General features: G+C 33.5%; 4 protein-coding genes across 5 annotated transcripts; 3 read left to right on the forward strand and 1 right to left on the reverse strand.

The window, feature by feature from the left end:
* The first annotated feature begins 28,242 nt into the window (after positions 1-28,242).
* On the forward strand, positions 28,243-32,920 carry LOC139899691 (methylcrotonoyl-CoA carboxylase beta chain, mitochondrial). Its single transcript, XM_071882552.1, has 10 exons — positions 28,243-28,642; positions 28,814-28,933; positions 29,684-30,118; positions 30,231-30,321; positions 30,467-30,708; positions 30,799-30,963; positions 31,502-31,576; positions 32,209-32,340; positions 32,506-32,562; positions 32,647-32,920. The coding sequence occupies exons 1-10, from the start codon at positions 28,424-28,426 to the stop codon at positions 32,848-32,850; spliced, it is 1,740 nt and encodes a 579-aa protein (XP_071738653.1). The 5' UTR covers positions 28,243-28,423; the 3' UTR covers positions 32,851-32,920.
* Positions 32,921-36,702: 3,782 nt separating this feature from the next.
* LOC139886325 (thioredoxin M3, chloroplastic) lies at positions 36,703-39,225 on the forward strand. Its single transcript, XM_071870090.1, has 2 exons — positions 36,703-37,043; positions 38,158-39,225. Exons 1-2 carry the CDS (start codon positions 36,842-36,844, stop codon positions 38,481-38,483), a joined length of 528 nt encoding a protein of 175 aa, XP_071726191.1. The 5' UTR covers positions 36,703-36,841; the 3' UTR covers positions 38,484-39,225.
* A 1,849-nt stretch (positions 39,226-41,074) lies between these two features.
* LOC139886326 (uncharacterized) lies at positions 41,075-44,394 on the forward strand. Of its 2 annotated transcripts, none has more exons than XM_071870091.1 (2): positions 41,075-41,150; positions 42,225-44,394. In XM_071870091.1, exon 2 carries the CDS (start codon positions 42,256-42,258, stop codon positions 43,753-43,755), a length of 1,500 nt encoding a protein of 499 aa, XP_071726192.1. In that variant the 5' UTR covers positions 41,075-41,150; positions 42,225-42,255; the 3' UTR covers positions 43,756-44,394. The 2 variants fall into 2 exon arrangements, 1 of the variants encoding a protein (XP_071726192.1); XR_011772401.1 differs by lacking the exon at positions 41,075-41,150 and having other exon boundaries at positions 41,438-44,011; positions 44,103-44,394.
* Positions 44,395-45,720: 1,326 nt separating this feature from the next.
* On the reverse strand, positions 45,721-50,821 carry LOC139886327 (probable receptor-like protein kinase At1g49730). Its single transcript, XM_071870093.1, has 9 exons — positions 50,794-50,821; positions 48,798-49,346; positions 48,036-48,317; positions 47,694-47,955; positions 47,536-47,588; positions 47,384-47,451; positions 47,191-47,280; positions 46,977-47,061; positions 45,721-46,579 (listed from the first exon to the last, which is right to left on the reverse strand). The coding sequence occupies exons 1-9, from the start codon at positions 50,819-50,821 to the stop codon at positions 46,053-46,055; spliced, it is 1,944 nt and encodes a 647-aa protein (XP_071726194.1). The 3' UTR covers positions 45,721-46,052.
* Between the last annotated feature and the right edge of the window lie 21,268 nt (positions 50,822-72,089).

Raw genomic sequence — 72,089 nt, forward strand, 5'->3', positions numbered from 1 at the left:
TTAAGACCGTCTATGGCTTTGGCGCCTCGTCAGTATTTATATTTTGTTCAGTCACTTTTGATACTCTTCTTTCATTTGTATTATGCAAGCTGCATTATCTTCATATATAGTTGTTGGTGAAGATAGTTGTTAGTCTTTTATAGCGTTCTAGTCCACAAGAATCAATAATGATTTGTGTCATTGATCTCAACCAAACACATTTTCGAGTAGTTTCATATAATGCAATCACTTCGTCATGATTTGATGATGTTGCAACAAGTGTTTGTTTTAAGAACGCCATGATTTTGTGGTACCTCCATTTAGGAATACATATCGAGTTTGAGATTTATCTTTATGAGGATTTGATGAATGACCTGTATATACATAATCAACCAAATCTTGTTTTGAAACGTTAGAATAAAATAATTTTAAATCAGCAGTTTCTCAAGGGTATCAAAATATGTGTTTGATCCCGCTCCATTGTCATTTGAGCTGAATCTTGCCAACAAATTAACTGCAAGAGAAATGTCAGGTCTTGTACAATCTATAAGATACATAAGAACCTCAATTGCACTAAAATATGGAACTTCCGATCTGTTAAGATTTTCATGATCTTCGCAGGGATGAAATAGATCAGTGTCAATATTGAGTGATCTAACAACAATGAGTTTGTCTTTAAAAAAAATGTTTTAAAATATTTTCGGTATAAGTTGTTTGATGTACAAGTAAATCATTAGGCATATGCTCAATTTGCAATCCAAGGTAATACTTGGTTTTTTCAAGATCTTTCATTTCAAAATAACTCTTTAGAAGTTGAATGATTTCATAGATCTCTTTATTTGTTCATATGATGTTAAGAACATTGACATAAACAACTACGATCTCATATCCGAACATTGTTTTTATAAAACATACGTGCAAAATAAGTTTATATTTATACCCTTTTTTATCAAGTAGTCATCTAATCGGTTATACCACATACGTCCCGTTTGTATAAACCCACTTAGAAATCTTTGTGATTTAATGGAATATATTCCCTTGGGTTTTACATTAGATGCTTATGATACCTTAACCCTTTAGGTATATTCATATATATCACTATTAAGTGATCCATACAGATAAGTAGTAACAACATTCATGAGATGCATTTAAATAACTACCAGGTTGATTAAGTATCTAATAAGTAATTGTATCCATTACAGGAGGATAATTTTTCCTCCTAATTCATTTCTGGTCTTTGTGGGAAATATTGAGTTACAAGTCTAGTTTTGCCTTGTAACTTCATTTGCATATTTCTTTTCGGATAAAAATTCATTTGTATCCCATACGTTTCACATCTTTAAAAGTGATAACGATTGATCCGAAAACTTTTCTTTTATCGAGCGATTCTAATTCAGCTCTTATTGCTCCTTTCCATTGAGCTCAATCATGTCCATTTTGTATATTCAATGACAGATTTTAGTTCCAGATCATCATCTTTATTCATGATGTCATTGTAACATTATATGAAAATATCTCATAGAGATTTTAGTTTCATTTCGGTTCCATAATATTGCATAATTTATCGCAATTTTAGTATTTACATTTATCAATATCCTCTGCAGAAGGAATATTGATTTGTGGTTCTTCTTGAACACTTTCTCTTACCTCATTATCAGCTGATTTTCTTTTTCGAGGATTTTTATCTTCGGAACCAATTGATCTTCCACGTTTGATGCGTGGCAAAGACTCAACAGTGACATTATTGCCAGCTTTTGGAATTTCAGTTCGAGCTGGAGCATTTATCGCTGGTATATATGATTTAGTCACTTTTTTATATCTGTAAATGCATAAAGTAATTAATTTGCAAGTTCTTGCATATGCATTATTTTTGAACTTTCGTTTCACATTCTTTTGTGCGAGTTCAATATACCTTAATTGATGTTCACATCATGAAGCATCATTTTATTATTTTTTTTTACTTCACCCCCTAATCTAGGGAACAATGTTTTATTAAAATGACAATCAGCAAAACGTGCTGTAAAAACATCACCCATCATGGGTTCAGTATATCTTATGATTGAAGATGTTTTATATCCAAAATATATTACCATCTTTCTTTGAAAAAAACATTTTATTGTGTTGTGGTGATACAATTGGAACATACACTGTACAACCAATGTTCTACGGTGGAAAATATTTGGCTCTTGGCCAAAATCAAGTAGTAAGTGAAAATATTTATGACTTCCACATGGTATAATGCGAATTAATGTCGCAGCATGTAAATTTACATGTCCACATATAAATATTGATAGTTTTGTACTCATTATCAATTGTCTAGTTATTAGCTGCAAGCGTTTATCTATTGATTCAGCTAAACCAATTTTGTGTATGCACATGAGCAACTGGATGTTCAACAACAATCCCTGTAGATATATAATGATCATTAAATGCTTGAGATGTTAACTCACCAGCATTATCAAGTCTCATCCTTTTAATGGTGTAATCAGAATAATGTGTTCTCAATTTAATAATTTGTGCAAGAAACTTTGCAAATGCCATATTACGGCTTGATAACATACAAATATGAGACCATCCGCTAGATGCGTCTATTAGAACCATGAAATATCAAAATGGTTCACATGATGGATGAATTGGTTCATATATCTTACCTTGAATTCTTTCAAGAAACATTTGTGATTCTTTTTCACAATATACTTTTCATTAATCACCATATGTGCTTTCCATTAATCACCATATGTGTTTTTTTTTTTTTTTATAAATCACATATGTGCTTTCCATTAATCACCATATGTGTTTTTTTTTTTTTTTTTATAAATCACCATATGTGTTTTTTTTTTAATCATATATCCTTTTCACCATATACGCTTTTAATCATATGCGCTGTGTTTTTCACCATATGCGCTTTTAATCATATGCGATTTTCATCATATGCGTTGTGCTTTTCATCATATTCGCTTTTTATCATATGCGCTTATCATATGCGATGCGCTTTTTATCATATGCGCTTTTTTATGTGAATAGTAAATTAATTAATTTCGTTTTACTATTCATATGAATTAATTTAGATTTACTATTTTGTTAATTGAGTAATATATATATACATCATATACTTGTGACTCCGAAGGCTCAAATGAATTTGACCATATAGTTATACGTTGTACCTTGCACATTAATTTTCAGTAGAAGCTTTAGATGCATATTATTTTCAGTAGAAGCTTTAGATGCACTTTTTTTTTAATCACCAAATACCACAAACACTTTGTTTGCGTTTGTTCATAGTCATCAATGAAAATCATTTTCTTTAATTTTATTTTATACAATAAAATTAACGCATCATTATTCTTTTCAAAAACAATAATCTATTGTTATTGTTCACTTGTGCCATGTTTAACAACAAAAGTCAACAACCTCTGTCTTGTTTGTTGTGGCAACCAAAAACAACCTTTGCTTTTGTTACCGAGAATCCAAGACCAAAAAACAATTAATTTTTAATTAATCTTTTATCAAAACCATAAATGATTTTATTGATCTACGTTGATATGGCCATAAAGAATTGACGGCTGACCTACTTTTGTAAGTGTATTTCGGCTATCATCCCGAAAACGCACAACGACCTTTTTTTTTTTATGAACTATTTGTTTCATATCTAGCTTAGGCAATTATTGTGAACATTTGGTCCCTATAAGAGCATTTATTTTTAGACTTTTAGTTGATTTGTACTTGTCACAATTAGGGATAGCACCCGCGGGTCGTGGATGCGGATCCATTGGATCCATCACCCGTACCCGCGGATTTTTTTTAAGAGACATCCAATTGAACCCTTGTTCGTTGAAACAATTTGACTATATTTTTAATCCCCATTATTAAACGGGCCATTTTGATGCACACTCTTAAAAAAATAATTTGTTTTTTAAGTTTTATTATTCAACCTCCTTTTTTCAACGGTCACGTTTTTAACAAAACATTTGACAAGTTTGGAAAAAAGTTTTTTATTGATTATCATCAAAAGTTTTCTATTGTCACTCTACTGAATGGAATTATGGCATACAACCAAAATTGCAACCCAACACTACATAAGAACAAAAAGGTTGTTTTTAATTAACATATGTATATGTGTTAAACTCGGAATAATAATAACTTATTTTAGAAAATTAACATAAGACATGTTGAAACATTTTTGTCACATTTAGCTCATCAAGTCTAATACTTATCATTGATAGATTTTATCACGTCTAGGAGATGTTTACTTTTTTCTTGTATTAAGTCCTACTTTCATTTACCTTTGTTTGGAAAAAAGTTTTTTTTTACTTTGCTTTCTCCCTTTCTGTAAAACTCATTTAAACACTTTCTTTGTTTTTTTTTTTTAAAAAAACTTCCTTTTTTTTACGTTACCTGTAAATTATAAATATATAAAAAAACTTTTTGTTTAAATTTTTTTTCTAGTTTTTAAAAGGCCACTTGACCAATTTTTTAATTCTTTCACAACACCTGATATCGTGATCGTGACCTTTCACCAAAGCAAGAGATATTCTTGATAAACTAAACACGGACTCGTGTTTGAAATTGTCGGCCACAAAAAAATTCATTTGATAAAAGTATATATTTTTTTTTTAGTTAAAGAAGGAGACCACTTCATTTTCAATACTTCATTTTTGACAAAAAAAACTATTCCATTTTACCATCCCCTTTTTTTTCTTACTTTAACTTTTAAGATATACTTTTAATAAAAATACAAACTACTTTTTCTTATTTTAACTTTTAAGATTTACTTTTAATAAAAATACAAACTACTTTTTGTATTTTAACTTTTAAAATTTACTTTTAATAAAAGTACAAACTACTTTTTCTTATTTTAACTTTTAAGATTTACTTTTAATAAAAATACAAACTATTTTTTTATTTTAACTTTTAAAATTATAAATTTAAGAATAAACATTAGTATGCATGAAATAAATAATGATTAATTGCATAAGTAATCATAAATGTTAGATAACATATAAAGACCCCGTCGTATTCGTATTGATCGGAATTAATCTCGACCCATGGTACCGTGTTGTCAAATGACGTGTTGCGTACATAAAGTACCGTGTTGTCAAATGACGTGTTGCGTACAATCATGAGGTCTTATTAACATAAATATAAATGTTAGTGAAGTTAATAAGAGTTAGATTACAGAAAATATAATTCAGGTGGTATAACCGACCATATATAACTTAAATAACATAAATATAAATGTTAGTGAAGTTAGTAAAAGTTAGATTACAGAAATATAATTCAGGTGGTATAACCGACCATATATAACTTAAATAACATAAATATAAATGTTAGTGAAGTTAGTAAAAGTTAGATTACAGAAATATAATTCAGGTGGTATAACCGACCATATATAACTTAAATAACATAAATATAAATGTTAGTAGTCCAAAATTTGATATATTCGAGTCTAAAAATTATTAATAATTTCATACCTTGATTAGTGATTCGTGATCGTTTGAGATATCTTTTAATTACACTAAGCTTTTCGTGCTGATAACGTGTTATAATTCAGTAGGCTTATAACTACCTTTAATGGTTATAAGAACAAGGAGAGAAAAAGAGAGAAGAAAGAGAGAAGAAATATTGATATTGATATTTCAAGAGAAATGGTACACCTTAAATGGTTACCATACATGTCTATTTATAGTATAAAATATTACTATGCAAGAAATATAATAATAATAAAATTAACATCCAATCTAGATATTTTATAACACAATCTAGATATTTTATAACAATATATATATATATATATATATATATATATATATATATATATATATATATATATATATATATATATATATTATGTCATTTATTAATTACATTATGATTTAATTAAATATTTAATTAAACTTATGATTAATAATACTTTTATTATTAATGAAAAATACTTATGGTAAGTATTAAACTTATGATATGAGATTTTTATAATAAGACTTATAATAAGGATTAATTAATTATTTCATTATTATAACACATAGTTATTATTTAACTATAAATTAATTATTAAATACTTATGGTTTAATAATTATGATTAAATACTTATGATATGATTAATAATTTATTATTAATTAATAATACTTATGATATGATTAAAAAATTATTATTAATTAATAATACTTATGTTATGACTAATATTTAATTAATTAATTAAATACTTATTTTATATTAATTATATCATTTAAACTTATGTTAACTTTAATAATTCAATTTAATTTAATTAAACTTATATTATGACATAATTATACATATATGACTTTAAATAACATTATAACTTATATTATTATTATAACTTATACTTTAAAAATTAATGTTGACTATGTTTGACCAAGGTTGACTTTTAAGTTGACTTTTGGTTGACTTTGACTTTCAGTTGACTTTTGTTGACTTTCTAATTAAGGAAACTTTCCTAACTTATAAACTTTCCTAACTTATAAACTTTCCAAAAATAGAAACTTTCCAAAAATGGAAACCTACTAAAAATAGAAACTTTCTAGAAATAGAAAGTACGTGTCCTTACGCTGTTCTGATCAAACCGAAGCATATTGAGTGTTGTTCTATGTTTACTTGTAACAAGTACTATAGCTATCATACTAAGAGTTGACCTAAGTTAGTTATTTATATCGACCTGCTTTATTTATAGGTCGGCGTTGTGATCATTCTTGATCACTTTACTTCATTTGCTGTTTGCTTTTTGTGTGGTTACTTCAATTACTTTAAGGTGAGTTATAGTCCCGTTTTCATACTATTTTAAAGTATTTTGGGATGTGATTACATGCATTTTGTTTTACGTTTAGACACAAGTGGCAATTAAAGTTAAATTATTCATTATGAGTTGAACGAAAATATTCCCTAGTCTGGTAACTGTAATCACTGGTTTCTACTGGTGAACGCGAATTCTATGGATAGATCTATCGGGCTTGACAGCCCCATTTCGAGCTAGTCGCGCTAGCAATTTATAATCGGAATGTATTAGTACTTCGTATTTATTTGAAGATACACCTTTTCAGTGTATATATTGTGTTTGGTAAGGGTATGGAAATGGTTAAGTGGTTACCAGGTGACTCATAAATAATGGAATAATATTTTAATGTTTTCTAACATTTTTAAATCTTGTGGTCTAAAGTTTATACATTTATTTAAACCTATAATTCATTCAACATTTTCGTTGACAGTTTATTCGCATGTTTTCACAGGTACTTGATTTGTTGAGCTTCCGCTGTGTTAGAGTGTCTGCATGCATTTGGGCAGATTTTGTTAAACATTTTATGAAACATTGAACTTGCATTCTCTTTTGGATTGTTAAATTGCGGGTATTTAGTTGACAGTGTTTTATGCCAACTTTGGTTATTTAATATGTTGGGCTTGTTTAAACTATATATTTTGGTAAATTTCCTTTTTGGAAAACTTTTTGAATAAAAGAATGCAATGTTGTTTATTAAATTCATTTAAAGTTCGATCAAGCTGTGGGACCAAGTGACGGAGCCGTTAAGGGTACTTGACAGGGCCATCACAGTTGCCCAACATCACCTTTACACAACACAACATTTACATTTACATTTATCCTTTGTTTTTCCTTTCGAATTTTCCAATTTATAATTTTTATTTTACGCATACTTTTATGTTTAATGTAAAGTGAAACGTAAAATGTTTTACGTTCACGTTAACATTTAATGTAAAACGCAAACGTAACAGATTAGTAAACATTACGTTTACTTTTTCTTTTTACGTGTTATGTTACGTTATTCATTTACTTTTATCGTTCACGATTTTCATTTACATTTTCGGCTTACCTTTTTCGTTTAAACTTTTTTATTTACTTTTTCGTGTGCATTTTTAAGTTTATGTTTGCGTTTATTTTTTAATTTCGTTTACTGTTTGTGTTTCCATTTAAGTTTTATGTTAACATTTTACGATTACGTTTAATATAAAACGTAAATATAAAATGTTAACGCGGAACATTAAAGTAAAACTATGAAGGCGCGCATAATTTCACGAGGTACACACAACTTCGTTACAACCAGATAAGGAAATTCGTCATGTTACATAAAATGTTATGTTAAAATGTAAACGTATTATATACAATAATAAGAGTAATAATAATAATAATAATAATAATAATAATAATAATAATAATAATAATAATAATAATAATAATAATAATAATAATAATAATAATAATAATAATAATAATAATAATATAATAATAAACTAATTATTACTTCATATAATTTATACTCCGTAATTTGCTAAGAATGAAAAAGTGAAAGATACAATCTATAGTTTCTATTAAAATTCTATTATTGATGATATCATTATTAGGCTAATTCATTTGTTATGAAAAATCAAACAGAAAAAGAAAAAAATCTAAGCCCCTAAGGTGATGTCATTAATCTAATTAATGACTAATTAAATTAAAATCTACTTATTTATTTATTTCATGTTTTTCGGAAAAAAAATTCGCTCTCATTAATTATTGTTTTATTATTATTCAAATTCAAATATGAATTATTTTAACGGGATTAATTCAGTTATATATGTATACGAAATACACGTCTCAATAAAAGTTTCTAATGTATGCTTTTATGACAAGAAAAATAGTAATTGTGATGAAAATTGGAAGATGATAGTGAGAGAATAAATGTAGTTTATTTATTCCGACCAAGTTAAGTACATTAATGTGTTTGTAAAAACAACGAGAAGTTTCTTAGTCAGAATCCGTCGGGTCATTAAATTAAATGACTTTAGCGCTTAAATTCACTTAATATCTAAAATATACCATTAAGCTGTTTCGTTTAAACAAACTCGTGATTTCACAAGTCATTATAAGTAATATGACTTTATATAGTACTCAATTATTGATTTTTTGTTGTTGTTAGGTTGTTTAGAAAATAAAAGAATATCGGAAATAATATTTAAAATTAAATGTTGTTAGCTTTCAACCTTTACTTTTCTTTTTTGACTTATCTTTTTATAATTTTTCCCTGAACCACCAAAACAACAGCCATAAATAAAATCAATCACAAGTCATTATTGATCTCTTCTTCAACAGTGGGGGGTCATATGTGTTCAATGCCCGTCTGTTTAAAGACACGTCGTACGCCTTGTATATCATCAAGTCCTCTGATGTTGCTTTTTAGATTTCAAACACCATTAGATGTAATAAAATAAGCAAATTGGGTAAAGGGTCATAAGTAAATATTGTACAGGTGCCGACAACAATTCGCTAAACAATTTCAATATTTCTAAATAAACGCATTGTTTTGTCAATTATGATTATTAAATAACCTATTAACCTATGTTAACTAAACAAAATATGAACTTTTATAAACGGAAAGTTATTAAAAAGTTTCAAAACTTTGAGGCCAATTTATTTTTTTGCTGAACTTTCTTTTACCCATTTGAACAACAAAATGTTACCCGAATTAACCCTCTCATTCAAAATTGGATCGAAATCACCACATTCAAACTGGTAGTTTTTGAAATCAAAGAACATGACGTTGCTATTGACATACCCATCATTAGTATAATACCATAAAATCGTAGTGAAAATTGGATGTAGCAGAGCTTCTTACCGAGCTGTGGATCTGTGAAGAAGCAACTTCCTTCCTTCAACTTCAAAGGTTCAAAGGCACCTGGTTCCTAGATAAACATGTCCATTAACATTATAAGTTAATTCTCAATTTGAGTCTTGTGGCCATGGGGCTGTTGTAACGACCCAACCCGTTATCCAACCGAATACGCAAGAATTTCTTTTTTTATACAGAAGGGGTGCGCGACGCGCACATGGCCTGACAGCTTGCTGTCCAAAATTTCCAATTTTCGACTAAAGATCTCCCACTTCCCGATACTTTTAGACGAAACGGTTTTCACAACATATAATATTAGGTAAAACTAACACGTTCCAATAATAAAACGAGTTTTACGACACCGGGCCCACATCAGCCGTTTTACGACTTTCGTACAAAAATACAAGTTTCGACCACATGATTTTAACACAAAATAAAGACCGAGCATGACGATTGAGGATACGCTACCCAATCCTAACCAATCCAAAAGCACGTCTTCTAAAGCAACCTACGCTAGTCCACTAGTTCCCATGCTTACCCGAGCCACCGCATCCATGCAAATCTATTAAAATGTAAACAACAAGAGGGTAAGCTAACGCTTAGTGAGTGAGAATATACTACATACATATATATGCATAAAATGGACACGCCACACAATAATAATCAAATAGCACATACCGAAGTCCATGCATAAAGGCAAGCTAATCTAAGCATACCATACATTCGTTATACAACAAGCTAACAATATCAACAATGTGAGTACACCAACGACGATATGTACCACGCCAATAAGCTACACCCGGAGGGTTAGCTACAACACAACAATACAATAATATCCACATGTATAACAAAGCATAATACCGCCTAAGGTTAACCCCTTAACCCGAATACCAAATGAAGATTGGCCGAACTACACGAGCCTTAGTAAATCCGCATCCACACGAGACTACTATCTTCGATATCACAACAACATCGAGGTTGGATGAACTACACGAGCCTTAGTAAATCCGCAACCACACGAGATCACTACCTCAATAGGATGACCGAACTACACGCGTCATCGTGAATCCACACCACACGTGATTCACCTCCCAATTCAAAACCCACGGTCCCGTGATTTATAAAAATCCACATCTTTGGGGTTACTCAACCGCAACTCATACCAATCTCACGCCATCGGGATTATACACATCCACATCACGAGCCCATGTGATAACGTATACACAAAGTGTGCACCTCGCCAAAGGTGGTCAACCAAAACGCACAACCGTGCCAATTGTACCTATACACAAGTCCATCAAATCCACCTATATGTGAAGTGAGCTCTATAATCGAGAACCACTTCACCCGACCCGCACCCATCCTACACATACATATGCACATAGGATATTAACACTCACCTTGTCGTCTTGAAGAGTGCTACCGAATAATCCGCAACTCGCTAATGGAAAGTACCTATTCCATTATCACAATACAAACAACACACTTAGAGTGGATTTACAAACCAACTCAAATCGACACTTAGTGCAATTTCGACCCATCGCACTTTCAAGCACAAACCGCGCCCAAACTAACCAATAATCACTAACACTAGTGACAATGGTCCTAATATGCCAATTTAACCCAATCATAACTGTTAAACACTTATCATTCTAAAAATCACCCATAAACCCTAATGGTGACTCATTTCAAAATTAGTCTTTCAAATACACTAAAATGGGTTCCAACACTTCCATAATCACCAAGCCTAGTGATTAAACCCAAATACAAGTCCTAATCATAGCCAAGTCAGTTTTCAACCCAAAACCCACCAACAACAACAATAAACCCGATTACAAGCATCAATGAACTCACTTCAAGAGTTTAAATGGGTTTCTCTACAATTCAAGTTCAAACCCTAACTTTGAATATCAAATCAAACATTGAAATTCAGAGTTAGAACTTACCACAACAACCAAAACGTAGCTAGGAATGAGGTGAACAACTTTAACACTCGAGCTTTTGATTGATTCAAGCTTCTTCTTCTCCAAAACTCCAATTCTCTATAGAACTCTCTCTCTCTCTCTCTCTAAGATAGTTGAGAGTGTTGTGGATGTGAAAATGATCCAAAGTTGGATCCAATTCTGCTAAAATGGCCACAGATCCGTCCTCAAGTGAAATGACCAAAATGCCCTTCATTTAACTCAATTTGAGAAAAAGCATAATTCTGTCGCTAGCAAGGTGCGCGTCGCGCTCCCCTAAGTATGCGCGGCGCTCACAAGGGTCTGAGCAGATTCTGAGCTTTTTAATCTACACCACGCTTCACACACTTTATGTACGCCATTTATACTTTATGTACAATAAATATTAGGGTCTTACATCTGTTTTGACCCCAAAGTTGTGTTGTACTCATATTACATTTTCTGACAATCAACATATCAAGATGTTTAAAGTTGACAATTTACCTAAATCATCCCAGGATGATCATAACTATAATGATCATGTCATAGTGCCCTGTCTTGCATCACCCAACCTTCTTCGGATTTATTAGGGCATTTTCTACCAACGCATTCATTCGCACCTTATACTCCTTGTATTATTGAACTGGGTGAATCAAAAAAATATATACAGAAAACCTAACTCAATATATGTAGTGACCCGAACTTTTCCATGTTTATATATATTAATAAATATTGATATTTACATGATTAAACGTTTCCAACATGTTAAGCAATCAAACTTGTTAAGACTTGATTAATTGAAATAGGTTTCATATAGACAATTGACCACCCAAGTTGACCGGTGATTCACGAACGTTAAAACTTGTAAAAACTATACGATGACATATATATGGTTATATATATAGTTAACATGATTTTATTATAAGTATGTATCTCATTAGGTATTTTAACAATGAGTTATATACATAAAAATGAGACTATTAATTTAAGAAACTCGAAAACGATATATATAACGATTATCGTTATAACAACGTCTTACTAGGTACATATGAATCATATTAAGATATTGATACACTTGGTTAATTATGTTAAATGATAAGTAAATATATTATTAAGTGTATTAACAATGAAATACATATGTAAAAATAAGACTACTAACTTAATGATTTCGAAACGAGACATATATGTAACAATTATCGTTGTAACGACATTTAACTGTATATACATCATACTAAGATATATTATATATCATAATATCATGATAATATAAAAATTTAACATCTCATTTGTTATAATAAACAATGGGTTAACAACATTCAACAAGATCGTTAACCTAAAGGTTTCAAAACAACATTTACATGTAACGACTAACGATGACTTAACGACTCAGTTAAAATGTATATACATGTAGTGTTTTAATATGTATTCATACACTTTTGAAAGACTTCAAGACACTTATCAAAATACTTCTACTTAACAAAAATGCTTACAATTACATCCTCGTTCAGTTTCATCAACAATTCTACTCGTATGCACCCGTATTCGTACTCGTAAAATACACAGCTTTTAGATGTATGTACTATTGGTATATACACTCCAATGATCAGCTCTTAACAGCCCATGTGAGTCACCTAACACATGTGGGAACCATCATTTGGCAACTAGCATGAAATATCTCATAAAATTACAAAAATATGAGTAATCATTCATGACTTATTTACATGAAAACAAAATTACATATCCTTTATATCTAATCCATACACCAACGACCAAAAACACCTACAAACACTTTCATTCTTCAATTTTCTTCATCTAATTGATCTCTCTCAAGTTCTATCTTCAAGTTCTAAGTGTTCTTCATAAATTCCAAAAGTTCTAGTTTCATAAAATCAAGAATACTTCCAAGATTGCAAGTTTACTTCCAAGTTTTCTAAATCCATTCCAAGTAATCATCCAAGATCAAGAAACCTTTGTTACTTATAGTAGGTTATCTTTCTAATACAAGGTAATAATCATATTCAAACTTTAATTCAATTTCTCAAACTATAACAATCTTATTTTGAGTGGAAATCTTACTTGAAATTGTTTTCGTGTCATGATTCTGCTTCAAGAACTTTCAAGCCATCCAAGGATCCTTTGAAGCTAGATCTATTTTTCTCATTTCCAGTAGGTTTATCCAAGGAACTTGAGGTAGTAATGATGTTCATAACATCATTCGATTCATACACATAAAGCTATCTTATTCGAAGGTTTAAACTTGTAATCACTAGAACATAGTTTAGTTAATTCTAAACTTGTTCGCAAATAAAAGTTAATCCTTCTAACTTGACTTTTAAAATCAACTAAACACATGTTCTATATCTATATGATATGCTAACTTAATGATTTAAAACCTGGAAACACGAAAAACACCGTAAAACCGGATTTACGCCGTCGTAGTAACACCGCGGGCTGTTTTGGGTTAGTTAATTAAAAACTATGATAAACTTTGATTTAAAAGTTGTTATTCTAAGAAAATGATTTTTATTATGAACATGAAACTATATCCAAAAATTATGGTTAAACTCAAAGTGGAAGTATGTTTTCTAAAATGGTCATCTAGACGTCGTTCTTTCGACTGAAATGACTACCTTTACCAAAATGACTTGTAACTTATTTTTCCGACTATAAACCTATACTTTTTATGTTTAGATTCATAAAATAGAGTTTAATATGAAACCATAGCAATTTGATTCACTCAAAACGGATTTAAAATGAAGAAGTTATGGGTAAAACAAGATTGGATAATTTTTCTCATTTTAGCTACGTGAAAATTGGTAACAAATCTATTCCAACCATAACTTAATCAACTTGTATTGTATATTATGTAATCTTGAGATACCATAGACACGTATACAATGTTTCGACCTATCATGTCGACACATCTATATATATTTCGGAACAACCATAGACACTCTATATGTGAATGTTGGAGTTAGCTATACAGGGTTGAGGTTGATTCCAAAATATATATAGTTTGAGTTGTGATCAATACTGAGATACGTATACACTGGGTCGTGGATTGATTCAAGATAATATTTATCGATTTATTTCTGTACATCTAACTGTGGACAACTAGTTGTAGGTTACTAACGAGGACAGCTGACTTAATAAACTTAAAACATCAAAATATATTAAAAGTGTTGTAAATATATTTTGAACATACTTTGATATATATGTATATATTGTTATAGGTTCGTGAATCAACCAGTGGCCAAGTCTTACTTCCCGACGAAGTAAAAAATCTGTGAAAGTGAGTTATAGTCCCACTTTTAAAATCTAATATTTTTGGGATGAGAATACATGCAGGTTTTATAAATGATTTACAAAATAGACACAAGTACGTGAAACTACATTCTATGGTTGAATTATCGAAATCGAATATGCCCCTTTTTATTAAGTCTGGTAATCGAAGAATTTAGGGAACAGACACCCTAATTGACGCGAATCCTAAAGATAGATCTATTGGGCCTAACAAACCCCATCCAAAGTACCGGATGCTTTAGTACTTCGAAATTTATATCATATCCGAAGGGTGTCCCGGAATGATGGGGATATTCTTATATATGCATCTTGTTAATGTCGGTTACCAGGTGTTCACCATATGAATGATTTGTATCTCTATGTATGGGATGTGTATTGAAATATGAAATCTTGTGGTCTATTATTATGATTTGATATATATAGGTTAAACCTATAACTCACCAACATTTTTGTTGACGTTTTAAGCATGTTTATTCTCAGGTGATTATTAAGAGCATCCGCTGTTGCATACTTAAATAAGGACGAGATTTGGAGTCCATGCTTGTATGATATTGTGTAAAAACTGCATTCAAGAAACTTATTTTGTTGTAACATATTTGTATTGTAAACCATTATGTAATGGTCGTGTGTAAACAGGATATTTTAGATTATCATTATTTGATAATCTACGTAAAGTTTTTTTTTTAAAGTTTATTGATGAAATAAAGGTTATGGTTTGTTTTAAAATGAATGCAGTCTTTGAAAAACGTCTCATATAGAGGTCAAAACCTCGCAACGAAATCAATTAATATGGAACGTTTTTAATCAATAAGAACGGGACATTTCAGTATACATCACAAAAACACCATTTCTATAACTATTCATCACAAGATTTAAAATAAAATACCTAACATAACACCAAAAGAACAAAATTCCTTAACAATTAACCTTGGTTACTCTCATGATCTCATCCTTCTTCTTGATTGCGTTGCTGCACCAACTACACAAACAACTCATTAATAGCAACACAATTGGTTTCACTTATAAACGCAATTATATAGGTAGTTCATGTCATGTTAAACCCGCTGAATGCTTTCACTCAACAAATACAATAAAATAGTGGGTAGATAAAGAGTTAAACATGTAAACATAAAAAATAAAAAGGCACTAACAAATACATGAAATAAATGCAAAAAAATTGTTGAAAATAAACATTAACTCCAAAGAAGACACGATATGAATCAAAAAACTTATGAAGTACAGTCTCTGACTAACCCGATTTACCATTAACCGATCTAATTCTAATTAGAGAAATAGTGTATTATTAAGCTTAATCCGGCTAGTATTATTGATTTTCCGAATCGACATTAGCCTACTAATCGATTGTAAATCTACCTATCTAATGAAAACCTACTCGTATATGACTAATTCGCGTCCTCCACTAAAGCATTTCATAACTAAATCCTATCAATGGTCGCCTGTTCAATGAAAGAAAGCTGTAAGATATATTGTTTAATAAGTATACTTGTTTGACCCACCACATCTCATAGATGTTTCATGAACAGATTTAAAATTCTAAGATTCTTCAAGTGAATAAAAAACAACATATAGAAGTAAAACAGATCAAGAATCAATCGATAATATAACATCAAAGATATGGATAAGGGTAAACACTTTTTTGTTATTAAATCTTCCTTTGTTTCTCTGCGTCGTGATTTTTCTTGTTCTCACGTTTCTTTAATTTCTGCTGCTTCAAATACAAATCATAGAAATAAAATAAAATTATTAGAACATCACTTTAAATGTAAATGAACTAAATAACAATGTTGTTGTCAAACTAAGAACAGAAAATTAAAGTTGGATATACAAATACATACATTTAGAATCGAACCCTAGATCAAATTTTCAACTGAGAAAATGGAGATGTAGTTACCTTTTGATTCCAAAGTAAACAATGATGACGTAACAATCGATTTTTCAGCAGAAATCAACTCGCAATCCTTGATTGATACCTTTTTTGGGTTAGATTCTTGAAAAAAGATGGAAGTAGAATGAAGGTTTGAGAGTTTCTGCCCTAATTTTGTGTCTATGGGCTCCGATTAATATTGTTGTATAATTGTGATCGAACTCAAATCGTATCTTCTTCTTGTGCTACTACTGTATGCGGATTTGATTTTGGTGAACAAAGATGTTTGATTTTGTACATGGATTTAGGGTTTTTTTTTTTTTTTTTTTGTTAAAATTTTGAATGTGATGATAAATAAACTTGGGACCCTAAATTTTAAGAAAAGGTCACCCCAAATCTAGGTTAGAAGGGTGTTTTAGTAATCAAACAATTCAAGGCTAGGATTATGAGGTCAAAATCAAGATTAGTAGAAAATTAAGGATTTAGATCATTGATGATTAATTTAATGGATGGCTAAGATTAATTTTGCTATCTAAAAATGATCTATTTATATTCAGTACTTATCTTAGTTAATAAAACAAACACATATATAATGTTACAAGAAACAAATAAACGCCCAACTAAATACCCCGACAAACATTATATAATTTCAGACTTTAACAAGAAACAAACAAACGACCCCGACTAAATTTCGATATGTAAGTTAGTTGATTTACTCAGTTTAGGCTACTTAATTTATACTCAGTAAATATTATTATGGAGTATAATGTAAATCATGTTATTTAACTTATGAATTTTGTTCAAGAAAGAAAATAATTTAATCGAACAAATTAATAAATTAGTTGAAGACTTTTTTACAATGTAGCAAATCTATCAATTAACCATTTCCTATTTGCTTGTTTATTTATTAATTAAAAAGTAATACGAACACGTAAATTCTGTATCTCACCCAAGGCTCCAATTCGACACCATACAATTTTGTGGTAAGTATTTTTAAGTGTTTTATGCACGTACATCATATATATTTGGCCAAATCTAGGTTAGAAGGGTGTTTCAGTAATCAAACAATTCAAGGCTAAGATTATGAGGTCATAAGCAAGATTAATAGAAAATTAAGGGTTTAGATCATTGATGATTAATTTAACGGATCGATGAAGGTTCTGATCAGATCGGAGACGGATATCGCATGAAATAATATAGGAAGATTCATGGATGAAGATGATTTCAGTTGCACACTCTTGGTTTATACGGATGAATGAAGTTGACCAAATGAAGGAAAAATGTAACGACCCGTCAAAATCGCTATTGACGCGGCACGTTAATCATTGATTCCACAGTGAGGTTTTGACCTCTATATGATACGTTTTGATAAAATATTGCATTCATTAAAATAAGTGACTTTCTAAACATAGAAAGTTATAAACATGTGGGCGAGTGCTTAGGTATAAGAAAAACCCCAAAATACATAAGTCTTTAATTTACAGGTTGACATCACAGTCCAATTATTTATTACACAACACAGTTTTATTTTGAATGCAATAAACTTTGTACAAAGCATGAGAGACTCCATGCAGGCAACAAGCACATCACAGTGGAAGCAGTCTAAGGACCTGAGAATAAAACATGCTAAAAAGTCAACAAGAATGTTGGTGAGTTATAGGTTTAATTGCTCGAGTCATAATCATATATAAAGATAGACCACAAGATTTCATCAAAAGTTTATCAATAGATTCTACGTAACAGAGCACCCTGGTAACTAAACTTAACGCTATAGTGATAATTACCCCATTCGTTTTAATACACGCAAACCAACGTGTCTTAAACTCAAATAACACACGTCCGTTAAAAGGCTAGCGCTCTAGCTCGGACGGGGATGTCAAGCCCTATGGATCCATATACAATTATTCGCGCCCACCAGTCCATATCCTATGTACTGGCAGCTACTAGTTATCAAAGCTAAGGGATTTTCGGTTTAACTCAGTGTATAATTTAGTATGTACTTGTGTCTTATTGCGTTTAAAATAAATTGCATGTATTCTCAGCCCAAAAATATTTAAAGTATTTAAAAAGGGAGACTATAACTCACAGTTCAATATTGTGATTCAATATTGTAGGTAAATTGCGTAGACGTAATGATGGTAGACGACTGTATGGTTGGCCTTGGATTCAAGAACAATACCCCGAACAATACCCAATATTTTCTTAGCTTAAATTGGTTTGAAACCCGAATTAAAACACCCTCGTATATACCTTATTATTATTAAACTTAAATTATAATTATAATTATAAATATAAAAATTGATTAAAGAAAATTAAAGTGTGAAGCGTTCGTGCAGAAATCTGACGTATTTATAATACTTTTCGATTTACTGTAGCTCATGCGATCGCATGAGTTTTCAGTGTTTTTGCCATGCGATCGCATGGTCGCCTTTTTCGTTTTTGTTTGCTAGTTCGTCGACATTAAATAGTGTTTACTGTAGCAAATAGTGTGTACTGTAGTAAATAGTGTACTGTAGCAAATAGTATTTACTGTAGCAAATCATTGTAGCAAAGTCGTTTTCACTGTAGCACTGTAGCAAACAGTGTTTTACTGTAGCAAATAGTGTTTTACTGTAGCAAAGTCTGTTTTACTGTAGCAAATAGTATTTACTGTAGGAAAGTCATTTTTACTTGTACATATATATATATATATATATATATATATATACACATACATACATATAATTATTCATGAATCGTCGAGAGTAATCAAAGGTAATTGTATATATGAAACAGTTCTAAAATTTTGAGACTCAATCTAACAGACTTTGTTTAACGTGTTAAAATAATAAATCGTATAGAGAATTGGTTTAAATAAGTCAAAAATTTTCGGGTCATCACAGTACCTCCCCGTTAAAGAAAATTTCGTCCCGAAATTTTGAGTAGTACCTGTTGCATGAGCGATATCAGTGAACAAATGTGGATACTTTTACTTCATTTGATCTTCACATTCCCAAGTAAACTTGGGTCTTCGTCTTGCGTTCCAACGAACCCTAACTATCGGTATTTTGCTTTGTTTTAATCGTTTGACCTCACGGTCCATGATTTCAACAGGTTCTTTGATAAAATGGAGTTTATCATTGATTCATATTTCGTCAAGAGGAATTACGACATCCTCTTCAGCTAAACATTTCTTCAAATTTAACACGTGAAATGTGTTGTGAACACTACTAAGTTCTTGCGGTAGCTTTAATCGATAAGCAACTGTTCCAACTCTTTCTGTGATTTCAAAGGGTCCTACGTACCTAGGACTTAACTTTCCTCGTTTACCGAATCGTACTACACCTTTCCAGGGTGACACTTTCAACATGACTTTGTCGCCCACTTGAAATTCTAGCGGTGTTTTTCTTACATCAGCATAACTCTTTTGGCGACTCATGGCCGTTTTCAATCGCTATTGTATTTGAATGATCTTTTCGGTGGTTTCGTGAATAATTTCTGGTCCAGTAAGTTGTCTTTCTCCTACTTCACTCTAACAGATAGGAGATCTGCACTTTCTACCGTAAAGTGCTTCAAATGGCGCTGCGTTGATGCTCGTATGATAGCTGTTATTGTATGAAAATTCTGCCAACGGTAAGTGTCGATCCCAACTGGTTCCAAAGTCAATCACGCATGCCCGTAACATATCTTCCAATGTTTGTATTGTTCTTTCACACTGACCATCTGTCTGTGGGCGATAAGAGGTGCTCATATCTAATCGAGTTCCCAATGCTTTTTGTAATGACTGCCAAAAACGTGATGTGAATCGGGTGTCGCGATCAGATATGATGGAGATGGGTACACCATGCCTGGAAACTACTTCTTTCAAATATAGGCGTGCTAATTTCTCCATACTGTCTGTCTCCTTTATTGGTAGAAAGTGAGCTGATTTAGTTAGACGATCAACTATCACCCAAATAGTATCATGACTACTTGTAGTCCTTGGAAATTTCGTAATGAAATCCATGGTTATTCTTTCCCATTTTCACTGCGGAATTTCCGGTTGTTGCAGTAATCCTGACGGCTTTTGGTGCTCAGCTTTGACCTTCGCACATGTCAAACATTTTGCTTACATAAGTAGCAATTTCTGTCTTCATATTAGGCCACCAATAGAACTTCTTGAGATCGTGGTACATTTTCCCGTTTTCTGGATGAATTGAGTACCTCATTTTGTGTGCTTCATCCAGTACTATTGCCTTAGGTTACCATGTCTTGGTACCCATATCCTACCAGCAAAATACAGGGTTCCATCGGCTTTTACTTCAAGTTGTTTTTCTAACCCTTTGCTCATTTCGCCTTTTTCGGTTTCTGCTTTTAAAGCCTCTAACTGTGCTGCTTGAATTTGTTTTGTGAAATCAGTACGAATTGTAATATTCAAAGCTCTGACCCTAAGAGGTTTTACTCTTTCTTTCCGACTTAGGGCATCAGCTACAACATTAGCCTTTCCGGGGTGGTAACGGATTTCACAATCGTAATCGTTTAACAACTTAACAACTCTACCCAGCGACGTTGCCTCATATTGAGTTGTTTTTGATCAAAAATATGCTGAAGACTCTTATGGTCGGTGTATACTGTACACTTGGTGCCATATAGATAGTGTCTCCATATTTTGAGTGCAAAAACTACTGCTCCAAGTTCCAAATCGTGCGTCGTATAGTTCTTTTCATGAATTTTTAGTTGTCGTGAGGCATATGCGATAACTTTTGTGCGTTGCATTAATACACATCCTAAACCTTGGCGCGAAGCATCACAATAGATCACGAAATCATCATTTCCTTCCGGTAATGACAAAATGGGTGCAGACGTTAACTTCTTCTTTAATAACTGGAATGAGGATTCCTGTTCCATGGACCAATCATACTTCTTTCCCTTTTGAGTCAATGAAGTTAAGGGTTTGGCGATTCTAGAGAAATCTTGAATGAATCTTCGGTAGTAACCAGCAAGACCTAAGAATTGGCGAATTTGTGTTGGAGTCTTCGGAGTTTCCCATTTACTAATGGCTTCGATCTTGGCAGGGTCAACTTTAATTCCATGTTTACATACAACATGGCCCAAAAATTGTACTTCTTGTAACTAGAAATCACACTTCGAAAATTTTGCGTACAGTTCTTCTTTCTTGAGTACCTCCAGTACCAGTCTTAAGTGTTGCTCATGTTCTTCCTTGTTCTTCGAGTAAATCAATATGTCGTCGATAAAAACAATGACAAATTTGTCTAAATACGGTCTACAGATACGATTCATTAGATCCATGAATACTGCTGGAGCATTAGTCAATCCAAAAGGCATGACTAAAAATTCATAGTGACCGTAATGGGTTCTGAACGCGGTTTTAGGAACATCTTCTTCCTTCACTCTCAGCTGATGATATCCGGAGCGTAGATCAATCTTAGAATAAACACTTGATCCTTGCAATTGATCAAACAAATCATCAATCCTCGGTAATGGGTACCGATTCTTGATCGTTAATTTGTTTAATTCTCGGTAATCTATGCACATTCTCATAGATCCATCCTTCTTCTTGACGAACAGAATAGGAGCACCCCAAGGTGAAAAACTGGGACGAATAAATCCATGGTCCGATAATTCTTGCAACTGGTTTTGTAGTTCTTGCATTTCTAAAGGTGCAAGTCTATATGGGGATCGGGCTACAGGTGCAGCTCGTGGTATGAGATCAATCTGGAATTCTACACATCTGTGTGGAGGTAGGCCCGGTAATTCTTCTGGAAATACTCCGGGATATTCTCTTACAACCGGTATGTCATCAATGCTTCTTTCTTTAGTATCGATCTTCTTTACGTGTGCAAGAATAGCATAACAACCTTTTCTTATAAGTTTATGAGCCTTCATACAGCTGATAAGGTTCAGCTTCGAGTTGCTCTTCTCCCCATAAATCATTAATGACGTTTCATCCTTTCGGGGGATGCGGATCGCTTTCTCAGTACAAACAACTTCCGCTCTTGTTTTGGACATCCAGTCCATGCCAACGATTACATCAAAACTTCCTAATTCTACGGGTATCAAATCGATTTTGAAGGTTTCACCAGCTAGATTTATTTCGCAACCATGGCAAATTTTATCGGCTTTTATCAGTTTACCATTAGCTAATTCAATAGTATATTTATCGTCTAGAGGTAATGATGCACATTTTAGTTTAGAACTAAAGTCTTTACACATATAACTTCTATCAGCACCCGTATTAAACATAATAGAAGCTAGTTGATTATTAACGGTAAACGTACCCGTGACAAGATTAGGATCCTCACGTGCTTTACTGGTACTAACATTAAATCCCCTCCCACGTGCGGGTTCTTTGTTCTTCTCCTTATCAGGGCATTGATTTATAAAGTGACCAGGCTTCCCACATCTAAAACATTTCTTGACATCGGTCGGTTTTATCTTTACTTCAGAAACGGTGGCATAACAATCTTTCGCCACATGTCCTTTCTTGTTGCACTTATCACAGACCACTTGGCAATAACCTGCATGATGTGTGTAACATCTTTTGCAGAACGGATGGGGTCCCTTATAGTTTGGACTAGCAGTTGCCCCATCTTGTTTACCTTTAAAAGTTTCTTGTTTCTTCAGTTGAGTACTTTTGCCCTTATAGTCTTCCCATTTTCTCTTTCCTTCAGTTGTCTTGACTTCGGTAATTGGTGCCTTAATCGAACTCTCTGTGATCTGGAACATGAGTTGGTGTGCCATTGTCATGGCTTCCTGCATCGTATTCGGTTTGGACGATGTAACATTTCCTTTGATATTGATCGATAAACCGTCAATAAACATTTCTATCTTTCGTTTCTCGTTTGGCACCAATTTGGGACACAACAAGGCTAGTTCCATGAAACGCTTTTCATAGTTATTGAGATTCGCGCCGAAAACCTTCAGATTACGTAACTCAGATTCCATTTTTCTGATCTCGTTTCGAGGACAGTACTCCTCGATTAGCATCTTTTTCAGTTCTTCCCAAGAGATATCATATGCCGTATCTATTCCTTCTGCTTTAGCATAATTGTTCCACCAAGTAAGTGCACCGTCTTGCAACGTGTACGAAGCATACTTTGACTTGTCTCCGTTCGCACAATTACTGATTTTGAAAACGGACTCCATCTTTTCAAACCATCGGGTTAGACCGACTGGTCCCTCGGTTCCACTAAACGTCTGTGGTTTGCATCCTTGAAAAGTTTTGTATGAGCATCCGTTTCGTGAGTTTGTGTTTACGGCTGTTGCTTTGGCTGCTGCTTCGGCTGTTGCTTTTGCTGCCTCGGCTGCAGCAATTCTTTCATTCACACGTTTCTCGACTAGTTCCTCAAACTCAGCATCCGACATTTGAGACATGTTTCTTCAATAAATACAACAGAGATAATTTAATCATATAGAATATTATAGGTAAAATGAGTTGTCAATAGTTAATCGTAGCATATTAATAATATGAACCAATTATTATAAAAACCCTTTTTTTTCTTATTAGCATTTTATAATTATTCCTAGGGTATTACCTACTCGTTAAGTTCATACATAATAGCTAGTACAAGGAATTAACTACTAAAATCCTAATAATATTCCACTATAAAAAATTATAGCGAGTTACTACGTTATTATGTAATAATAATAATAAGTATTAATAATACAAATAATCATTCCATGCATTTATTATTAATAAACCAAAATAATACAATACCATTCAATACCGATATTTTACATATGCATATTTTACATAACAAGATAGAGTAGTACACATAAGCAATAAAATAGCGCATTGAAGATTTATGGTTGCGAGGTCGTTTATTCAGAACTATCAGAAACTTCTTCCCATTTGGTTCTCTCTGCCAATTGTTTGTGTGCACATGGTCCGACAGACATTCTGGCAGTGTATTTAATTTTTGGTTGGGGTTTTGAGGTACCAGTTGCCTCAGTGGGTTTAATACAATAAGGGTGGTTACGGATCGAATGGTCCTGTTCCTTTTTAATAATTAAGGACTTTTTATTATTGTGGTTGTTTTTATTATCTATAGCAAGTTGGAATTTCTCCTTAGTGATCTCTTTTATTTCATTAGCGAAATCCTCCTCCTTACTGATCTCGTCTGATGACGAACTGTCTAAGTCATGTGTAGGAGAATATGATGACGAACTGCGAGAATATGTACCGGTGGTCATGAACCGAAATCTGCTAGGCGTAATCGGCACAACCCGCCCGTCGGCGGTATATCTGGACCAATGTCCATATTCATTTAGAAATGGACGATCCTCGTTTACTCCAGGGATCATGGGTCCATGCCAATGATACTGTGGCTCCGGAAAACTAGAGTTAGGTGGAGCTGGAACCTCCTCTGGGTTTACCGGGAGTTGAGATTCCCCGGCTAACACAATTTCTTCTTTAATAGGTATTGGAACGCCCTTTTCAGTTGTGGATATAATAGATTCAGTGTCCGATTCCGAGTGGTACAAAATGATAGGATTAGAAGAAGTCATCTATCACATAATTGAAACAACAATTACGTTAGCATAAATATATCACATATAATGTTTTTGACCAAATGATAAGCAAAAATCAGTAAAAATAGATATGGTCATAGTCCAGACTAACTAATACATCCTAACAATTACCAGTTAAACACACTAATGTAATTTCTGGTTCCCTATGACCTCAAGCTCTGATACCAACTGTAACGACCCGTCAAAATCGCTATTGATGCGGCACGTTAATCATTGATTCCACAGTGAGGTTTTGACCTCTATATGATACGTTTTGATAAAATATTGCATTCATTAAAATATGTGACTTTCTAAACATAGAAAGTTATAAACATGTGGGCGAGTGCTTAGGTATAAGCAAAACCCCAAAATACATAAGTCTTTAATTTACAGGTTGACATCACAGTCCAATTATTTATTACATAACGCAGTTTTATTTTGAATGCAATAAACTTTGTACAAAGCATGAGAGACTCCATGCAGGCAACAAGCACATCACAGCGGAAGCAGTCTAAGGACCTGAGAATAAAACATGCTAAAAAGTCAACACAAATGTTGGCGAGTTATAGGTTTAATTGCTCAAGTCATAATCATATATAAAGATAGACCACAAGATTTCATCAAAAGTTTATCAATAGATTCTACGTAACAGAGCACCCTGGTAACTAAACTTAACGCTATAGTGATAATTACCTCATTCGTTTTAATACACGCAAACCAACGTGTCTTAAACTCAAATAACATACGTCCGTTAAAAGGCTAGCGCCCTAGCTCGGACGGGGATGTCAAGCCCTATGGATCCATATACAATTATTCGCGTCCACCAGTCCATATCCTATGTACTGGCAGCTACTAGTTACCAAAGCTAAGGGATTTTCGGTTTAACTCAGTGTAGAATTTAGTATGTACTTGTATCTTATTGCGTTTAAAATAAATTGCATGTATTCTCAGCCCAAAAATATTTAAAGTATTTAAAAAGGGAGACTATAACTCACAGTTCAATATTGCGATTCAATATTGCGATTCAATATTGTAGGTAAATTGCGTAGACGTAATGATGGTAGACGACTGTATGGTTGGCCTTGGATTCAAGAACAATACCCCGAACAATACCCAATATTTTCTTAGCTTAAAGCGGTTTGAAACCCGAATTAAAACACCCTCGTATATACCTTATTATTATTAAACTTAAATTATAATTATAATTATAATTATAAATATAAAAATTGATTAAAGAAAATTAAAGTGTGAAGAGTTCGTGCAGAAATCTGACGTATTTATAATACTTTTCGATTTACTGTAGCTCATGCGATCGCATGAGTTATCAGTGTTTTTTCCATGCGACCGTATGGCCGCCTTTTCCGTTTTTGTTTGCTAGTTCGTCGACATCAAATAGTGTTTACTGTAGCAAATAGTGTTTACTGTAGCAAATAGTGTTTACTGTAGCAAATAGTGTTTTACTGTAGCAAATAGTGTTTTACTGTAGCAAAGTCTGTTTTACTGTAGCAAAGTCTGTTTTACTGTAGTAAATAGTGTTTTACTGTAGGAAAGTCGTTTTTACTTGTATATATATATATATATATATATATATATATATACATACATACATATAATTGTTCATGAATCGTCGAGAGTAATCAAAGGTAATTGTATATATGAAACAGTTCTAAAATTTTGAGACTCAATCTAACAGACTTTGTTTAACGTGTTAAAATAATAAATCGTATAGAGAATTGGTTTAAATAAGTCAAAAAATTTCGGGTCATCACAAAAAAACATCAAGAAAGATGAATGAAAGAAAGAATAATGAAGGGATATGAACATATCGATGAATATAAAAGCCTAAATTAGTGACATATAAATTGCATTAATATTATTAAAGCATTTTCCGTTAATTATTTGAAATATAAATTCATTAATTTGAATTTGGATTTTGAATTACACACTAATTATACACATCAGATTAATTAATTTGACTGATATTTAATAATATCGATCTTTCAAATTTGTATTTTAAGAAAAGGTAGTAATTGTAATTCTGAATTTGAATTTGTATTTACTAACACACGGAATTTCTTTTTTCATACCTAAATTAGCCTAGCAATACACATTAATGTAATTCAATTGTGATTTAACAGAAAGAAAAAGTCAAGATCACTATTAATTCTTTCAGTTACTTATGTTCTTAATAAATGTATTTAGTGTTTTAAAAATATTAAAAAAATACATAATGCAGATTATGTGATACAAAATACATCATTTGATTCATTCGTTTAAGAACAAAAAAAAAAAAAAAAAATTTGAAACTCTTAATTCTGAAAAGTGTTTGAAATGTATGTGATACAATGTTCCAAGAGTCCGAAAAATTATATCTATTAATCGACAATACTAAATACATGCAGTGTATTAAGGGAAACAAAATTAATAAACTTTAAAAAAGGAATAAAGTAAAAAAATCTCTATGATTTATGAATCAGAGATAACATGCAATACAACAGATAATTTCCAAGAATATATATGAGGCAATTGTATATTAAAACTTTAAAATTGAAACGAAAATTAAGTAAAAACTACCTGTTGTTTGCAATTGAACATGATGTAATTTGAGAATTAAGCATCTTAAATCAATTACTACAAATTCACATATATTCTTAAAATAAATATATTAATTAAAAGGGTGTTTTGGTAATCAAATAATTCAAGGTGATGATTATGATGTCATTAGAAAGTTTTTTGAAAATGAATGGTTGAAATTATTTAGGATTAAGTTATTGGAGGACTAAGATTAATTGTTGTTATTTAAGATGATCTATTTTCATTTTTGTTATTATATATAGTATAGATATAGATATAGAATATAGAATAGTATAGATACAATATAGATAGATAGATTATAATTATAATATAATTATTCTCATAAATAATAAATAATTAGGAAGTAGTCATTGTAGATTTGTAGTTGATTTCGTTATCTTATCTTACTACCATGTTTTTTTTTATTTATCCAAACCGATATGAATTACAGAGCAGCATGTCAGCATGTAGCAAAAGCCAACACAACACGACTCACTTGTTCTCATCTTTCCTCCTGCTGCTGCTGGCTTTTACAATTATAAAATCAGCATCATTTACAATTGTTAAAGTTATAATTAAAAATTATAGAGAAAAATACAGAAGTAGATACGGCCGGCGGAGTATCAGTCAGTGATACCAAAATGTTAGGGTTGTTAGTGAAGACTGCAAAATCAACTACAACAACTTCATCATCATCATCTCGATGGCGTTCATCGATCACAGTGATTCGTGATTTCAGCTCACAGCCACAAGCTCATAATGTCATCCCAGATACTATCGACCGCAGCTCCGATTCGTTTATTCAAAACTCTAATAAAATGGAATCAATCATTTCTCAGTTTCACTCTCACATCCAGCAGGTCACCTCATCTCCTTTTTTATAATCTAATTCAAATTCAAATTCAGCCCTATATATAATTATTTTCATATTTTTTATTATTATTATTATGAATATGAATATGAATGAAGGCTTTTTTTTTTTTTTTTTTGGGCAAAGGAAAAACTTTTAATAAAAAATAATTATTATGAAGGTTACTGAAGGTGGAGGTGCAGAAGCAATAGAAAGGCATAAAAGTAGGAACAAATTACTTCCGAGAGACAGAATTAATTGCTTACTTGATTCATCTTCTTCCTTTCTTGAACTTTCTCAGGTTAAATAGATTTTATTTTATTTATCTATGCATCTTAAATTATATCTGTAAGGGTTAATTAATGCTCAGAAATGTGTCAAACTTAGACTTGAAATTCATAGTGTGTATCCTACTAATCGGTCATCTGTTTTATGTTATCAACTTGTTATTTATTGCTATTCACCGATTACTTTTACTGGCGTAGATAAAGTGTTACATGACATCCTTACAAGTTGTCACCACAATGAAAGTACTGCCCGATACATATAATCACACACAACTGAAAGTTCATCACACACAATGGATACACAATATCAATGTCCTACCTTCATTCGATACATTTCAAAGCATTAACTCTTTTTGTATAAATAATTAAATATAATATAATCTATGTCCATGTAACACTATAATAGCTTGTTTCTAAATGACCTGCTTTTAGTGATGGAAATACAACAACAACAACAAAACCCAATACCACATAAGTGGTGTATGGGGAGGTGAGATGTAGACAATCCTTCCCCTATCCGAGAATAAAGACAAGTCATTTCTCCACCCAGAGTGAAAACACTCTCAAAAGTAGAGAAAGTCATCCTCTCTTTATTCGACGGATAGAGAGATTGCTTCCGAGTGGACCTCCGGCCAATAACTTGTCTTATTTATTACTTGCAAAAGCAAATGATTTATTTTTACTATACCAGATAACCAATCTCATATTAAGTTTGGTTCTTTTAGTTTTTGTGTTCATTTCCTTTTTGTTGTATATGATTGAAGCTTGCAGGCCATGAATTATATGAAGAGCCTCTACCATCTGGTGGTATTGTCACTGGGATAGGACCTGTGCATGGGAAGCTATGTATGTTTGTTGCAAATGATGCAACCGTTAAAGGAGGAACGTATTACCCAATCACTGTTAAGAAACATATACGAGCTCAGGAGATTGCAGCTAAATGCAGACTACCGTGTATATATCTTGTTGACAGTGGTGGTGCTTTTCTTCCAAAACAGGCTGAGGTTTTTCCTGACAAAGAGCATTTCGGTAGAATATTTTATAACCAGGCCCTCATGTCTTCGCAAGATATTCCTCAAATTGCTCTGGTATTAGGTTCTTGCACTGCAGGTGGAGCCTATATACCTGCAATGGCTGATGAAAGTGTTATGGTCAAAGGAAATGGTACCATATTCCTAGCTGGACCTCCACTTGTGAAGGTTAGGCTAGACCCTTACATTTTGTGACATTTCTTGTATGCTACTTTTGTATTATATTTGTCTTTGGTTGTTTATCATATGTGAGATACACTTTTATATAGTTAGTTTCCAGGCTGCTACAGGGGAAGAGGTGTCTGCGGAAGATTTAGGGGGTGCAGATGTTCACTGTAAGATATCAGGTGTTTCAGACTATTTGGCACAAGGTAAATATCTGTATTTTGAGTCTGTTATATGCGGTAAACGTTGATGACTTAAAACAAGATCTGTTTCTTGTTAAGGTTTACAAGGATTATAGTTTTTTACTAACTGAGCGTTGTAACTCCACATCATTGTTCATCATACTTGTAGATGAACTGCATGCACTTGCTATAGGAAGGACTATTGTTAAGAACTTGCACATGGCTGGGAATGAAGGGATGGTGGATGGCCTACATGGCACCATTTCTGATTACAAAGAGCCACTATATGATGTCAACGAGCTTCGGTCAATTGCACCTGTAGATCTTAAGCAGTCTGTTGACATTCGATCAATTATTGCTCGCATAGTTGATGGAAGTGAATTCGATGAATTCAAACAATTGTATGGCACTGTGAGGAATTTTTTTATGACTTTGACCCTAATTTAAGTTGGCTTTTGTTACAATCCCATTCATTGTACCATCACTCTTTGTATTATGCAGACCCTTGTAACAGGCTTTGCTAGAATTCTTGGGCAGCCTGTTGGAATTATTGGAAACAACGGGGTGTTATTTAATGAATCTGCTCTAAAAGGATCGCACTTTATCGAGTTATGTTCTCAACGTAATATTCCATTGATATACCTTCAAAATATTACAGGATTCATGGTATGTTATCTGACTCTTCCCAACTACTTGCCACGGTACCTGTCTAAGTCTTGTTAATTTCTTTTTGTTGCTGGTAGATTGGTCTTTTCACAGTTAAATGACTTTCTTGGCTTCTTGCATTGTTTTCTATTGCTCAACTACGAGTCTTGTTTTCACCCTAGTTTCCAGTTTTCAACTTAAAAGTATGATGTGTTATGTGCAAAGTTGAAGCCTTGTTATCGTTTCCCTATGCTTGGGAAAAAACTGCCCAATATTTGATCTGTTAATGCTGAAGATACTTATAAGGTTTGGGAAGCTAACCTACCATTCTGATTGTATATCTTTGACTTCTATACGAATTAACCCACAGATTGTCTTTATAAGGCTTTTAGAGGTTCAAACAGTATTGAATTTATTCCATTTTGCTCGATTGATGTATTAGTTAAATGCTGGGAGTTTGTTGGCATACTATGCTTCTTATGTTGTTGAGTCAGCATGCAATGTGAGATAATCAGTGGATTGGTTTGGTAATATGAACATTCTGTTGATGTAATAATAGGTCGGATCAAAATCTGAGGCCAATGGCATAGCAAAAGCTGGTGCAAAGATGGTGATGGCTACATCTTGTTCAAAGGTTAGTTTCTTCTGTCGATCATTTTTTACATATCACATTCAGTTACCCTCTTGGTAATACTGTTCATAACGATGATATGAATCTTTTAATGTCCCGATAACTGGAATTGTTCATTGTAGCTTGAACATTTTATTTTCTTTGCGAACTAATTGAATCGGCCTGCCTGTCTTGTTTTGTTTAACTGAAAATAACTTGTATTAAGAAGTTATTGGATTTTTCTTCAAGAATTATAGTGTGGAGATGACTAATTGTGCGTAAGCAGTGGCAAAATGGGCGGGTTGAGTAACTGATAGAATCAGGTCGGATCAGGTTGACCCACAAACACTCTTTTGTCCATTGCTATACAACTTTGTTGTTAACATGTTCACAAAACCATTTAGTGACAATAATAATTCTTAAATTTATAACGATTTTGGAGGTTGCCTGCACTAAAAATACATTTTGGAAGGTTTTTGATCCATTTCTAGATGTTGTATTTATTAGATGTATACCAAGTCCAATACACGGCCTGAATGAAGCCATTCATATATAAGCGGGGGTCAAAAACTGCTACCCCGTTTCCTAGCTTAGAAAAACGTTTTTAAGAGTATAAATAGACAAATTCAGTTTTTGTTATATTTTGGTCATTACAGGTACCCAAAATTACTATCGTTGTTGGTGGAAGCTTTGGTGCTGGGAATTATGCAATGTGTGGGCGTGCATATAGTCCGGACTTTATGTTCTTCTGGCCGAATGCCAAAATAGGTGTGATGGGAGGCGCTCAGGTAGCCTCTGTGCTCTTTAATTTTGCCCTAACTTGATTTTTGATAACTTGAATCAAGCAAAGGTTCTATCCTGTGATATAATACTCACCTTAAACTCTGGCATTTGAACGCCGTGAGAGAATCATCATATGTTTAAATATTGCATTGTTGCTGAATTTGCTACAGGCCGCTGGTGTGATGGATCAAATAGAAAAAAGCAAGATGAAAAAAGAGGGAAATCAGGTAATGATTGTATTGCAGACTAAAAAAATCTCTCTTTATGTAGTAGTACTGATATTAATCTTGTGTTTATTGGGTTAATTACAGTGGTCAAAGGAAGATGAAGAAAAAAGCAAGGCGAAATTTGTGGAGGCATATGATAGAGAGAGTAGTGCATATTATTCGACAGCAAGACTATGGGATGATGGCATTATTGATCCCGCTGACACTCGCAAAATCTTGGGACTCTGCATCTCTGCTTCTAGGAATCGCACCCCGGAAACAACCAAATTTGGTGTATTTAGAATGTAAACGTACGTGGTGTTGTATTAAACCAGTAAGCCACCCTTTTGGATTTGAAAGAAGGTGGTTGTCATACTTCTCATAGTACATTCAAATTAACATGCTACATTTCACACAAAAAAGTCATATTTTAGAAAAATTGAAAATATATAAAGAAGGAAAACATAATCGAAAAATAAAATTCCGAAATCAAAACACAACAGATCGAGACCAACCAAACAAAAGACACACTTGCAGAAGACATAACTACACGAACCTGCAAGAGGATGTGGGTCTGGATTTTGCATCCGGAGCCCTTAACTTCATTAAGGTTCACGGAAAAAAGCAAATGTCCGAAGAGATGTTTGCGGCTTGCAATGAAATGATGAAGAATATAGAGGGCGAATGAGTGAACGCTATTCTCATCAACTCTAGTGATCTCCCAAAGACGTTGATTAAAACTAAATACAAAAGAAAGAACAAACTGGTTTAGAGTGCCGAGAGTGATAAATTCAGTGAGTTCATCAAAGATATTTGAGCGCGACTTCGTCGGTTTACTTCGATTAAGACGGTTTCTAATCTTTCTCTCGTTTGGGTATATTCGTTACCTTATTTTGTATCGTGTTTTGGTTTTGTAGCTTGTACTGTTGTGTGTTTCTTCTGGTATTGTTTCGTTAGATGTTTCTTTAGCGTCGTGAGCTTTTGTTATGGTTGTTAGTTTTATTAGTTTAGCTCGGTAGCTTGTTGTTTGTATGTTTTAGGAGTTTCATTTTATTGATGAACTTGTATTTGTATTTGGCTATAAAAGTTATTCGTTTTTTCGCATAAAAAAAAATCAACCAAATAAAACAGTTAGACTTCAAGCCAACAGTAAACCATCAACCAAATTTAGTCGATCCAACAATTAGGATTGCGTAGATAATACTACGAAATCAAATATTCTAAACAACCAACAATTATATAAGTTCTCGCATGACGCGCTTCAGTTAAGATTTGTTAATATTTTAAAATTTTAATAACTTCACGAAACATTTAAATCCATGAATATAAATCTAAATAAATATATTATTATTAAATATTTTATATCAAACACAAGCTTTTTTTTAAGGTGATACTCACACACCAGTTTTTGATCAATACACACTTAATTTAGTATTATGTCCTTACTTACAATAATGGAGGTTCAACTCCCAAAATAAATCTATAGATTCTATTATAATGCTAAACTGATGATTTCATAATTAAGCTATTCTCCTTTATAAGAAAAAATCAAAAATAAAAAGAAAAAATTTGAGAACATCTTGACGATGTCATAAAAATTAATTAGTTTTATATAAATTAAACCCATAAAATCTTATATCTGTATGTTGATTTTATAATGCGTATTTTATATTTTTAAAACCAAAATGTAACTAGATAAGTATAAACAATTATTCCCCCAATAATTCCTATAATTAGGCATAATTAAAACAAAAAATATACAAAAGGTTAGTATAATCACGTTAATACTATACAGATTTGTTTCTTTCCCAATTCACGTTAATATCTATATATCTATAGGTTAGTTTTTTTTTTCTTTACTCTTTGTGATTCTTTTAAAAAATATAATCCCAATTCATGTTATTTAATATTGATTTCTATTAATATTAATTAATATTAATATTACTGCAATATTTTTGAAATTTATAGAAATTTTTATAAAAAATTTGTAGGGATAAGAAATTTGTAAGGAAAAGTATTTGTTTTTACGGAAATCTAAAAGTAATTAGATATAAATTATTGTAATCTTTTTGAAATTTAAACCAATCTTTTTGAATTTTAAACCAAGTGTAATTTAGATTCGAATTTTATTTTTTTAACCAAAATTGTAACTAGATAACTATAAACAATTATTCCCAAAATAATTCCGCGTAATTAAAAGTATTTTCGAATACGGATTTTTTTAAAAAAACTAAAATTGTAACTAGATAACTATAAACAATTATTCCCACAATAATTCCTATCTATATAAATATGCGTAATTAAAACAAAAATTATACAAACAAATCAATTTTTTATTAGTTATAGATTTATTTACGGCTCTCATAATGTATATATAAATACTCATTAACACATTAAAAAAAATAAACATCTTAATTCAATTTTCATCGAGACTCCAAAGGGTAAGCAAAAAATGTCGACAACTACCTATGACTACATTCAAGATTCAGATACTCTCAAAGTTTCTTGAAAGCTAAAGGTCAAGATACTAAGTTTTTGGAAGAGTAATTTTTGGTTTGAGATGATTCTGATGGATGAAAAGGTATGTATATTGTTGAGTTTATAATTTAATTATATGCCAATTTTTTAATCTACATATATAACTATTAATATATACTTTTAGATCATACGTCGTACATGATTTCAGAACTTTAAGGTTGTAATTTGACTTAGTTGGTGATTTATAATTATAGCTTAACCTTATTTTTGATACGGTCAAAAAGAATATATTATAACATTTTGATTATGATGGTAAATTGGTTATGCTATAATTTCCAAGTAAATTGTTTACAGTTTACTTTAAACGCATGATCATGCTTTTTTTTTAAGGCAAGTTCCTCAAAGCGTAGCATGATCATGCTTTTATATGGAATATATTCTAAATGACTTTAAATAAATAGTTAAACAGCTTCGTTTAAACAAACCCGTGGAATCGGTGTAATGTACAAAACATTAAGATTTAAATGTGTAATTTATTATAAATCACTATGGTGTAAGGTACTTAGATTTAAATGTGTTATGTGGTTGCAATTTTGATATAGTGGAATTTTTTGTGGGATTTGTGATCATATTATGGACTTAATATTATGTTGTATGGATTTTTCTCAAGTTCTTGCCTGTATAAGATGAGGTGGATGAAGAAATAATGCCTATATCAAGAAATGATGAATTGCATTTTGGTCAAGATGGGTTTATTGTATATGTTATCATAGTAGTAAATATATGTAACTTCTATACATTAACATTTAACAGGCCCGGATATCAGCAAGTGCAACCTGTGCTGTTGCACAGGGCCGCAACCCAGATAGGGCCCATTTTTACTGGATACAATTAATATAGGCTATTGGGCTTTATAATTACTGTTGAAACGTTGAAGCAAACAAGATTTCCACCGTACATTTTATAAGTCTATTTACCTTTTGTAAGAAAACTCCCTTGTAATTACAATTTAACCCCTCAGTTATTTAGTATATCTAATTTAATTTAACCTTAAATTTTAGTATGTAGTTATGACATTTTTTTATCAGATTACACATAAATATAAATAATGATATAATAAAGAACTTTAATTTATTAAACTTACTTACTACTACATTTTATACACAGTATAATATATTATATATAACGATTATATTAAAAGTATTAGAACTCACACCCTTTTGTAACAAAATAAACAATTTACTGAAAAGGAACGTAGTATATAATATTTTTTGTGTGTGTGTGTGTGTGTGTGTGTTTGGGGCCTATATTTTTAATTTGGCACATGGCCTTTGAAATTAACAAGCCGGCCCTGACATTTAACAATAATGAACGTTTTTTTTTATAAAAGTTCTTTATTTAGATTTTTTTAGAAGATTTATTTTAAATAACCTGTGATTTTACGGTTTCGTTTAAACAAACCCGTAATTCTACGGATCATTTCACTAATTTAATAATATAATTGTAACTTTTATAATAAAAAATGTGTATGGATCAAAAATATTACGTGATCACCTCCCATTTTTTTACTAAGACATTAATTAATTATAATTAATTAATACAATATGAAAAGAAAAATACAGAAAACGTAACTCGTTTTTCTTCATATTAACAACCCTTTTCCAGTTTCCACGTACAGAATAACACATCCACATCCCATCCCATCCCATTGTGTTCTTCATATTCACGTCACCTAGTCAGATCCGATTCATCATCCTTTTCTCTTTCTAAATTCATCAAATTCAAATTTTTATTAGAATTATTAATTATTACTGTAATAAAAATGGCGTATGCATCTTCGTCCTACTCTCTTTTACATCCTTCTTCTTCTTCCACCAGTAATCTTCAATCGGCATTAAGATCCTCGTTATTTGGAACGCAAATTCATAATGATTTCCCTAATCTATCTGTCCGTACACCAAAAAACAAATCTTCATTATCAAGACGTCGTCTTGCTGTCTTTTGTATGCGACGCCCATTAAAAGGTACTCATTTTTCTTCACTTTTTATGTTTCTTGGATTTATAACGAATCTATCTATATAGTTGCGATTAATTGGTTACCCTATTCATTACTTGGCTGTATTTTGTTTAATTTATTATTTTAATGATCATAAATACTTTTGATTTGATTTAACACTCAAATAAAGCTGATCAAATGCAGTTAATTTTCTTGAAATAACAGTAATAGCTAGGTTATACTGGATCCATGGTCTTATATTATTTTCTTTTACAACTTAATTAAAATTAAATTTTAAATTCATTTCCTTTTCTTGGTGTGATGCTGAATGTGGTTTGACTTTCACCATTCTGGCCTAATAATAAGTCAAACCTCATCTCCAATTCTTATGTGATCTTGAATGCCTTCTATTAGGTATTTGCAAAATGGCTTTTATGACATTATAATATCAAATCAAAGTGTAAATCTACTGCTGATTACTCATAGGTATTTACAAGCATACCTAAGAAGGTGAATCAATTAATTTGGTTCTTACAAATGTTTCTGTATGTGCTGTTAACATAACTTTTATATTTAAAGAGTGTGTGATATTTGATTACTAGCTAAACTTGGTGATTTGCAGCTCGGATATAAGTGACTTTTTCATTTAATGAGAAGTTTTGCAGAAGCTTAAAATATCATTCAACTAGTTTGACATTGATTCGAAACTCATATCCAATGTTATATAACTTGGTGTGTGTGTGTGTGATTTGTATCCTTTCTTTGACATGTAATCTGAGTTTGACATTGATTTAAAACTAAAAAGTTACAATAGAAACAATCACGTCTTGTTGAATCTAGAAAATAATCTATTTGACCCTTACATGTCAATATTTAGACACTAATTTTGTACGAAATTTGTCCATTTCTAACATACACTCTTGTCTCTGATTAATTGTACTACGTAACATTCTAATACAAGTTTGCACGTTATGATTAATTATTTGTAGTTACCAAATACACGAAAGGTTTATGCAATTATGCCTTACATCGTTTATATAGTAAAAACTTCTTTAGACCTTTAGCAAGTAGTCAAACATTGGCTAGAAGCATGTTTCAAGCCAACTGTGTACTGAAACTTGCTTAACGTCTATGATTGCAGCTGCAGTAGTGACTGGAGGGTCATGGAACACATCAGTTCTTAACAGCAAAGTCCCTGTGTTGGTCGAGTTCTATGCCAGTTGGTGTGGACCATGCCAAATGGTGCACCGCGTGATTGATGAGATTGCAGCCGAGTATGCAGGAAAGATCAAGTGTTTTGTGCTTAATGCTGACAAAGACCCACTAATCACTGAAGAATATGATATTAAGGCTGTGCCTGTTGTGCTTTTGTTCAAGAATGGTGAGAAATGTGAGTCAGTGGTTGGGACCATGCCCAAAGAGTTCTATGTTGCTGCCATCGAACGGGTCTTGTCATCTTTATTTTGAATGTTAAAACTTTAAAGGACGTGTGTGTGTAAAGTTTACTAGTTTAGGTGGTTGGCGTTGGTTTTATTTTTCTGCTCTAGTTAGACCATTAGCATCAGCAACCGCCCTCGAGGTTCCCTCACCGTCGCCCTCGAGGGTGCCAATATCATTCCCACTTCTTGGTTTAGCCCTCAATCACACTCCGGATTTTCTTGGGCAAGCATAATTCACGACGAAGGAGAGAGAATAAAATGGCTTTATTTATTTGTATTTTTTGCTTGAACACTTGTACACTGGTTTATCTAATTAATTTGGTGGGTCATCCTGGTGAGTGAGTATGTCATTGATGTTAGTGTTCATGTCCTCTGAAGGAAACGGGGAGAACATGCTGATGTGGCGGTCTAACCTGGTGAGGAAGGAAAGATGACATTGTTGAGAGTGGTCTTATGAATCATTGGTTTACGATGGTAGAATCGGAATTATCTGTTGTGTGGATCCATTAGTTGTGCTCCTTGAAAAGGATTAATAAATACATCACTTATTTGTTTATTTTAGAATTTGATTTAGACCACTTCATGTCATGGTGATAAGGAGTCTGCCGTGTACAATTTTCTTCCACCAAGAAGTTCACACCATAGTGACAATGATTAATAAATGCATTACTCATTGTAACGATCATGTATACCTTACTCACAGGAAGAAAAAAAAACTTTTGTTGGTTGTACATTTTGTTTTAAGAAGTGATAGTTATGATAGTGTTTAGTCACTGGTTTGTGGTGGTGACTAACGTTGATGTGACATCTATCGAGTTCAATTATGATAGTTATGATAACGTGCGGTTTTAGAAGTTATTCCTCTAAAGTCACTTATTTTCATCTTCACCCACTCCACAGGGACGGCGTTCACCATAACACTTGCACTACCAACGGGACTTTGGGACTTGACCATCACCACTACTACTAGTTGTAAATGGTTAGAGATAGCAACTTTTCGAGTAGTCATGAGCATTGACTGATACTGAATGACTTGGACCTAGTCGAGTCAAACTACTTGCCAAACCCAACTAGTTGATTGACTAGGCCGACTTTTACAACCATAAGACCATTTTTAATGGTGCATGTGATATCACAGACAGTTTGCACACTTTTTGGCTAAAAAGTGCAATTTGTTTGTGACTTGACAGTGTCAATTTCTGACACTTTTTAACCACCGTGTCAGTTTTTTATGTCAGTTTTCCTGTAGGGTTCACCAGGGTTTTATTTTTGCATTTTATTTAATAAAATTAACACATTTATTTAATAATTTTAATAATATAATCTTAATAATATAATCTTCATTAATCAAAATATATTACATTACATAATACTAAATAAAAAAATACATAATCAAACTACTAAACTAGTTCTCGTCTCGGATGATTCGTTGGTTTGTTGTGGTGGATTATCCACCAAATGTTTGAACTGATCGAGGTATAATTTCTTAAGTATTCAATATAATCTTTGTGATTAAGGTCCTCGATACCGTGGGTATTGATGGTCAAAATGCTAGCACCTGCAAAAGTGGTTAGAAGTTGCTCTTGTTTTGTCTTTTTCGCCTTAGACTTTGAAATAGCTTCCAAAGCCTCTTCCGCTTTTGATGAACGAGTTGGACGACTAGAGTCGCTAGAATAGCCGTTGGTCAATTTTTTAAAAATAGCCTTTTGTCATTTAAAAAAAACGTTATTATTATTGTTATTATTATTTGTTAAAAACTATCAATCATATAAAACAAATTAATACAATACGACAAAAATAAAAATAAAATGTCACATCAGCATTCCATTAACAACTCACATCAAAAACTAACACCACCATTACTCCACACAAAAACTCACACGTCCTAGTCACATTATTAAACGACTAGAGTCGCTAGAATAGCCGTTGGTCAATTTTTAAAAAATAGCCTTTTGTCATTTAAAAAAAACGTTATTATTATTATTATTATTATTATTATTATTATTTGTTAAAAACTATCAATCATATAAAACAAATTAATACAATACGACAAAAATAAAAATAAAATGTCACATCAGCATTCCATTAACAACTCACATCAAAAACTAACACCACCATTACTCCACACAAAAACTCACACGTCCTAGTCACATTATTAAACATAAATTACATTAATTTAAATTACTAAAACATAAAATTACATAATTCAAATAAAAAATACATAACAAATAATTAATATTCATTAGCGGTAAAGTAAGTAAGGTGATAAGAAAAGAAAAGAAAAAGAGAAAAGAAAAGAAAACAAAATGAAAAAAAAGAATAAACTAAATTATTTAAGAGAAAAAGACAAAGTTACGTCGGTCGTCCTTAACTTTCAAAGAGAGAAAATGACAGAATTGCCCTCACATGTTTGACACATGCTGAAGGTTAACGGAGGAAAGAGACGTACAGTTAACAGAAAGACGACATACGTTATAAAATGCAAGTTCAGTGACAGCGAATGCAAATTTTTTTTTTTTGAGAACGACGCCTATGATTTTAGTATATGTTTAAGGACGACGGGAGTAATTTTGTCTATATATTTTCCCTCAAATAGTTAAATACCAATACTTGGGCGGAAAAAAAGACCGTAACGTTATTTCTAGTATCAAAATCTGATTATTCACTCTGAATAACATTTTTCTTTTTTCGCAAGGTAAATTAAGTCCGTGTTCCTTTTTTCTGCAACCTTTAATTCGTATTCCGTAATCATCATCGTTTTGTTTATGCGATTACAGATCTAATTGAATTTGTTCCTATTAATTGCATTTATTTGTTAGTTTTAATTGAATCCGTGATTTGCGTTTAAGATACTTAAATCATGATACTGATTTGGCAGGCGTTAATCATATCGCTGTTTTGTATGATAAAAAAAATTGTTAATTAGTCTTCCTATTTTTTTATTTTATTATATATATATTTTTTTAAGGCATTAGTCTTCCTATAGCTAGGTTGACTATTCTGTTCGTGTATATTTGATCTAATTGTATGAATTCATGTTTTTACATGATCTGTTCTTGAGGATTACTACCGGTGGCGGAACTAGGATTTTTTTCATTGGGGCAAAAAAAAATTTAAAACCGTAGCAATTTTTTTGGGCAAAATAGGGATGTTTTGGGGCAAAAAATTGAGGATTTTAGGCAAATTATGAAGGTTTTTGGGCAAAATTTGAAGGTTTTTGAGCAAATTTTGAAGGTTTTGGGGCAAAAGTTGGAGAATTTTGGGCAAAATTTGAAGGTTTTGGGGCAAAATATGTATGTTTTGGGGCAAAAAAAAAAAATCCACTGGGGGCAAAGTTGAAAAACCCAAAAATTTTACACTGAAAAAAAATCCACTGGGGGCGGGCGCCCCCTCTGCCCCCAAGTAGTTTCGCCGATGATTACTACAGTTGTTGATGGTTGGTGATGCATTTTTTTCTGATATATAATGTCCTTCGTCTTGATAAAACGCCTGTACAAAACCTAGTAGGGGAGAACTTATTTTGTAGCATACATTCTTACTTGGTAGATACTAATGCTGTCATGCAAATACTAGTACTATTCTCCTAATATGTTGCTGTTCTTTAAGGTATGAACTTGATTATGTAATAAACATTATAGTTTAATGGACTTGAGGTATTGGCGAGTGAATATAAGCATTTTTATTTTGATCGAATTGAGGTTAGAAATGAGAAGTTTACAATAATTGAATGGGATGAGCAAATAAGTTAATAACTTGTATTTTTCAACAGGTCATTTAATTAAAGGTTTTAAGGCTTACTGATGGCTAATGCAAATGCACCAGCTTTGATATTATCTTCAGGATCCATGGAACAAACACATGTATCGATGCAGAACAGTAATTTGCCTCAACAAAACCGTAACGGATCAGATGGTCCTATTGCCATACTTTGGGACATGGAGAATTGTCCTGTTCCTAGTGATATACGTCCAGAAGATGTGGCTGGTAATATCAGAATGGCCTTAAGTCTTCACCCGATAATTAATGGAGTTGTGACTATGTTTTCTGCTTATGGGGATTTCAATGCGTTTCCTAGGCGTTTAAGAGAAGGATGTCAAAGGACAGGTGTCAAGCTCATTGATGTACCAAATGGGAGAAAAGATGCAGCTGATAAAGCTATATTGGTTGATATGTTTCTTTTTGCTCTTGATAATCCACCACCATCTTCCATCATGTTGATTTCAGGTGATGTTGACTTTGCGCCTGCACTTCATATACTTGGTCAACGTGGGTATACTGTGATTCTTGTGATTCCATCCGGTGTTGGTGTTTCGTCTGCTTTGAGTAATGCTGGGAGTTTTGTTTGGGACTGGCCTAGTGTGGTTCGAGGAGAGGGATTTGTGCCCCCTTCGAGAACCATGACTCATAACCGGGGGTTGGGTCCCACCGAAGTGGCTAACTTTATTATGGGATGTCAGAGAACTGACAACTACTCAGATTTTCAAAATGAGGAAGAAGCAATTGTATATACAGGGGTCTCTCAAAGCTTTTACACGAAAGATTTTTCAATGGTGTCGCAGTCATTGTCTGAGTACAACACTGCATCTTGTTTCCCTACAACATCAAGATCGTATAGTCTTCCATCGGGTTTAAATGACGTATCTGTACGACATGTAACGTCTTATGAACAGAATGATTTAATGTGGGTTCAACCGGGAGATTTGATTGGTTTAAAGGGTCAACTAGTGAAGCTTCTAGAATCGTGTAATGGTTGTTTGCCTCTTGCACGTCTTCCTGCAGAATACCAAAAAAGTTTCGGAAGGCCACTTTATGTTTCAGAATATGGAACTCTCAAACTCGTTAACCTTTTGAAAAAAATGGGTGATAAAATAGCAATTGAAGGGAAAGGGAAGAGGAAATTTGTGTATCTTAAAAGATTGTTAGTGAGGCCCAACTCACCAAAGAATGATAGGAAAGGAAAGGGGACCCGAGAAGAGAGCGTGGATGTTATCACGGGGGTAGGATCGTCAGATGAATTTTCTGAGGATGAAAGGGTAGTTTTGGCAGAACAGGATTTGATAATTGATGAAGGGCTAGATGATTTTAGATTCGAGCTTCAAGAAATTCTTGTGAGTTATTCTTGTAGAATTTTCTTGGGGTGTTTTGAGGCAATATATCAGCAACGGTATAAAAGACCATTGGATTATCGACGGTTTGGTGTGTGTGAACTTGAGGAGCTGTTTGAAAAGTTGGATGATGTCGTGGTGGTGCTTGAAGAACCAGAAAGCAAAAACAAGTTCCTTGTGGCTGCTGGTTGCTAAACATTGTTGTGATTGGAGTCCAACCAGGAGTACGTTTGAATTAACAGTTTGCTTATGTACTTGTTTTCACCTGCAATTGTGGTTTAGATGGTCAATATAAGTCCACCTGCACTTGGATTTGAAGAAAAACCGTCGCTTGGCTCGTTTTTCAGTATGCCAAGTGGGCCAGGGAAGCCACGGGGGAACGTGGTAGTCAGAGTGAGGGTGATTTTTGAAGAATCCCAATGCCTTGTGGAACAAGAGCTCGGCCAAAGAGGTTCATGTTTTTTACTGCCACGCATTTTAACAAAGATCATAATCTTTGATTTTATGGGATTTATTACTAACATTGTTTGGACCAACATCAGGGATGAGGGCATTTGTTTTGGGTTTTGGTGTCCAACATGCCACTGTTATGAAGCCTAAGAACCGCTGTCGGTTGCTATTTCTGCAAAGGGACTTCGTTAGATGAACTTTATTTCATTGAATAATGCGTACATATGAATCTGCATATTTGGAGGCTTCGGAATAGTATCGTTTTCAACGACCGCTCTTTTCGAAAATGCCATGTGATGGATAGCATTTTAACAACCGGGTTCAATTGGCTATACGGTAGATTTATTAAAAAGAGATGTAATTGGTCACAGTGGTTGATGTCTCTTTTGTTGTCTATATATATATATATATATATATATATATAGACAACAAAATTTCTTTTTTATGTTTTTACTTGACGAAACCACAATATTTATCATGTCAATTACTCTTTAAAATATAAACTCGAGTTCATGGTCTTACTTCTCATAACCTAGAAGATTCAACAAGTTTTACATTGCTAGTTGACGGATGATTCACATCACAAGGGCAGACATAATTATTTGTATTTTTCATGAAAAACGAAGAGGGTAAATATATATCTTTTTTTTTTTTTAAAAGTGAACGGATCACCCGAGGGGGACCAAACCACCCGTTGCGATCATCTCCCGTTTCGACTATGCCGATGCAGCGATAATAACCCCGCCCCCATCGCTGCCCGGGAGGAAAACCTTGAAACCGATCTAAGTGCACGGCCAAGTAAAATCCCCCTCCCCTTTACCCCCAAACGATATGGGAAATGTGCCATGGGTGGATACTTCATGGCAGAGATGAAATTATGTTTTTAATATGTAGCCAACGGGGGGTCGAACTCCTGACCTCCCTTAAAGGAGTAAGGCCACCAACCGCTGGACCACATCACAACTTCCGAAGAGGGTAAATATCATATAAGACCAGCTTAGAGTTGCATGCGTTGACCTAAACACGTCACTCTAAGCAAGGCGACGCTACTTTTAGTTGGATAAGGGCTAAAGATATGGAGTCAACCGTGAGCGAAAGTGTTACGTCAAAAGGAATAGGTGAAGCCACTGATTAACTTAGACGCGTAAAGAGGAGATGGTTTTCCATGTCTTTCCAGATTATTCCGTGATTGATGTTTGAACAACCTCTTGTGAGTATATACAAAGCTGCTAAAGAACTTTATCTTCCCTGAATCGGACGTGACGACGCGTGTGAATGACATCTGGGCACTTCTTTATTCCTTTAACGATGAACAATTGTACATGACATGTATATGCTCATCTAATAATAATATATTCAACCAGTTTCATTCCGTGTTTTGGAATCCTTGTTGAAACCACAGCTTATCACGTCAAAAACCTATAAAGTAGAACTCCAGTTCATGGTCATACTTCTGTTGGCAACTCACTATAATAACCAAGATGATTCTATAAAGTTGATTAGACATAGATGCAAATATGTAATATTGTTTTTGAAGAAAATTAAACAAGTAACCAATGTACATAACTGCTGGTTCTACAAGCTGCAGTTGATGGATGATTCACATCACAAGTGCAAATATCCTATATGAACAAAAGTTGTTCAAATCTTTAAAATCTAATACCAGAGAAAGACAAACTGTAAGAAAAAGGAGAAAATAACTGAAACGGCAGTACTCGTTTTCTACAAAATTGTAGTACACAAAACTTAAAATGGAAATCTATCTCAAATATTGCCAGATATCTGCTCTTTTCGTATGGCCTTTTGAATGTGCGGTTCTAATTATACTTGCTACCTCTAAAACTTAAAACACGAGAAAAGCTCAAATTCTATGATGGAGGACCTTTGAATAGTTAATAAAGCACAGTAAAATCTGCAAATGATTCATGACTCATGCATGCTAGGAATATCAAGTTCTTAGCATTACATTACAATACCCATTAACGCTGACTCTACTGTACAGCTACCAAAGGACCTTGGATCATTGGGACGTTACTAAATACTTAAATGGAGGGTATATTTGAAGGAGATTGAGGTGATCCCATTTCAAGGAGAAAACTTCTACTACAATATGATCGTGATGTGCTAGATGAAGACGCTAATCCCCGGCCATCCCAACTTTGGAACATCCCGTCTCTTCTGTGGATCTTACCTTCTTTACTTGTCCTTCCTCTTTCATCTTCCAAAGCTTCAATAAACCCATTATGCATGGGATCTGCACACTCGTATAAAAGCCTAAGTACCTGCTTAATCGAGGGTCTGGCCCGCCCTTCTTTTTGGGTGCACCATTTCACAATCATCACAACTGTTTGAAGTTGGTCAACGTCATAGGAATCACCGATGGTGGGGTCTACAAGCTCTCCAAATCTTGATTCTGATGCCATTAGCGACTGACATGACTCTACTAAATTCCTGTTGTTGTGTATAGCACGTTTAGAGGTTATCAACTCCAACAATACAACTCCGTAACTGTAGATGTCACTTTTTTCTGTTAGCTCTTGAGTGACCACATATTCAGGATCCATGTAACCTGAGTAAAATAAAACCATATAAAATCTTTTAAATATGTAACTACAGGTAGAGGTGACAGTTTTAAATCATTAACAAAATAAATAAATAGGTCAATTTAAGTCAAATGGGCCAGAATAAAAATAATAAGTTAAAAGGTGGATGAGTTGAAGAGGCACCCATTGTAACTCTTAATACCAACAACCTCCAGAATCTTTTATTCAAACATTGTATATATGTAATCATATGTAGTGTATTGATTTTTTATTTTTTATTTTTTTTAGAAACTGTAAGAAATGGACAAATAAATTAATTTGTGGGTCAACCCCACCTACAGACCCTCCTTATATGACCAATAAGAAGTCAACCCTCCCATCTTGCCACCTCTAAATTATGGTTGTAGAAAACATTTACGTTACCAGGAGTGCCTCGGATTTCTGTATTAACTGGTTCGAAACATATGGACCCATCTTTAGAAGCATATGCAAGGCCAAAGTCTGCAACCTGAATGAAATTTGAACATTAAAATAAGACAACAGATATTTCGAGAGGTTTTAACTATAGCTTTTCTTACAAATAAGCCCCACAAAATGGATTTCAATAACCATAACTGAAGAACATGATTGGCAGTACCTTTCCTACGAAATTCTCATCAAGTAATATGTTGCTGGACTTGATGTCTCTATGGCACAATGGAGGATCACAGTAAAAGTGGAGGTATTCCTGAATGTGTAATCATAAGGGGTCAACAAAGTGTTGCATAAAAATAAATACTTCACTTCCACATAAAATCTGACGCTTTTCGAAATTGGATGTTAGTTATTACCAGAGCATTTGCCACATCAATTGCAATTTGCATTCTTATCTGCCAACTCAGTGAAGGTACACCTGGAGCTGAACACAAACACAATGATTTGAGTAAGAAAAAGTATTAATATTAATAAAATTAATACTAGTAATATAGAAGATAGTACATACTATGAAGATGATCCTTTAAGCTACCATTTGCCATATATTCATACATGAGAAACCTGCCCCAAACAAACAAAACTCTTCATATGCAATATGTAATGTGTAAAATCCATAATAATAAGTAGCAAAATCACATGATGATGCATGTATAAGTGTATAACAACCTTTCATGTTTTTCTATGCAAAATCCTTTTAAGGCAACAAGATGACGATGATGAAGTCTAGCAAGAAGCTCTATTTCTCTGCAAAACTCTTCCACAGCCTGTTCTGACACTTTATTCATGCGTTTCACAGCTAATGTCGAACCGTCACTAAATTCTGCTTTGTATACAGTCCCAAATCCTCCTTGTCCAATAATGGTACCCAAATTGTTGGTTGCTTTTTTTGTCTCTTTATAACTGAACTTTTTAAACATGGATGACGGACCTGCATATATTTCCAATTACCTTGTAACAGATTCTAAATTATGATAGAGACTGTACACAATCAGATTAAAGTATTACTACCTTCTTGAAACTTTTTAGTTGGCTTGGAAATTGTTTTCATTGACGTTCCATCAGTTGTCTGATCATGCCCTTCTAATTCTCTGTGTTTTCTACATATAAGGAAAATAACTAGTAGCAGCATTATAGTGGCCACTGCTGTAATCATGATGCCAAGAACAGCAACCAATGACAGATGGTAAGAACGGTGTCTAACTCCAGGTACCGTCAAAGAGAGTTGACTTGGGCTAGAAGCTTCAAATGGACTTGGAGATGACTCGGGTGAAAATGTATGCGGGGAGGATCCTGTATCGACTACAAAAGCACATATTCATACAACAAATGAACAGTTAACACAAGTACAAGGCAAGTATCCACCCACAAAAAGGACAACAACATAGCAAATCAATATAAAGTTTCATTCCAAAGTTCTTTGAGATACACTACAAGGAAAAGGGAAGTTGCCTAAAAATGTAAAGAATTCCAGTAGAATCTATGTAATGGGTAAAACAAAATACTTCTGCGCTAACAAAAAGGGTGAAATTGAAAAAAATGGTATTTTAGTTAACTGGTTTTCAGGCACCACGTAAGGAAAGTGAACATGAGCATAATAGGCAACTCTTTTATGGGTGAAAACCAATGTTATTACCCATAACAGAAATCATATGAAAGTTGATTACCTTTTATGCAATTAGCAGATAGTAAAACAAGATAATAGTAGTACATAGTGTAATAATTAAAACCATGTAAAAAAATTTATTAACTTTTCTCTAAATACAGCCATACCTGAAGTGTTACTGAGCCCTTGAACTCCAAAAAAACAGTCAGCAATTTCAATAGACGATACATCATCAATTTGGCTAGCAAGAGCCACAAATGTAGCATCCCTGCAAATGCTCATTGTGGTATTATCCACAGCTCCCACTAGATTTCTTAGAAATAGAATGCCCGCATTTAAACACTTTTTACAACGACCTTCACCTAATGGCGCTCTGCAGTTTAGAGTGACATTAGAAAATTTTGGAGATTGCAGCATCTGGTCAACAGTTGTTATTCCAACGCACTCGTAATTGACAAGAATTTTCGTGCCAAATCCACAGAAAGTGGTAGCATTTCTAGTCATTCCATGTAGTTCTAAAGTCTCGGATATAGTCTCAAGACAAATTGAAGATAATTCTGGAGAAACTCCTAGGCTGTTAGTAGTGTTTGCATAACGAGCAATTGATACCCCAATAAGAGCATTGATATAACGACAACAACTTGCTCTAGATTCTGTGTCGGAACAAATTGTGGCAGCTCGTGTAACGTTAGAGCCACTTATATTTAATGGGCAACCTGCTTTATGGAAGAAGATATAAGCAAATTAGTTAGTAACCACAGTTTTAAACCTTCATGAAGCATGAAGCGTGGAGAAGAATGTCCACGCAGAAAGATGTAAACAGAGTAATTCTGTTATCAGATGAGTTTTTAGATTTCACACTTATCATACAATCCCTTATAATATATTATACGGTTAATGAAACAACTATTCAGTTATGTTCCAAAACTATAACTGCATCTTCCATTCTTCTCCATAAAGATTCATCCTTTGGTTAACTCCTCGGACCAACTTATATTTAATCCGAAAAATCTATGGCATCACAGAAATAACCATAAGAAACCTTACATTATCCTAGTATAAATAATCTGTTACTTATAACATGTTTCCTTTCGGTTGCCTCCAAAAACCTACCACCTATAACCCTACTAATTGCGATTTGGTCAATTCAAGTGCAACAATGTTCTATTTACTGACCATTCAAAATATATACAAAACTTATAAACTAGCTATGGAAACCATACACTTCCGTTTATAGTGAGAGTTTCTAAGATCCCAAACCTACCAGTCATCTTACACCGTACGTTTTCTAATGCGTCTTACTAGTTGTTAAAATTCCTAGTACGAATAACATTGCTAAGGGATAATATAACTCAACCACGAGACCACCACATATTACTAGAATAGCCCAGAAGACTGCAATTATCACCAAAGTTACAGATTTATTTAGTCATTGAGCCTATGTATGTTTCTATGATATCCCAAAATTTTACTCATTCATCAAGTCTATAAAAAGACTTCAAAACAACTCTGTACCGATATAAAAAAAAAAAACTCTAGTAATAAATGCTCATATATGTAATAATCGATGTCCCCATAGTACTAAAAAGGCATTAATTAATGTAAGCTCTCAGTTTAGGTACTCATAAAAAGTAGAGAGGCAGCACTCTAGTCAAATTACTCTAAACCACCAACCACAAATACTTTAAATACATACACATAATTGCTCACTAGGATTCAAATTTTTTTTTTTTTTGTTGCCGAAAATAGAACATAAGTTGAAGATTTCAACCAGTAACCTAACCGCATCACAACTTGTACAGTACAGCTAATTGATTCTTCTCTGCACCTTCTCTAACATTAAAAGTTAACCAGATCACCAACTCAAAGACCTAAATGAAGTGTTACACAGTTTACATAACTTTTTTCTTATTCATTTAAGAGTTTATAACTAGTACAGAGTACATTGATTCCTAACATCATAAAAAATCATCGCCAACACTCATCAGCAGTTCTAATTACGGTTACAGCTCAAATACATTGAAGCATGGTTATGAACAAAAACACAATTGATTTATCAAAACAGTAGCGAATCAAAATGAATATTTTAAACCTAAAATCGCATAAAATATTTACTGTAATGAGACTAAAATTAGTTATCAACAAGTAAGTGAAATAATTAACCTGAAGTTGCTGCGACTGCAGGAGACATCTGCATTTGTGAAATTAATAGCAGAGAAAGTGAGAGTAACCATTTCACCATTGTTGTTGTTGTTGTTGTTTGATTGTTGAGAATGAAATGATGAAGAATAAAATGAAAATGTGTGAGATGCGTAAGTTAGTGAAGTGCGCGTATGTTAGTTACAGTTACATATGCGTGTGTAAGCAGCGAGGTATAGAGTTTGACGGTTTGACTGTTTTCTTCCTCTCACTTTATTTATGCTCGAGGATAGAAGGAGACAGTCGTGTGAATTTTCTTTGTTAACACAATTCCCGAATATTTCTACATTTACTATTTTACCCCCTGTTTATTCTAGATTTTTTTTTAATACGTAGTAATATTTGTACGATATTTTACAAAAATAGTTTTTTCAAATAAAAAATTTCAAAAATAGAGAAAACTACATTGTAAATACCAGTTTGTCACTTGTCAACTTAAATCGGCATTCCAAATACCGGTTTGGTGCAAAAATAAATTACAAAAAATGCTACGTAGACAAACCGATATTTGGAATGACGACTTGCCTACGTGACCTTTTTTTTGACATTTTTTTAATTTTTTGAGACAGTGGGTGTAGTAGGCCTTTTATTTTACTAAATATAGTTACTAAAAACGAGCTTGAGTCTGAACCTAAGTTAGGGATCGTTTAATAAACGAGCTCGAACTCGAGCTTCATATGGCGAGCTCGTTTGAGCTTGTGAGTCTAAACGAGCTTTGATAATATATATATATATATATATATATATATATATATATATATATATATATATATATATATATATATATATATATATATATATGTATATATATGTATATATATGTATATATATATATATATGTATATATATATATATATATATATATATATATATATATATATATATATATATATATATGTATGTATAGTAGACGGGCGAGGGAAAAATACCAAAATACATTGAAATTCGAGCAAAAAAGGGGAAATTCGAACACAAAAAAAGGCGGGCGAGCAAAAATTGTGAAATTCGAACAAAAATGTGTTCTACATTTTTGAAATTCGAACAAAAAAATGTAGAACACATGATAGTTCAACAAAAATGTGTTCTACATTTTTGAAATTCGAACAAAAAAAAAGGCGGGCGAACAAAAAAGTGGCGGGCGAACAAAAATTGTGAAGTTCGAAAAAAAAATGTGTTCTACATTAAAAAAATTCGAACAAAAAAAATGTAGAACACATGATAGTCTAACAAAAATGTGTTCTACATTTTTGAAATTCGAAAAAAAAAATTGTTCGACTATGAATTTTTTGTTCGTTCGTGTTTTTTATTTTTGCTCGAATTTCCTTTATTTTACTCGCCCGCCACTTTTTTTGCTCGAATTTTAATGTATTTGAAGTTCCTAGAGTTCTTACACTAAAAAAATTCTCACTGGATCCTCTTCATATATATATATATATATATATATATATATATATATATATATATATATATATATATATATATATATATATATATATATATATATATATAGGCAGGATCAATGCGGAAGTAACCAATCGGGGGAATCGGGGGGAAGCAAAATTTTTTAATTTTTCATTTTTTGAAAAAATTTTGTTCACGAACATTATAGATTGGATGAAAATATGAACATTTAAAAAAGACACTTCATGATGAATTTTATTCTTTAGGCGGGAAAACGATCGACAAAAATAACATTTAAGATAATATTGATCGTGAATAATGTTAACGTTTTTTTTCTTCATGTTTTGTGAAGTAAAATTTAGCCCGATTTAGAGTTTAGGTTTAGGGTTTTGGAAAAAAAAAATGTTCGAATATTAACATTCTTCACGATCAATATAATCTTGAATGTTATTTTTGTCGATCGTTTTTCCCGCCTAAATAATAACATTCATCACGAAATATCTTGTTTAAATGTTCATATTTTCGTGTGATCTTGATGTCTGAAAAAAAATTCAAAAAAAAAAACCAAACATTAAGAAAAAACAAAATTTAACTTCACCCACTTCCCTCCTGAAAGGACCCGTTCATATACATTATAAACGATTCACAATAGTTGATTATATCGCGTGGTATTTGACCTCTAAATGATACATTTTACAAACATTGCATTCGTTTTTTAAAAGATAAACATTCATTTCAACGAAAGTTGACAGACATGCATACTATCTCATAATATATATTCAAACTATGAATGACTTATTATCAATCTTGATGAACTCAACGACTCGAATGCAACGTCTTTTGAAATATGTCATGAATGAATCCAAGTAATATCTTTAAAATGAGCAAATGCACAGCGAAAGATTTCTTTAATACCTGAGAATAAACATGCTTTAAAGTGTCAACCAAAAAGTTGGTGAGTTCATTAGTTTATCATAAACAATTATTTTCAATAATATAATAGACCACAAGATACTCATATTTAGAAAAATAATCTGTGCAGGTCTACTCCTGCTATAAAATCATTCATATGAAGAACACCGGAACCTTTCAAAACAACTCACCAACGGTAGCTAGTGCGTAGTGCAATGCAAAATTATCTCACCGTGGTAGTTAATACAATACAATTTTACAACGGTAGCTAATGCGTAGTGCAATGCAAAATCATCTCACCGAGGGTAGCTAAAACGGTAGCTAGTGCGTAGTGCAATGCAAAATCATCTCACCGTTACTAACTACTAAATCGAACCATAAACAATATTACAACGGTAGCTAATGCGTAGTGCAATGCAAAATCATCTCACCGAGGGTAGCTAAAACGGTAGCTAGTGCGTAGTGTGTAAAGACCCGTCCTAATCCTCCTGGACGAAGTCTTCAACATTTGGTCCCATTGCGATGATCGACTCCAAATAATGTCCTTAAAATGAGCAAATGCACAGCGGAAGACTTAATTCATACCTGAGAATAAACATGCTTAAAAGTGTCAACCAAAGGTTGGTGAGTTCATAGGTTTATCATAACAATTATTTCAATATTTTAATAGACCACAAGATTTCTGTTTATAAATATATGTACACTCGCAAGTGTATAAAAGTATTCTATAAGTTGTAGGCACCCGGTAACAAGCCTTAATGTTCATGTTTTACCCTCTGAAGTACACCAGATCAGGTGTGTTTAAAATAACCTCGAAGTACTAAAGCATCCCATAGTCAGGATGGGGTTTGTCAGGCCCAATAGATCTATCTTTAGGATTCGCGCCTACCGTACATAGACAAGTAGTTTAATGTTACCAAGCTAAGGGTATATTTCTGGTTTAAACCCACATAGAATTAGTTTCAGTACTTGTGCCTATTTCGTAAAACATTTATAAAACAGCGCATGTATTCTCAGCCCAAAAATATATATTGCAAAAGCAATTAAAAAGGGAGCAAATGAAACTCACCTATTGTATTTTGTAGTAAAAATACATATAACATCTTTGAACAAGTATAGGGTTGGCCTCGGATTCACGAACCTATATCAAGTATATATATATATTAACGTATAATCACATAATTCCATCTATTAACTGTATAATAATTATTTATTAAGTGTTTTAATACACATACTTAATTCTAATTTAAAATTTATATATGTATATATATATTTTATTTAAATATTATGTTTTCATATATTTATTTTATAAAATAATTAATATTTATATATGTAGTTATATTAATATGTACATATAAGTAGTTAGTATGTTATCAAAAATCAGTAATTGGTTATATATAATATTTTTACATAATTAATGTTAATAATAAAATAATAAAATTTGTAATAATAATGATAATAATAATAATAATAATAATAATAATAATAATAATAATAATTGTGAAATAATAATAATAAGAGTATTAGTACTAACTACCTCAAAGGAGTACCCCTAAAAATAATGCCCAAGTCCGGGTTTTGAACCAGTGACGTCCCGCTAACCTGATAACAACCTAAACTCTTCGTCCATTCAATCGTAACCCAATTATATATATAAACCGTTATATATGTTTCTATTTCTTCTTCATTGTCTTAACCTAACCGTCATCCTCATCGAGATCATATTGATCACCATTCATAACTCATATGATCAATAACAACTTCTCCTCATCTTAATACCTATCATGATTTTAACTTAACCATTTCATTATCATCATTGTGATTCATCATTATCACTACTACTAATCTTCATTTTCATCATTAACCATAATCATCTTCATTCTTAACACCCTCTAACCTTTATGACCATCACTAAACCGCATCATCTATGTTCCATCCTACTTACTTCATCATTACATTCATACAGATCACCAACAAACGAAAAGTAATACTCCATAATCCAAATTACTTGAGTTTTATAGTTCTAGTCCAATAATCCACCTAAACTTGGCCCAACATAATTAACTAGAAGCCCATTTAAAATCGTGGAATGTCCTTGGAGTTTCAAACGATTTAGCAGCACAGCACAATCCAATATCATGTTTGATGAGTTTGATTGATGAGTTTCTGTGGATGTGGGGTTCATTTATACCCAGAGACAGCAACATCATCGCATCAACGTTTCCATTCTTCATCATCATACCTATCTATATTTATATCCCAGTTCCCTTTCATTTTGGCCCAAGAAAGTAAAATAAGCTTATTTGTTTGCTAAATGGATCACATCAAAACAGCCCAACAGACTATCTTAAACAGGCTTTCGGTTTTGAGCTTACACAAACGGACCTGGTCACAAGACTCCACCAACGATTATTATAATTACGGAGTAATATTTTTATAAGGTAGTGATTGATTTAAGGCCTACAGTGGCCCCTTTATTTGAAATATCTGTAACCAATTAAACATTGGATCCCCTTTTAATCGTTATCAGTGCCAATTATTAAGGACAAATATTTTGAATGTGAACCAATAAAAGAAAACATCCATAAAATACTCATCATCTTCGTTATTTAATAGAAACCGAAACAGAATGGCAGGTATGGTGGAACCATGGTGGTTGTCTTGACGATTAAAACAGAGAAGCAACAACAAGAACGCAGCAGTAATAGTGATGGTTGTTTGGGTCTGTTCGAAAGAAAATGGAAACAGAAAGCATAGTAGTTTTAGTCGACAGGGAGTTATAGCTGTCGGGGGTGGGTTTACGAAGAAAACTATTGTAACTAGAGAGAGGGAGGTGATCGTGATGGTTCGAATAAGGTGATGATGTAGGGTGGCGGACATGGTGCAAGGTGGTGGTGGTTTGTCCTTGTGCCTTCGAACAGAAGTGAAAAGTAAGCAGAAATTGTTAGTTGTGGCGGTGGTAGTATATCGGTGGTCAAGTGGTGGTGGTCTAGTGGTTTATGATCAACAAAGAATAAGTGTTCGGTGGTGGTTGTTTGATGATGGCGGTGGTTTATCATGGTTTAAGGTGGTGACCGATTGTAGGTGATGTTTGGTGATCGAAACTTGTAAGGATGGTGTCGTTGGTGAATGAAGATGATGGAGTGGATGTGAGTTACTAGGGAAGAAACAAAAAAAATGGTGATATTAATGGTGTATGACGGGTTGCTCACAAAGGAAGTGGTGATGGGAAGTTCCATGGTATTGGATGGCATATGTGGTGGTTCGAGGTGGTGGAAAGTTGTAGAGTGGTGGTGGCCTTCGAGTGGTTGCCGGTTATGATAATATAGATGATCTTCAAGACTTCAAATGTATATGCATATGTTATATATATAATTATATACATATAACATAGCTAGGGAATACAACAATAACAGTAAAATTCTTTATTTTATTTTATAATAATATAATATTAATATTAAACAAAACGTGCAGATAGTAATAATAATTCTGCAGACAGTGTTGAGGGGATAATTCCGTACCCCGTTGTTAAACAGTGACGGATAAAAGTACTCAGAAAAATTCCAAAATTTAAAATTAATTAACTTTATTTATTTCAGTCTTTTAGAGTGTAAAATTGGTCATTAATTATATACAATTATTTAAATAAAAATTAAATTAAGTATGAGCTCTCAATCCCAAGTAAAAATACTAAATGTTAAAGTTAATCAAATAGATTCTAATTATATTTTTAACAAACTATAAACCGTTTAACTTGAATTCGGATCACCGTTTATTTCGAAATTATAATAGTTTGAATTTAACTTGCTTAATATCAATCGGAACATCATACGAGTATTACAATCATTTAATATTTATTTTTAATATACTTTATTTATATATGTAGATATATTTTAAATAATAATTATTATAATATCCTATTTTAATTTTTAATAACCACATCATATAATACTTCAAATTATATTTAGAATTATTATTTATATATACATACACATATCTATTAACAAATAGTTGTTCGTGAATCGTCAGGAATGGTCAAAGGTCAATTGAATATATGAAACAGTTCAAAATTTTTGAGATCCAATCTAACAGACATTTCTTATCGTGTCAAAAATATTATATTGTATCGAGAGTTTCATTTAAAATTAGTCGGAATTTTCCGGGTCGTGACAGTACCCACCCGTTAAAGAAATTTCGTTCCGAAATTTGATCAAGGTCGTCATGACTAACAATAAGAATGTTTTTCATGACAAATATGAGTTGATAAAATAGAGTTTTATCATTATTGATTAATATAGATAGAACGATTCGATTATGTGAAGCGTACGAGTGAAGCTGTCACAAAAGAGTGAAATGAAGTGATTAGAGGTTCGTCTTAACTTCTGACATAGTCAAGGTAGATTTTCAGAATTCAAGGAATTTAAAGAAATCTTCTAATCAGGAAGAAAATGTAATCGCACGTCTTATTAGCAGATTGTCGGAGTTACGGAAGAACAGAAATATCAAGGAAATATTTCCATGATACGCTTAGAAATCAAGTAGAATGAAAGAGTCGTGTAACATGGCACATGATGAAGGTAAGATCTGTGAACCATCATCACGTTCCATTAGAAATTTAGCATGACTTACTGTAATATAACCACGTTGGCCCGACGTCATTATATTATACTAACTCATGCTTCAATTCCCAACACTTCTCCAAAAATCATCCATAATTTAAACTCAAATTTTATAGAAGGATATAAACTGAAACAGTTTCTTTTATGAGTTAACATAGATAGCACGAGAAGATAGATAATTTCAGACGAAGATATTTATGAAGATATCTTCAGAAATATTGAAGATATTTATAACGAAGGATACGATAATATTCTTAGAATTTCTAAAGTACCTTAAATTAAAGGGTGGTGCAGAAACTTTTTCTGCAAAGAATCGAAATAAGTAGGAAGCAAGATATTCGCTGAAGATTTTATCAGACACTGAAACATATGGATTCTTTGAATAAAGGTTTAGTCCATGTGATTTGTCCACCGTCTCCTTCATGGTTTTCTTAATCCGTTTTTCAGTACCAATTTTCTATTGAGTGTTTCCAACACTCTATTCTTTGTCATTTGTAACAACCAAACCCGTTAACCAACCAATAACGCGTAATAATTTTTTTTTTTTTTGCTGGTACAGCACATGGCGCGGCGCGCAGAATAGCCTGGACAGGCTGCTGTCCCAAAAAGTCCCAAATGCGAAAATGTTTGATCACTTCCCGACACATTTAGACCAAACGGTTTTCACAACATATTACAATAGTTAAAATTAACACGTTACATTAATAAAAAGGGTCTTACGACACCGGGCCCACATATGCCCAAATTAACCCTTTAAGTACAAAGTACGAACTTCGACCATATGACTTTTAATACAAAATAAAGCCGAGCATGGCGATTGGGGATACGCTACCCAATCTTAATCAATCCAAAAGCAAGCCCTCTAAAGCAACTACACGAGTCCACTAGTCCCACGCTTACCCGAGCCACTGCATCCATGCAAATCTTAAACACCTCGATGAATGCAATCGAATAATCCGCAACACGCCAATGGAACGTACCAATACCGCCAAAATGATGTCGTTAATGAGTAGAACAACTTTAATGCTTGAGGTTTGACCCGAAACAACCTCCTTCTTCTCCAAATGGAGTTCTCTCTCACTAGAACTCAATCTCTCTCTAGGGTTTGAGGATGAGAGTGTTTGATGAGTGAGATGTGATCCAAACTGATCAATGGATCAGTTTTGATGACCCCAAACCGACCCCAAGTGAAAAGACCAAAGTACCCCTCATTTAGACCTTTTAAAAAGGCTGAAAATTGCATCAGACGGGTTCGGCGCGCCGCGCCGAAAGGTGGAGCGCCGCTCCAACCTTCAGGTCAGTTTTCAGTTTCTTGTTTTGGCCATAACTTTTTGACCGTAGCTTCGTTTTTGATGAATCAAATATAGTTGGAAACGTAATAAGATTTCCTTTCCAATGGTAAGGCTTTGAAACATCAACACAAACTTTATTTGGGGTTGAAAAGATACGTACACACCTTGTCACTTCAGATAATGTCCAGTTTCCTTCGACGTTCGAGCAAGCAACACGTACACTTCATACACGCATCGTACACCACAAGTACATTATGTACAATAAATATATGGGTTTTACATCAAACTTTTGGCCATTTAGACCATCTACCATTTTTCTGTTTCTCTGCATTTAATGCAGCCATATCTGAATTGTCGGTTATCAATCCGAGGTGGGTTCAAGAGAATTGTGTTTTTAAATGGTAATATGGTGGAATATAAAAGGTTCTACGGGTAACAATAAAAGAGCACGCATATATTTCAAGGTTATAATAAGGTTGTTTCGAACGAAAAGTCGAAATTTACTTGATGGAGCTGTGACAAAATTTGCTACCTTGAAAGGGATTACCAAGTTATTTTGGGTAATAATATCACTAAAGGAATTAGCACAGCTACGTGTTTAAACGTTCACTCAGTGTCCGACAGTTTTTCAGGTGCACAACTTTGTGCATCAATCTCTCCTTCCGTAGATGAGGTGCGGTTTGTTTATCCTCTCGATTGAGATGTTTTCAAGAATCATGAAAGGTTTGAACGCAAGTTGTAATTGTCGAGATACAAATGAGGTTTAAGATGAATTCAAGTGGCAAACTTGAAGAATTGTTTAGTTTCATATGTTATAATCAATATTTTAATTCATTTTAATTTTCCAATATTATTAGTCCACAGTCGATAGTCCACAGTTAACAGTCCAGTAATTCATGTATAGTTTATTATATTATATTCGAATTAATTAATACGCGTTGTGACCCGTATACGTCTCAGACTCGATCACAACTCAAAGTATATATATTATTATAGAATCAACCTCAACCCTATATAGAGAACTCGATCATTACTGCATATAGAGTGTCTATGGTGATTCCAAATAATATATATAGATGCGTCGATATGATATGTCAAAACCTTGTATACGTGTCCCGATATTTAAAGTGCGTAAAATAAATAACAAAAATTAAATAACGATAAATAAAGTTGCGAGAATGTAAATTGCGATAATTAAATTGCGGTAAATAAAATGTAACAAGTTAGCTAGGAACAGTTAGCTAGGAACAGTTAGCGTGGATTCTTAACAAAATTTCAATTAGTTAATTCGTTTGTTTCTAACAAATTTTATTTTGTCAAATGTTTCCTTCATTAAGCCACTTGATTTTTGATAAATCAAAATCCAAATATGAAATTGGATGAATATGATTATTCTGCGGTGAATGGATACGTATATTTGTAGATGTAAACAGGATAGTAAATGACTGTTGAATCAGATTTGAAAGAATGTACAGTGTAACTTATTAATGTGAAATCTAAATATTCATCGGGTATTACCTACCCGTTAAAATATTTTCACCATTAACAGTTTGTAAAATAGAATTTTTAAATACAATCTTTATGAAAACATATATACATATATATTTTCTTCAGATGTAATCATAGATTTAATGAGTCAATAAGATATTAAACTCATTTGATTTATTGTTAGTACTAGATTACATAATCTCTAAAACTTTAGAAATTAAATAATCGCCATGTCGAGCAAAGATAACCGATGTAGAACGATATGTAGAACGAAGATAAAGTAGATAGAACGATACGTAGAACGATGATTATGCTCGAGGTACAGAATGAGATGTTGAGGCATAGATTGTTGATGGTGCTGGTGCTGGTGCTGTTATTGATGGTACGATTGGTGCCGGTGATGTTGTTGAAGTTGGTAAATTTTGCACCATATTCTCTGTAACATCCCGCGTTTTTCCGTTAAATTTATTTTAACACCGTCTTTTTTTTTAAATAATATCTTTCGCGATTTAAATTTGTATCTTCATTAACTAACGTTCATAATATCCTCGTTATTTAAATATAACGTCACCCGTTTACTCGAGCGTTTTTAAAATATTCGTTTGGTTAATTCCCGCACCCGACTACAAACTCGAGGGACCATTTTTGCCATATGGCCAAACTAATCACTAGTAGTTGACTAAGTCAACTACTTCTCCACCATTCCCCACATTTTTAATTTCTTTTCTTTCTTCTTTTCTCTCAACCAAAAACTCAAACCTTAAATTCTTCATCATCTTCAATCATCATCCAAATTCAAGCAAGGAATCAAACATCAAAACAAATTGTACTTTTGGAATCCTCGTTTCATCCTCTTCGATTTGATACCAACCTCATTGATTTTGGGTAACATTTCTAAAACACTAAATTTCTCTAAATTCGTTTTAATTACTTGAAATGTTGTTAGTTAGTGACTATGGCTCGTGTATAACATGAATATATGATTTGTTTGCTTGATTTGTTGATTTTGGTGTAACTAGCTTGAAAATGAAAATTGTATGCTTAATCTTTGATTTGGATGATTAAAGGTTGTTAGATTGTTAAAGTTCATGTTTTAAAAGTGTTACTAGCATCATTAGCTTCATGTTGATATATAGATTGATCAAAGAAACTTCAAAAACGTGATTATTGATTTTGGTGTTGCTTGACTAGGGTTTGCTAGTTCTTGAAATGAATTTTTGGATGCTTGAATGCCATGGAATGTTAATTGTTAGTGATTAGTTGTAATGTATGCTTCATTACCTTCAAAACGGCATATCATATGTGTAAATTGGATTCCCGGAACTTAAAATGCATATTGATGAACTTGAGGCTTTGAAATGAGCGTTTATTGATCACATGACGAGAATTCGATTGTTGTAAATGATGTTTTTGTTTGAGGATTTGTGTTTAGTTGTGTTCCTTGTCAAAAGAGCTTTCCAACGGTATAAGATACGTCTTCTAATTGTTTGCGGTTTGCGTTTTGCGTTTGTTTGAAGTTTTGACCAAGACTTGAACCTTGAAAACGACCTGACACCAGACCATGTGTTATGTCGCGGCGCGACACCCCTTGCCGCGGCGCGACATTTGTCTTGTCCAGATTCTGTCCAACTTTTCCATTTTATCAAAAATGTTTGCCATGTTCTAGACCTCCAATTCACATGCAACTTGTTTTAACATGCTTATATATGAATAACTAGCATAGAAAATTTGTCCGAGACCCGACCCGAACGTGTTGACTTTTTCGTTGACTTTGACCAAGTTTGACTTTTAGTCAAACTTAACCAAACTTTTATGCAATCTTCCTAACATGCTTTTATACTTGTATCTTGCATAAAACTTGACAATTTGCTTCACATGCTACATAATCGAGTCGTGTCGAGCCATATGACTAATTGAACAACTTTGACCCTTCGTGACTATCGTTATTGATACAACCTTTGTTTAGGTCGAGACTAGCGTTGTCCTTTGCGCACATTACTTGTTGAAGTACCTATTTACACTTGCAATCAAAGGTGAGATCATAGTCCCACTTTTACTCTTTTATATAAACTTTTGGGATGAGAAAACATAAACATTTCTTTTGAACTAAGCGAACACAAGAACGGGAAAACAAACATTCTACATACGAGTTTAGAACAGAAATCCTCAATCCGATTATCATTAGTTACATCAGATGGTGTAAGCGAGAACTTATGTTATATGGCCATATGGGTTTGACAGCCCTCATCCTTGACGGTTCGCTACCGTCTACGGGTGAAATATATTTTCGAGAAACAGTGTAGTTCTAGCACTAATTTATGGGGTATTCAACGGACGGAATGTTAAGCTTTGATAATTGGGTGCTCGTGAATATTAACTTTTAGAATGTACTATTATCATTTCAATTTTGCAAATCTTGTGGTTCGGCTTACTTTACTTTTACTCAACTACTTACTTAAACCTATGATTTCACCAACGTTTTCGTTGACAGATTTCTATGTTTTTCTCAGGTCACTACACGATATGTGAAACATGCTTCCGCTTACTATATGATACTTGCATTGGATGTCGTGTATACGTGCATTTCATGGAGCGTCTTTTGACTTACCTTAAACTGTGTCGCCTAGATTTCAATCGTACTTATAACGTTGTAACTTAACTTTTGGTTGAACAATTCTTGTAAACTTTGAAACAATCCTTATTTTGAAATGAAGGCGACATATTTTGGTCAAACGTTATCTTAAAGACTTATAATCAGGTAATGGGACCCACGTAGTCGACGCCGTCACTTGACAATTTGTCGGGGTCGCTACAAGTGGTATCAGAGCCTTGGTTGTAGGGATTTAGAGTTCATTTGTGTCAACCCCGAGTCATAGGGTACATAGGTGAATCTAGACTACAACCGGCATATAGACTGAAGTAGGAATTACTTGACTATTTGTGCATTTATACTCGAACTCTTCTATCATATCTGACTTGTATTCGATCTTGATCTTACGTTGATAAATTTTGTTGATGCGCCACCTTGACTTTATGAAGTAATGTTAAATGCACATGAGAATCAGGGTAATATAATTTCCGGGATTATATTACGGTGATTCACATGGACGTTCCGACATTATGACATAAAGAATTTAAGGCGAGTCAAGGAAAATTTTTCTCTCTATCCTTATTCCATACTCCGGTTAGTATTGTTGAAAATACTAACCAACGATATTCTTGTGTCATGAAGGAACAATGGCTTACCAAGGTCAACACAATACTCCTCTCGAAACTCTGGAACAAACTCTTCAACGAATGATAACCACCGCCGTGGGTACGGCCGTGGCCGATCACTTTTCTAACAACAACAATCATGGATCCGGTAATTCAAGCGAAGGTTGCTCCTACAAGAACTTCATGAAATACAACCCTCCCACTTTCGATGGAACCGGAGGACCGGTTACTCTCACCCGATGGTTTGAACAAATGGAGACCGTTTTTAACACAAGCGGTTGTCGAGACCAAGATAAGGTCAAGTTTTCCACTCTCACTTTCACCGGCATTGCTCTCTCGTGGTGGAACAAGTACGTACAATCGGTGGGTATCGATGAAGCCCACACACTCTCATGGACCGAATTAAGAGAAAGAATGATCACCGAATATTTTCTGCGCGACGAGACTCGAAGGCTCGAACAGGGTCTAAGGAATTTAAAAACGGTCGGGAATGACCTCGGAGCTTATAATCAACGGTTTACCGAACTAGTCTCAATGTGTCCGAATCTCATGACTCCCGAATCCCTAAGAGTCGAACTTTACATGGATGGCCTCCCTAAGAGCATTCAACACGGGGTAATGGCATCCCAACCCACTAACCTACAAGAGGCTTTAACAAAGGCCCACCAAACTTTAGAAACGGTGAATGAAATGGAAGCACCGGCACCAATGGTCGAGAACCACTCGAGTAACAACAAAAGAAAATGGGAAGCCTCGCAACCAAGCAACCACAACAATAACAACCTCTCTAAGAAGCCTCTCACCCCCGGCGGCAAGAAAGGGTATGCCGGAAATCTACCTTATTGTAACAAGTGTCGCAAACATCATTTTGGTGAGTGTGGCAAACCATTTTGCATCAAGTGTCACATAAGTGGACATGTGGCCCATGCCTGTAAGAGTACCGCTACCGTCGCTCGAAAGGTGCCCAACGCACACAGGACGGGTGCTTGCTTCGAATGTGGCCAACTGGGTCATTTTAGGAATGTGTGCCCAAAGAAGAAATCAACCCCAACGCACGCCGTTGAACTATCAACATCGACCCCTAGGATGCCCGAGACAACGATGGACTAGTCACGGGTACGTTTCTTCACAGCAAACAGTATATTTCATACTTATTCGATTCGGTTACCGCTAGACGTTTTATAACCAAGGCTTTGACTCGTGCTCTTTGCACTCCACCTTTTCCCCTAGACACTACTTAGGCAATTTAAGTGACCAACGGAAAATATTGTGTGCCTATATATTTTATCGGAGGATATACGTTAAGAATTTTGACTTGACACCTATAGAACTAAGGAGCTCAAAACCTATTCGTTAGAAAGAAATTGTTTCCCCGACGTCTTGTATAGATCATTGTGAACTAAGTAATTTTCAGTTGAAAACCGATACCCTCTTCCTTGTATCCATGACCTCATGATTATTGCATGAATCCCATGTGCGTCCTAAATCGACCTCCGTTCCGGTTAGGGGAGACGATGTCTCCTAAGCCATCTTCCGAACTCACAACGTTAGTTGTAAATCTCTCTTAGTACCATTCGATTTATTTAGGACTCTGTCCGTATTCATGAACCTCCTAAACCACGTATGCAAACTTATCTAGACAAATCGGTTATCGTATTTATAGATGACATCTTGAGTTATTCAAGTAAAGAAGGAAAACGAACAACATCACCATCTTACGCTCGAACTTTTGAGAAAAGAGCAACTCTATACCAAATTCTCCGAGTGAGAATTTCTGTTGAACGAAGTACAATTTTCTAAACCATGATGTGAATGGTCTAGGCATTTCAATCAATCTCGAAATCAAGCCACATGTAATCAGGAAACTCCCCCGACTCAGACTTGTATTCGTAAAATCTTAGATCTCGCCGGTTATTACCGAAGATTCATTTCTGCCTTTTCTCGTGTTACACGACTTTTAACCTCGTTAACTCACTGAGGGAAAAATTTAAACCCCCCCCATGTCCGAACCTTGAGCGTGATACTTCACACCAACATTTCTAGTTAAAATCGTATAGCACCAGATGGAACTCAATTATGAAAATATTTCTACATGAACGCCGGAAGGCATGCTCTCTCGACTCAAAATCAGTGTAACTGAAATTCGTTATTTTGCGCGAAGAATTCTAATACTAAATTGTGGATCCGATCAATTTTCTCGTCATCACATACCACGCTACATATCTCTGTTATTTCACCGTTACCGTCTGATATTACTGGAACTTAAGATAACACACGATCCAATGATACTTCACTCTTCTTTGACTTAATGTCATTGTGTTTCTAATAATCGGCCAACTATTATTCAACCCCGAACTAAACAACTACGTGTACGATCTCGTTTCTCTTTCAGACTTCAACTTTTGACAACTAGAGGCACGATATGGCAACCTCGAGATGTAAGCTCATCCTATTCTAAGTCCTCATTTCACTCCTATCTTTATCGCTCACATTTCCGTTTAAGGAAACTCCTTGTAACATTTCTCCATGGATAGAGAAACTCCTCATATTACATTAGTATTCGCCACGAGGGTGAATAGTCCTAACGAACATTTTTCGAACCCTAACTGACTTGTTCAAACATATTTTAAGAGATTCTATTCCAACACGGTGTATCCTTGTCAATTATCCCGTATCGAAATACTCGTTTCACTTCTAGTTTTACAAGAAACCTTGGAGACCCGCTTAGACATGAGTACCGCGTACCACCCACAAACCGATGAACCAAGCAAACGAACGATTTACGTCTTGAAAAGACATGTCACGAACTCGTATTGTCACCTTTAGTAGATCACTCTTACAACAGTAGTTACCACTCGTGTGTTCGCACGCACTTTCCGAAACCCCATATGACTGCTAATGTCATACCCCTGTTCATTCAATCAAAGCAAATCACCGAATCTGAACTCCATCAAGAAACAACAATTGAGATCTTTCAAGTCCGAGAAGGGCTCGAGACAACCCATGGTCGCCAGAAGAGTTATACCAAACTTAGATGAAAACCTCACAAATCCCAGTGTGTAGCCGCATAATGTTGAGAAACCGCACCTTGGAAAGGTGTAATCCATTTTGGGGAAATCGAGAAAGGCTAGCCGCAATATCGAACCTTTTGAAACCTTGGGGCGTATTGGGACCGCTTCCTACCGCTTAGAACTTTCGACTCAATTAAGTTTCCGTTTACCCTACATTTCGTGTAACAAATTTGGAAACGTGTCCTGCGGAACAGGAACGTGCAATCCTGCCAGATACACCAACTATTGATGACAAACTTCTCTTCATGGGAAAACCAGTTAAAACCAGGGATCGTGAAACCAAACCTTAAAACAACATATGATCCCGACCGTCAAGTTCGCTGAAATGTCCAAGGACGTACCTTCACTTATTCGTAGAATTGGCAACACGAGATCTGGGGGAAGATTCAACAAATACTACTTCCAACTAAATTTCGGGACGAAATTTCTTTTGAGGTGTGGATAATGTAACATCCCGCGTTTTTCCGTTAAATTTATTTTAACACCGTCTTTTTTTTTTAAATAATATCTTTCGCGATTTAAATTTGTATCTTCATTAACTAACGTTCATAATATCCTCGTTATTTAAATATAACGTCACCCGTTTACTCGAGCGTTTTTAAAATATTCGTTTGGTTAATTCCCGCACCCGACTACAAACTCGAGGGACCATTTTTGCCATATGGCCAAACTAATCACTAGTAGTTGACTAAGTCAACTACTTCTCCACCATTCCCCACATTTTTAATTTCTTTTCTTTCTTCTTTTCTCTCAACCAAAAACTCAAACCTTAAATTCTTCATCATCTTCAATCATCATCCAAATTCAAGCAAGGAATCAAACATCAAAACAAATTGTACTTTTGGAATCCTCGTTTCATCCTCTTCGATTTGATACCAACCTCATTGATTTTGGGTAACATTTCTAAAACACTAAATTTCTCTAAATTCGTTTTAATTACTTGAAATGTTGTTAGTTAGTGACTATGGCTCGTGTATAACATGAATATATGATTTGTTTGCTTGATTTGTTGATTTTGGTGTAACTAGCTTGAAAATGAAAATTGTATGCTTAATCTTTGATTTGGATGATTAAAGGTTGTTAGATTGTTAAAGTTCATGTTTTAAAAGTGTTACTAGCATCATTAGCTTCATGTTGATATATAGATTGATCAAAGAAACTTCAAAAACGTGATTATTGATTTTGGTGTTGCTTGACTAGGGTTTGCTAGTTCTTGAAATGAATTTTTGGATGCTTGAATGCCATGGAATGTTAATTGTTAGTGATTAGTTGTAATGTATGCTTCATTACCTTCAAAACGGCATATCATATGTGTAAATTGGATTCCCGGAACTTAAAATGCATATTGATGAACTTGAGGCTTTGAAATGAGCGTTTATTGATCACATGACGAGAATTCGATTGTTGTAAATGATGTTTTTGTTTGAGGATTTGTGTTTAGTTGTGTTCCTTGTCAAAAGAGCTTTCCAACGGTATAAGATACGTCTTCTAATTGTTTGCGGTTTGCGTTTTGCGTTTGTTTGAAGTTTTGACCAAGACTTGAACCTTGAAAACGACCTGACACCAGACCATGTGTTATGTCGCGGCGCGACACCCCTTGCCGCGGCGCGACATTTGCCTTGTCCAGATTCTGTCCAACTTTTCCATTTTATCAAAAATGTTTGCCATGTTCTAGACCTCCAATTCACATGCAACTTGTTTTAACATGCTTATATATGAATAACTAGCATAGAAAATTTGTCCGAGACCCGACCCGAACGTGTTGACTTTTTCGTTGACTTTGACCAAGTTTGACTTTTAGTCAAACTTAACCAAACTTTTATGCAATCTTCCTAACATGCTTTTATACTTGTATCTTGCATTAAACTTGACAATTTGCTTCACATGCTACATAATCGAGTCGTGTCGAGCCATATGACTAATTGAACAACTTTGACCCTTCGTGACTATCGTTATTGATACAACCTTTGTTTAGGTCGAGACTAGCGTTGTCCTTTACGCACATTACTTGTTGAAGTACCTATTTACACTTGCAATCAAAGGTGAGATCATAGTCCCACTTTTACTCTTTTATATAAACTTTTGGGATGAGAAAACATAAACATTTCTTTTGAACTAAGCGAACACAAGAACGGGAAAACAAACATTCTACATACGAGTTTAGAACAGAAATCCTCAATCCGATTATCATTAGTTACATCAGATGGTGTAAGCGAGAACTTATGTTATATGGCCATATGGGTTTGACAGCCCTCATCCTTGACGGTTCGCTACCGTCTACGGGTGAAATATATTTTCGAGAAACAGTGTAGTTCTAGCACTAATTTATGGGGTATTCAACGGACGGAATGTTAAGCTTTGATAATTGGGTGCTCGTGAATATTAACTTTTAGAATGTACTATTATCATTTCAATTTTGCAAATCTTGTGGTTCGGCTTACTTTACTTTTACTCAACTACTTACTTAAACCTATGATTTCACCAACGTTTTCGTTGACAGATTTCTATGTTTTTCTCAGGTCACTACACGATATGTGAAACATGCTTCCGCTTACTATATGATACTTGCATTGGATGTCGTGTATACGTGCATTTCATGGAGCGTCTTTTGACTTACCTTAAACTGTGTCGCCTAGATTTCAATCGTACTTATAACGTTGTAACTTAACTTTTGGTTGAACAATTCTTGTAAACTTTGAAACAATCCTTATTTTGAAATGAAGGCGACATATTTTGGTCAAACGTTATCTTAAAGACTTATAATCAGGTAATGGGACCCACGTAGTCGACGCCGTCACTTGACGATTTGTCGGGGTCGCTACATTCTCCAGATTGATTACTCGAGCGCGATGTTCGTTGACTTCTTCTATTATTCCAGGATGATTGTCAGTCAGAACGAGCGGATGAATAAGGTTTAGAATTTGAGATAGTATATAATCGTGGCGAGATATTCAGGAAATGAGGGTGAAAATGGTGTTGCGGATAGGTTCACCGGTAAGTGCTTCAGGTTCTTCATCAAGAGTGAATTCGGTTAGTGGAAGGGATCGCCTTCTGTGCGTCTCCATTGATTAAGTCGACTACGAACCCATCAGATGAATTAGGGGTGGATGATTGGTTGATTCATTCTGGTGACACTGCTTTCAGAGCTTAGGTGAAACTCCATATCGGAATAGCTGTCAAAATCCGAGGAATTCGAACTGGTTGAGGGATTCATCTCGTACAATCAGATAAAGGATTTTCGATAAGAAATAGATTATAGGATGTAGATTAGTACCCTACAATACATAATTTACATATGCATATATAATACTAAAATCCCATAAGTTACGGAGGAATCTACGGAAGCTATCAGGCAAAAGTATCAATAACAGATACGCTAAGATATGAATTAGCAGATACACTAAGATATGAATTTCGTCTATACACTATTCATGCAGTCAATGCAGTATAACGTGTCTAGACTAAGAATGATAAGAAGGTAATTTTCGACACAACATGATAAGCAAATTTTTTTTTTAACAGGCAGACACGGTCGAAGTCCAGACATACTAATGCATCTAAACAACTATCAGTTAGACACACTAATGCAAGACCTGGTTCGCTAAGACCACCGCTCTGATACCACCTGTAAACAGTGGGGATGCATCCCACTCAGTGCCTTCCCAGCTAATCGCCTGGTGACCACTGAGCGTACCTCAGACACTAATTTTACGGCCCGCCTCTCGGTAACGTACAACCAACCCTAATAGGGACCGCGAGGAGTAAGAGCCAATGCTTCGTCACAGGTAACACTGTGAGAACCCCCTCTACGATTAACCCGTTAATAAACGGCATTAAACCAGCTCTGATACCACCTGTAAAGACCAGTCCTAATCCTCCTGGACGAAGTCTTCAACATTTGGTCCCATTGCGATGATCGACTCCAAATAATGTCCTTAAAATGAGCAAATGCACAGCGGAAGACTTAATTCGTACCTGAGAATAAACATGCTTAAAAGTGTCAACCAAAGGTTGGTGAGTTCATAGGTTTATCATAACAATTATTTCAATATTTTAATAGACCACAAGATTTCTGTTTATAAATATATGTACACTCGCAAGTGTATAAAAGTATTTTATAAGTTGTAGGCACCCGGTAACATGCCTTAATGTTCATGTTTTACCCTATGAAGTACACCAGATCAGGTGTGTTTAAAATAACCTCGAAGTACTAAAGCATCCCATAGTCAGGATGGGGTTTGTCAGGCCCAATAGATCTATCTTTAGGATTCGCGCCTACCGTACATAGACAAGTAGTTTAATGTTACCAAGCTAAGGGTATATTTCTGGTTTAAACCCACATAGAATTAGTTTCAGTACTTGTGCCTATTTCGTAAAACATTTATAAAACAGCGCATGTATTCTCAGCCCAAAAATATATATTGCAAAAGCAATTAAAAAGGGAGCAAATGAAACTCACCTATTGTATTTTGTAGTAAAAATACATATAACATCTTTGAACAAGTATAGGGTTGGCCTCGGATTCACGAACCTATATCAAGTATATATATATTAACGTATAATCACATAATTCCATCTATTAACTGTATAATAATTATTTATTAAGTGTTTTAATATACATACTTAATTCTAATTTAAAATTTATATATGTATATATATATTTTATTTAAATATTATGTTTTCATATATTTATTTTATAAAATAATTAATATTTATATATGTAGTTATATTAATATGTACATATAAGTAGTTAGTATGTTATCAAAAATCAGTAATTGGTTATATATAATATTTTTACATAATTAATGTTAATAATAAAATAATAAAATTTGTAATAATAATGATAATAATAATAATAATAATAATAATAATTGTGAAATAATAATAATAATAAGAGTATTAGTACTAACTACCTCAAAGGAGTACCCCTAAAAATAATGCCCAAGTCCGGGTTTTGAACCCGTGACGTCCCGCTAACCTGATAACAACCTAAACCCTTCGTCCATTCAATCGTAACCCAATTATATATATAAACCGTTATATATGTTTCTATTTCTTCTTCATTGTCTTAACCTAACCGTCATCCTCATCGAGATCATATTGATCACCATTCATAACTCATATGATCAATAACAACTTCTCCTCATCTTAATACCTATCATGATTTTAACTTAACCATTTCATTATCATCATTGTGATTCATCATTATCACTACTACTAATCTTCATTTTCATCATTAACCATAATCATCTTCATTCTTA

This window comes from Rutidosis leptorrhynchoides, chromosome 1 (genome assembly GCF_046630445.1).
Source record: "Rutidosis leptorrhynchoides isolate AG116_Rl617_1_P2 chromosome 1, CSIRO_AGI_Rlap_v1, whole genome shotgun sequence".
Classification (NCBI taxonomy): Eukaryota; Viridiplantae; Streptophyta; class Magnoliopsida; order Asterales; family Asteraceae; genus Rutidosis; species Rutidosis leptorrhynchoides.

What these genes read in the sequence shown, in the direction of transcription:
- LOC139899691 (XM_071882552.1), top strand. Translation starts at nt 28,424, where the DNA reads ATGTTAGGGTTGTTAGTGAAGACTGCAAAATCAACTACAACAACTTCA. An exon ending in GTGTGATGGGAGGCGCTCAG is followed by an intron (nt 32,341 to 32,505) that starts GTAGCCTCTGTG and finishes AATTTGCTACAG; the next exon opens with GCCGCTGGTGTGATGGATCA. An exon ending in TGAAAAAAGAGGGAAATCAG is followed by an intron (nt 32,563 to 32,646) that starts GTAATGATTGTA and finishes GGTTAATTACAG; the next exon opens with TGGTCAAAGGAAGATGAAGA.
- LOC139886325 (XM_071870090.1), top strand. Translation starts at nt 36,842, where the DNA reads ATGGCGTATGCATCTTCGTCCTACTCTCTTTTACATCCTTCTTCTTCT. An exon ending in TATGCGACGCCCATTAAAAG is followed by an intron (nt 37,044 to 38,157) that starts GTACTCATTTTT and finishes CTATGATTGCAG; the next exon opens with CTGCAGTAGTGACTGGAGGG.
- LOC139886326 (XM_071870091.1), top strand. Translation starts at nt 42,256, where the DNA reads ATGGCTAATGCAAATGCACCAGCTTTGATATTATCTTCAGGATCCATG.
- LOC139886327 (XM_071870093.1), bottom strand. Translation starts at nt 50,821, where the DNA reads ATGTCTCCTGCAGTCGCAGCAACTTCAG. An exon ending in AACTAAAAAGTTTCAAGAAG is followed by an intron (nt 47,956 to 48,035) that starts GTAGTAATACTT and finishes AAATATATGCAG; the next exon opens with GTCCGTCATCCATGTTTAAA. An exon ending in TTGATGTGGCAAATGCTCTG is followed by an intron (nt 47,281 to 47,383) that starts GTAATAACTAAC and finishes TTACACATTCAG; the next exon opens with GAATACCTCCACTTTTACTG.